The following is a 72,089-nucleotide window of genomic DNA, read 5'->3' as shown; positions in this document are numbered from 1 at the left end:
TTGGAAGGGTTGAGTCTAAGCCTGTTCCTCCCCATCCAAACCCGCACCGCTTCCAGGCAGTGGGACATCACGGAAAGGGCATCCCTAGGGTGGTCAGGGGTGGAGATGTAAAGCTGGGTATCATCAGCATATTGATGATACCTCACCCCAAAACCACGGATGATCTCACCCAGCGGTTTCATATAGATATTAAAGAGCAGAGGGGAGAGAACCGATCCCTGAGGCACCCCACAAGTGAGAGGCCTCTGGGAGGATCCCTGACCCCCCGCCCAAACAGACTGTAGATGGCCCGAGAGATAGGAGGAGAACCACTGTAAAACAGTGCCTCCTAACCCTATCCCCCTGAGCTGCTGCAGCAGGATACCATGGTCGATGGTATCGAATGCCGCTGAGAGGTCAAGAAGGACCAGGATGGAGGAGCAACCCCCATCCCTGGCCCGCCAGAGATCATTTACTAGGGCGACCAATGCCGTTTCCGTGCTGTGGCCACGCCTGAAACCAGATTGGTAAGGATCCAGGTAGTCAGTTTCCTCCAGGAATTGAGGGAATTGCTGTGCCACCACGGACTCAACAACCTTAGCTAAAAAGCGAAGGTTGGAGACTGGACGGTAGTTGTTAAGTACGTCAGGATCCAGGTTAGGCTTCTTAAGGAGGGGTCGAACCACCGCCTCTTTAAGCGCAGTGGGAAAGACCCCTTCCTTTAGTGAAGCGTTGACAATAGCCTGGATCCAGTCTCCAGTCACCTCCCGGGCTGCCGAAACAAGCCAGGAGGGACAAGGGTCCAGTAAACATGTGGAAGACCCCAACCTACCCATAATCCTGTCCACGTCATCCAATGAAACAGGCTCAAACTCAACCCAGATGACTCCACCGAGACTAGGCCCTGTCACCTCAACGGACTCTGTCCAGTCGGAGTCCAACCCGGTCCGAATCTGAGTGATTTTATCTTGCAGAAACTGTGCAAAATCCTCAGCACGGCCCTGTAAGGGGTCCTCCCTCACTCCCTGATTAAGGAGGGAGCGGGTCACTCTAAACAGGGCTGCTGGGCGATTTTCTGCAGATGCAATGAGAGTGGCGAAATAGTTACGTTTCGCCACTTCCATCGCCACAAGATAAGACCTAATATGGGTTCTTAGTTGTGTTCGGTCGGACTCGGATAGGGAGGATCTCCAACCACCCTCCAGGCGTCTTTTCCGACGCTTCATTTCCCTGAGCTCCACGGTAAACCAAGGAGCCGCCCGGGATCTGCGTCGGATCAGAGGCCGCAAAGGCGCGATTCGATCCAAGGCCCCCACCGCAGCCTGTTCCCAGGCCGCGACAAGGGACTCAGGTGAATCGTGGGCTAAGGAGGCGGGAAATGACCCAAGCTCCATCAGGAAACTTTCGGGTTCCATCAGGCGCCTGGGGCGGAACCATCTTACTGGTTCCACACCCCTGCGACGGGGGGTGGCGGAGGAAAAGTCGAGTCTAAGGAGGGAATGATCGGTCCATGACAGAGGGTCAATAGATAGAGTCCCCTCCCCACGATCATTTATCCACTGTCCAGAGAGAAAAATAAGGTCGAGTGTGTGTCCTCCAATATGAGTTGGGCCCTGTACAATCTGAGTCAGGTCCATGGCCGTCATGGAGGTCATGAACTCCCGCACCAACTCAGATGACTCACCGGCCGATGGCAGATTGAAATCTCCCACAACCAAAAGGTTGGGGAGTTCCACCGTCAATTCGGCTAAGACATCTAGTAGTGCGGGCAGGGCTGAGGCCACGCAGCTGGGGGAGAGGTACATGATCAACAGCCCAGACTGAACTCCAGGGTCCCATCTCAAAAGGAGGGATTCACACCCGCCAACCTGAGGAACAGTGACCTCCCTAGGCCTAAGACTTTCCTTAATAACTACCGCCACTCCTCCGCCCCTCCCCTGGAGTCGTGGCTGGTGTAGTATCCGGAAACCTGGGGGACACAAATCCACGAGAGGGACACCGCCCTCCGGCCCCAGCCAGGTCTCAGTGATACAAGCCAGGTCCGCGTCCTCCTCGTCTATAAGATCTCGGATGAGGAGTGTCTTGTTCACCACGGACCTGGCATTTAAGTACACCAGTCGGAGTCCAGGGCTCCGCACTCTGTCGCCGTCGGGGGAGCAGGATGAGCTGAGGGGGCAGGAGGGCACCACCGCTTGAACGAAGCGGCGGCGCCCTCCTAGCCCCCCCCTCTCCCGACCTCTGCGTCTCCCAACTGTCACAAGGATTGGAAGACCCTCTCTCCGCTGAGCCTCTTTGTTCCCTCCTCCTCCCTCCCTCCCCCCACAACCATCCGACAGGCCCAATTGCTGAACCGTAGGAGCCGCCCCCGGCTCAACCCTTACCACCCGCCTCCCGGGTCCCCTTAAAATTTGATTAAAAACATTAATTAAAAAACCCCTCAAACCACGCTTAGAAGCATGCCACCACTCGGGGTTCCAAAACCCGTCCTTGAGGTAGGCCTTCGATAAATTCGAAGGCCATGCCTGCGAGAGGGGGGCATCTCGCAGAGCAAGGAGGGTCGCCGAAGTGTAAGCCATAATAAATATGAGAAGTGGATGGAAAATAGCAACAGGAAACCGAGATGAAAAACAAGAGGGATAATGATGGTAAAATAGGAGTCAACCCAGGCCGGCATAACCACCGCTCTCTCACAGCGATGGAGAATCCAAGGCTGCAATGAATGAGTCCCGTGGAACCAGCCGCAGCCACCCTCTCACGGTGACTAGGTGGGGAACATCCACCGGCGGAGTCATAGAGCAGTTCCTAGGAACATGATGCAGGAGCAGTCCACCAGGATTCATAGTTCATCAGTCTGTAACTCCATAACTCTGTCCAATACAACGAGACCAATAAGGCAGTAATAGGGGTGAAAAGATAAGATGTAACACTTTACGGTGTGAGAGGAGCCAGGAGGCAGATAGCAGTTCAAATAGGGGAGATGACAAAAGTCCCAACAGACAACTGAAGATGAGTAAAACAAACAGGCTGAACCAGGCAGGCAACAGTCCGGGGGGGGGCAAAAAATGGGGGAGGGAGAGACCCCAGGGAAGAGCAAGATGAATGGATAATTATCACTTCCCCTCCGGCCAACTCCCCGCCCCCCAGATCTTCTTCAGGACCACCCGCCCCGCAGTCATAGTCTGTCCTCGCTGGGCAGTTACAGCCCAGATCTTCCCGGCCTCTCATCTCCAGTGTAACATTCACCGCCATCAACAAGGCTGCCACAGTACCCGCTGCCTTAATCTCAGCAGATTCATCGGGGGGGGGGGCTAACGATCTTACAGCAGCCTTAGCGCCTGAAGCCTCCCCCAATTAGATGTAAAATCGCCGAGTGTCATGACAAGATTGATAAAAAGCAATTGATCCACAGATAACATTTTTACATAATAAAACAGGAGGCAAAGTTATACTCTATAACAAGTATATTTATGTACTTACTTATTTATATCCCACCTTTATTATTTTTATAAATGAAGGGTACAAAGATGTTAATGTATATGCAAGATTTTTTTCATTGCATTAGTTTGCTATTATTATTTTTTTCATTCATTACACTTATATAGCTATTTATCTCACAAACATGGTTCTGGGCAGTGTACAATTAAAAAAAAAGTTTGTTGGATACAAGGCAATCTCTATCAAGACAGTACAATCTCTAAAAGACTGCTTCTAACCTTGAGATTCAAAGACATTTGAACATGATTGCAAATAGAAACTATAGGAGCAACTCTTTTGCTGTGCACCAAAAATACATACATAAATTATAATATACATTTACTGTACATAACATCATAATAAAACTAGTTTTTATGAGAACTAGCATGTATTCATTTGTATATTTATTTATATCTGGCTTCCCATCTTAAATGAGTTTTAGTTTGTGCAGAGACTAATTTAAGAAAGTTCACTTTTATAACCAACACGACCAAAATCTCTTATTTTGCCAGGCAAATATTCTTTCTCTTGAGGAAGACCCCAATGTGGGAAATTCAGATTTAGAACTTAATCTAAACTCTTTGGTGTGGGAATAACTGCATGCAAAGGGATTTTTAGATGGGGATGTCAATGCCTATAATTCCCCCCCCTTTTTTAAGGCAATGTTCCAAGTATGGGGGGGGTATTGATTAGTTACAGAAGAACATAGAAGGAAAACATCCTTCTATGTTGTTTAAAAGTCTGAATTCTTATATTGGCCTTGATTGCTACTACATTTAGCTGCTGTACCTTTATTAAGATTCATTGTTGAAAAGTAGGATAGAAATAATGTAGATCAATAAATGAATAAATGATATAGTTCATATGTGGCTAATTCCTATCTATTAGAAACTGAGCCAAGCCAGAATTGAAAGTATCATCTTGCATTGAAGAAAGCAAGGATCCCTACTTGTCTTGCACCAATGAACACATTATAGTTCAAGGCCATGTTATAGAAACTATCATAGAATAAATGTCACGGCCTATGACTAAAAAAAAAACCAAACAACAAAAAAAAAAAAAAGAAAAGAACCCACATTTAACAGAAGATGAACATGCAACTTGTTCTGTTCTCTCAGTTTTAATATCTTATTTCCTGGAGAATAGATCTCATTGAGGTACATATTAATGATAATTATTTAGATTCTGCCTTTCATATTAACAATTCACCTTGTCAACAAGACAACAACAAGCTATCTAAAATATTTAATTATTAATGTACTTATTACACATTTCTGCACTACCTAACTTAAATTAATTGGTGGTTTGCAGGTGTGTGTGTGTGTGTGTGTGTGTGTGTGTGTGTGTAAAACAATTACAAAATAGAAATGCCTACCAACCACAATTAGATTCCAAAGCCTGAAAAAAAAAGTGTTGTGTTTACATTTTTGATACAGAAGACTAAATGAATTGTGCCCAGGAACATCTCTGAAGACCAAATAGTCTATAGTAGGATTCTAGAAGTTTGTTCCCTTCTAGACAGAGAGACAGACAGACAGACAGACAGACAGACAGACAGACAGACAGAGAGCATCTATAGTATCTATCTATCTATCCACCTACTTACCTACCTACCTACCTACCTATCATCTATCTATCTATCTATCTATCTATCTATCTATCTATCTATCTATCATTCATTCATCTGTCTATAATCTATCTACCATCTGACAGTCTTATTTTTGGGGTGGGCCTAATATAAGCCCTACCCTGGAAATAAGCCTGGTGGATGAGTGTGACCAGCACAAGAGGTGGCAAGAGCACAGGGGCTGATGGTGTCAAGCAGCTGCTGCAGCCCGCTAGTCCCTTGGTGCAGCCCTGATAAGTCTGAAGGCAGAGGCAGGGGGAGACAGGTGATTCAGGCATGCTGCATGGCTGCCTGGCTCACAGGAGGCTCAGAGGAGGCTTGTGCAGCAGCAGGCAGAGATAGAGGCATGGGGGAGGAGGCAATCCCAATGCCCCAAATGGGCATCTGCCCTGGCATGGGCACAGGCAAGCTGAGAGACAGTGGGATGAAATGGGTGGTGCATTGGGATCGTTGTCATTTCTCCATCTGGGTGAAAAGTGCATCTGCCCTGGGAAGATGGTGGGAGATGGTGGGAGAGACTGGATGGGCAGCCACAAATTAAGACCTAATGGGGCTTTTGGTTCCCCAAAATATATAAGACACCATTTTATTTTCAGGGAACACAGTATCTATCATCTATAAAAAGAAGGGAACAAAGTTCTAGAATCATATATAAACAACATATAGGTTGTTTGCTGATAATATTCCTGGGTTGGGCAGGTAAAAACGTCCTGTTGTGAAATATTTCCTTTTTCTTTCTTCAGGGAATTTCTCTGGCCTGCTTTTTTGTTTCAGACACATGCATATAGTACTTAACAGTTTACTGAAGGTGAACAAGTTATCAGGAAAAAAATGTGAATCAAAAGAGAGTCAGTAATCCATATGAATGCTATATAATACATAAAGCAATGTATACAGTTTTGATCTTTTAGATGTACTTCATATTTTTTTTTAAAAAAATAACTAATGGGGTTTGTTTCTTTCTGAAAAAGAGGCTATTTCTTCTTATCATGATGATTTCATATTTCCTTTCTTTTAAAAAAGGAAAGTACAGTTATGGGTTCTGTTGTCCGCTTGTATAAGCTTTTAATGCCTGGTAAAACTAGGTATGTTTTCAGTATTCTTCAACATTATTCTTCTTGAATTTCTTTTATTATGCTAATTAAGTTCCTCTGACCAATTTCAGTACATCCTTTACTAATCGGCAGTCTTCATTGTCAAGTTTACACTGAACATAGTAAAGAAGATGAGTATTTCTTAACTGTAACCTTGAAGACTATGTTAGTACATTATACTATTCAATCCAATATTGTGAAGCAGAGATCTTTTCACATTAAATTGTAAATTTTCATTGATTTCTTCAGCATGCAAAGTAGCCACTGTTGACATGTTTTGAATATTGAACTATGTTAGCTCAGTTTTTGTAGGAGGAAGAAGTTTTATAGTAGCTAGCTCCATTTTTATGTGATTCAAGGTGCTTAGGATTTCGAACTAATTTACATGAAGATATTTAAAAAGGGGGGATTAGAGTGGTTTAACAACCCTGTGTCTCAGCACTCTGACACTAGCTTCTTCTGAGAGGTCTGGTACTATAATGGAGACTGGCTGGCAGCAGTGAGGGAAATCTAGCAATTGCTATCATTTTAGCAATTGTTATCATAGAACCTCAGTGGTGCAGTAGCTAGAGTGCAGTACTACAGGCAACTTCTGCTGATTGCTGGCTGACTGCAATTTGGCAGTTCAAATCCTACCAGGTTCAAGGTTGACTTAGCCTTCCATCCTTCCGAGGTGGGTAAAATGAGGACTCAAATTGTTGGGGGCAATATGCTGACTCTGTGAACCACTTAGGGAGAGCACTGTAAAGTGGTTTATAAGTCTAAGTGCTATTGCTATTCTGCTACATTTTTATAAAATTCTTCCACAGCATCTGCCCTAAATTGTTTAGCCTGACAAAATAGATGTAAGTGATAAAGTATCCAAATAATACTTCTTTAAACAACAACAACAACATTAATCCCATGGTCACACACTACTTTTTTTCACTGGCTATTTTGAGCAGAAAGTTAAGGTACATAGAAGTTATGCAATCTTTTTGATCAGTGGCTATAAATGGAATTTGGAGAGGATATTGTGGGTTTGTGGCAGGGATACCATAGTGGGTTTTGACAGGCACAAAACATGCTTTTTCAGAAGGCAAATTGGTGGATTTCCTTCTTGTCATCATCATAATTACCCATATTTTTAAAATAATTTTTTCTCTTTTTTCTTTCTCGGCAGGTGGACATAATTCTAAATTTCACCTCCCATATACTATGCTTATTGTTTTCAGCTGAATGGAATGTTGGAAATAAATTATGAAAAAGGCATTGGGATTCTGTCTATCAGTTGGACAACATTCCAAAAACTGAATTGAATTGGACCAAATGTCATGTGTAGGAGAAGCCAAGAGGGGAAAAAAGAGTTTTGAAAATGATCCAGATCCAGCCATGCATCATAGGAGGAAAAATATTCCAGAAACTAAAAAAAGATCAATGCATCCTCCTATGACAGGCAATTCAGCAGAAGCTTAGAAAGTTGCTGACTCCTTAGTATAAACCCCATCTTCCAAGTCATGAATCTCAGAATGGAGATACTATTAAGGATTTGAATAATATTATATAAAGGGAGTTGGAACTACTATTGATAGCTACCTGAAAAACGAAAGAACGGCTTCAGGTTCAAATTTGGTATAAGAGGAGAAGATGAAATTAGTACACAAAAATATTTTTTGCAAAGCACAGGCAGACACATGCACCCAAATTTTTCACCAACTCTATTTGGGGTAGTGTTTCATCATCCAGAGTCATAGATGACGTCTCATAAGAAAATCCCACAATCACTCTATCTTGCCAGTGGTGACCTGTAGATGGTTTCTCACAATGGTGAAATCCAAAGTTTTTTACTACCAGTTCAGTAGGCATGGCTTGGTGGGCATGGCTTGGTGGGCATGGCAGGGGAAGGATACTGCAAAATCCTCATTCCCTCCCCACTCCTGGGGGAAGGATATTGCAAAATTTCCATTCACACCCCACTCTGGGGCCAGCCAGATGTGGTATTTGCCGGTTCTCCGAACTACTCAAATTTCTGCTACCGGTTCTCCAGAACCTGTCAGAACCTGCTGGATTTCACCCCTGGTTTCTCCCCATCCAGAGCCAGTAGTCTCCAAGCATTGAGCCAGCATTTGAATAGCATCACTTGCCTGGCATGAGGTAGAGATATATAATTAGTTATCATTGGCATACTGCCACACTATTGAGTGATATTATCCAGAAACTTCATATAGATATTAAATCAGAGAAAAAAGTGACCTGAATTCTGAGGCATTCCACATAAGAGTGGCCTACAGCTGGATATCTCTCCTTCCCTCCTTCCTTCCCTTCTTACCAACACTGAATCAGCCACAAAGGAAGGAGAACGACTACAAAATATTACTCTCTGTTTCTAACTCCCAGAACCATTCTATAAAAATACAATGGTCAAATTTGTCAAAAACTGTTGAGAGATCCAGAGAGGGCTTTCAAGTATATTTTATTTAAGTGTATTTGAATTTCTAAAAGTTGCATTTTAATATGCGATTATTTGATTGTATTCATCAATTCCAATTTCTCTGGATTGCATTCAACAAAATTGGATAAATTCCAGGGGTGAAATGCTACCGGTTCGGACCGGATCAATCAATCCAGTAGCGATTGTGGCTGGTGGTTCAGAGAACCAGTAGTGATGGCGGCTGGTTTTAACCAGGAAGTAATGTGGTTTTTACCCTCTGTGCATGCACAGAAGGTTTTGCGCATACGCAGAGGGTCTGGGCGTGCATGTGATGTGCATGGCACTTGCACTTCCGAACTGGTAAGGAAGGTAAGTAGATTTCACCCCTGATAAATTCCATTTTTCTCCCGATTTTTGTCTGACTACTGTGATGTGTGTTAAGCTTAGAGTATAGATTTATACTGATTTTATGCGGTCCAGATTATCTGACCATCAGTTTCTTTAGCATTAATTTTACTTTTTATAAAACTTTTCCTGTAGTAATCCAAACCCACCCACCCCCAAACATACAATCATAAAGACTAGCAGCATCCTATCAGAACAAATAAAGTAGCCTAATAATATCACTGCTAGCAACACAAATATGCAAGCCAACCTACTGGCTATTTCACCCATTTTTGTATTCTTTACCATTTGGTGTTATAATCAGAACATCTGTTATAGTAATGAGACATATGTTGTAGGTCAATAAAAAGACTAAAATAGAAGTAATTAAAAATATATAAAAACAGAGACTCTTGCAAGATATCTGAAGGAAAAAAACCAAGGGATTGGAATATTATGGGCGCCAAAGGAGAAGGAAATATTTTTGTCATGGGTTACACATAATGAGAAAAAATTATAAAGGTATTTTGAAAAAAAGATGATCCAATAAATTATCATAATGCTAATAAGGAATGGGGGAGGGTGGAAGGAGAGAGAAAGGACACACTTAAACCTGACCTGAATTTACAATATTAGCAAAAGTAAATTCTAGGCGTGAAAGGGCCAAATATAGATTGTAAGATTTGATATAAAGAGGGACAGGTATGCAATCTATAAAGTGCAGGAGTGTTGGTTGCCCTCAAAAGACAAAAAAATTCTGATTAACTGGAATATATTGGCAACTGTTCCTTTAAAGTGAGGCTCTGCCTGAGCTCAAAAATTTTGTTCACCTGAAAGCAAACAGTAATCTAAAATGGATAAATCTGAGATGTGGTCAAAACTCATCAACCCTGCAATGACATTTGGGAGTAGTGATCTTGAGAGATGGGGGAAGGGAAAGAGTCACAGTAATGAAGATATTCAGATAAAAGTCAGAAGGAATGTGGATGCCACAAATGTCTCAGGAGAGATCATCCATACTTTCTTCAGCTGTAAGGATTTTGGGGGAGAAGTGTACTTTTTTGCAAGATTTTTAAAAAATCTTTTCATCTGGGCATGCTTCCTATCTGGACCACCTTGCAAGGCTAATATGATCACGCTCAGTGTGAAGAGCAACAGAAAGTTCTTATTGTGTATATTGCCTTCTTGAGAGCTCAACTCCTAGGCTATGTAAGTTTAATAGGCTGTGTATGTGTATGTATACAAAGATTTTATTACTGTTGCATAATTTTAAGGATCAGACTCAATAAATGATTCAAGAATAAAGTATTCAAACATTAACACTATTTATTTACAGTAGGCATTCTATATTCTCTGAGTGATAGTAGATAGAAGCAAGGAGGAGGTGCATACAACTCCTTTTATATTAACAAGGCGGAGTAAAGGATGGGAGTGGTTACATATGAATAAATTAGGAGAGGAAGAAAAAAATTAACCCCTAATACCCCGTGTATATACAATTCCCCTATTAGAGAATAAGGCATTTACTTGTGACAAATCCCCCTCTAAATGCCGATTCGATATACAACAATAATTACATTCAGATTCAGAACAATACAAAACTTGCAATTTAGAAGTTAAATATTTGTGTTGTTTAGATGGTAAAGGCTTAGTTAAAATGTCAGCTATTTGTTCTGATGTTTTGCAATGAACTGCTTTAATAAATCCATCTTGAGATAATTGTCTCACGTGCTTGAATTTTATATCTATATGTCTGGATCTTTGTCCAATAGCATCAGATCTAGATATCTCAATAGCAGCTTTATTATCTTCATGTATAACAAATGGTAATGAAGGATTTTTCCAAATATTTGATAACAAATCATTAAACCATACAAGATTATTGGAGGCTTTAGATAAACAAACATATTCTGCCTCAGTTGTTGATGTAGCTACTAAATCCTGTTTTCCAGTATACCAGTAAACTGGACAGTCGTTAAGAAAAAATATGTAACCTGATGTGCTTTTTCTACATATGGTATCACCTGCCCAATCCGCATCAGCGTAACAAGTGAGGACGGGCTCTTTGACATTATTAGGTTCCAGTAGTAAGCAAAAGTCTAAGCTGTGCTTTAAGTACCTTAATATTCTTTTAACAGCTTCCCAATGGTACATTAAGGGTTTGCTAACGTACCTGGATAATAGATTGAGGGGCAAAGCAATATCAGGTCTAGTCCAATTAGAAATATACAAAAGGGAACCAATAACTGATCTGTAAAGTGTATTATCCTTAAATTCAGGGGATGATTCATCTATGTTCCTTAAGAAATCTGTTTGCATAGGGGAATCACAAGATTTAGCATCATTCAAATTGCACTTGTTTAGGAGCTCTATAATTTTATCTTTCTGAGAAAGTTTGAATCCTTTTTTAGTTTTACTGATTTGAACTCCAAGATATTTATTTACCTTCCCCAATGATTTTAAAGAAAAATGTTCATTTAGTTTTCTTACAAATGTATCTCTTTTTTCTTTATGTTTACTGATATACAAAATATCATCCACATAAATTAACACAAATTCTAAGGAATCACCCTCCTTTTTGACAAAGAAACAGTTGTCTGCAGTGGTGGCATCGAAATTCATAGTTTTGAGTACTTTGACTAAACATTCATACCAACGTTTGCCAGATTGTTTCAATCCGTACAAACTTTTATTCAATAACCAAGTTTCATTTTTGTTTGTGTATTGACTATGAGGTGCTCTTACATATATCTCTTTATCAAGTTTTGCGTGTAGATACGCAGTCTGTATGTCATATTGAAATACATCAAGGTTAAGTGCAGATGCTATAACTAAAGCTGCCTTGACACTCTCAGTTCTGACTGTGGGAGAATATGTGTCTGTGTAATCCTCAGGATATTTCTGAGCATAACCTTGTACAACTAATCTAGCTTTATACAATGTGTTGCCTTCTTCTAGATTTTTAATTTTGTATATCCACCTGGTGCCTATAATAGTTTTATCCTTAGGTGCAGGGGTAGGTGTGAATACATTTAATTCTCGTAGACTGTCCATCTCCTTAGCCATGGCTGATTCCCATCTTTTTCTTTCTTCAGTGGGGAGCTTTAATACTTCCTCGTATGTATTTGGCGTTGATGCTTCACTATCCATGTACATTACGTAATCTTTGTATTTGCTTGGCACCTGATTTCTGTTACATCTGATTGTTTTTTCTAGTTTGCTATCGTTATCGTGTAAGTATCTTGCCTCTTTTTTTGTTAATGAATCTGTCTTTATTCTGTGTTGACTATTTGTCCATGTTTTATTTTTGTTTCTATGTGTGTTGTGATTGCGTTCTTCTCTATTTATTTTATCTTTATGCTCAGTGTCTAAATTTGTGGTTGGGAATATTTCATTAAGATGTATTTTAGACCAATTGGCCTGTTCATGAAATACAGCCATTCTAGAAATTATAAATTTGTTGTTACTATCAATAAATCTGTACCCTTTTGTGCCTGTTTCGTATCCCATGAATCTAAGTCTTCTGGATACGTTCTCCCCTTTACGCCTCAATTGTTTTGGTATGTGTACATCCGCTGTGACTCCAAATATGTGCATGTGTGTTATTTTGGGTTTTCTATTGTACATTAATTTGTATGGTGTCTTGTTTATAATGCTGGACCAAGTCCTATTTTGTGTATAATTGGAGTATTGTAATGCTTCTGACCAGAATTGTTTTCCTAAGCCAGCATCTTCTAATGTGCATCTAATCATGGTTTGTAATGTCGAATTCTTTCTCTCTACTACTCCATTTTGGAATGCAGAGAAAGGGCTAGACGTGAAATGTAGCATCCCTTTGTCTTTTAACCATTGGGAGAATTCTTTTGACATGAATTCAGATCCCCTATCTGTCATGATTTGTTTTATTTTAATATTATGTTGTGTTTCTACACGTTTGTAAAACTCTTTAAATTTTTGAAATGTTTCATCTTTGTGTTTTAAAGTGTAGACAAATCCATAACGACTATAGTCATCTACAATAGTCAGAAAGTATCGTTTTCTATATGTGATTTATGGTGTTAATGGACCAACCAGATCCATGTGTACCAAATCAAAAATTTGATTAGTTGATCTTGTTGCCTTTCTTGGTTTGGGACTAGTTTTGAGTTTTGTGGACTTACATACTGAGCATTCCAAATAGTTTTTACAATTTTTTATTTTAACACCTTCAGCATGTTCAATCATTTTTTGTACTACAGGAAAACTAGCATGTCCTAATTTCCTATGTAAAATATGCGCACATTCATCGTGGATTGGTTTTCCAATTGTAGGTTTTTTGTTATTGGATGTGTCATTAATAGATGTGTCTTTGTGGCTATGAATTGTTTCATGTTCCTCATTATCACTATTGCTATTGTCTTCATTCTCTATGTTATTGTCATCTTCCATGTTAGAATCAATATTGTGTAACCATTTTTCTTTTATAACTAAATATGGTAGACCTCCTTTGATAGTCACACTACCCAAGCTTGTTTTGTCTTTCTCTAATGTTGCTTTTCCTTTTGAGAATACTATGTTTATGTCAGAATCTCTACTTAGTTTTATTGCACTAAGTATGTTATGAGGTATTTCTGGTATTAATAATACCCCCTCTATTTTTCCTAGACCGGGTAAGTTTACATTTCCTCTACCAATAACTTGGACCTTTTCTTGATTGGCTACCTTAATTACAATCTTCTACAAATGAAGATAATATACTTTTGTTATGTGTTGTGTGATTAGTTGCCCCAGAATCAATGAGCCAATCATTATCCCCTGAATGTTGTATGTTAGTTACATTATGTTTATTTAATCCATTTAGTGATCCAGACTTTTTATCTCTCGAATTATCCCTGCCCCCTCTATGTTCTCTATAATTAGGTGAGCTTCTATATCTAAGTCTATCAATGGATGATTGTCTGTTATGGTATCTATTTCTATAGTCATGTTTTTGTCTTTCTCTAAGAAATTTAGTACAATCTCTTCTACAATGTTCTTTGGATCCACAATTGTGACATTCAATTGGATCTCGATATTTCTCTTGAAATACTACTCTCTTACTTTGTCTATGTTCTATGTGATTATTATAGTGATTCCTTCTTGAATTATCTTCAGCTATTAGCTTATTTGATAAATTCTCTATGGATAAGTATCCTAAATTAATTGTGTCTAAATGTGATATATAGTTATCCCACAATGGGTCTAATGAATTAATGATAACACTTTTCATTGTTTGATCTGAAATTACCTCTCCCTTTAAATGCAGCTCTGCTCTGATTTTGTTTAGAGATATCAAATGTTCACTTATAGTAACCCCTGGCTTTATCCTAGCAGAGAAGAAATCTTTAGATATTCTTGTAGTAGTTGCTACACTTTCACTATGAAACAATTTAAACATGCATTGAATAATTTCTGAGACAGTCAAATTATGCTTAATACTATAGTACATAGCAGGAGATATACTAGATATTAATAAGTAGAATGCTCTGTGGTGCAGGCAGTCCAATTTTAGAGTCCAAGGTCTTTTGGGGGGGTTAGTTATAAAGAATAATAAGTTCTCTTTTAGAAAAACAACCTGAAGTTGTTGACACCATTCCTGCAAATTAATACCATCTATTCTCAGTTTTGGGAAATCATTGGGCAAGTTCCCAATATTATTTGTTCCATTACTTACAACTGGAGGTAGTCCGTGATCTTGCAAGTGTTGATAGTTGCAGAATGGTGTGGGTATGCTTGCAATGAGTCTGAATGGCTCTCTCTGTTCTTCATGTCCTCCGTAGTTGTTTGCGTGTGTTTGTGCATGCGCGTTGCTCATTTCGCTTCTGAAGCTGTCGGAAGAGGTTCTCGCTGCTGCAGCTCCCTCGTAGTGTTCCTCCTCTGATGATTCGGTCTCTGGTTCGATCTTGGGTGTCCAGGTGACGGCGGGCGCTTGTTTCTTTTCGCTGAAGTAGTTCTTGTTGAGACCTCTGGTTCCTGGAATCGTCTGTGGCGTGGGGGAGTATTTGCAGGGTTCTCTGGGTTCAGGCGTCGGTGCTCTCGTCGTCTGGATAGAAGCGGATAGATTCTGAGATGTTTGCTTGCTTGCTTGTCTTTTCTTTATTTCTCGATTGCTAGCTTTTGTTGATTCTTTTGTAATTCTTAATTTTGGACCGAATGTTGCAAAAAGAGTTTTCATTGCTGATTCTATTTGCATTTCGATTGAAGTTTCTTCGATGTCTGTGTCAGATTCTTCTGAAGAATAGATTTTTTCTTTTTTGTCTTTTGCATTATGTAGGGCTTTTCGCACCAGACTTTTTGAATTCTGTTTTCTGATTGGCTCTGCTTTGCTCATCTTAGTGGTCTGTTGAAACCAAGATGGCTGCCATTCAAAATTTTGTGCGGGACCATTAGTCTTCTTTTTTGTTATATTCTTATCTACGGGCAATTCGCTCACCATTTTTGATTCTTTAGATTCATCTGTTACGATGTGTTTTTCTCTCGCTGCTCCACTGTTTTTTATGATGCCTCGGAGGTTCGCGATGAGATTTTCGTCATCCTTTTGACTTTTCAAAAGTCTCAGTATCTCTGACCTGAGTTCGTTGTTTTCTATCTCGTTCTCTTCTTGGTCATCAGTTTCATCAATTATCTCCTCGTTGTCTGTAGTGCAGTCTTCAGATTCTTTTGATATTATAGTTGTGGATTCATCGATCATTTCTTGATCCGTTTCCATCTCTTTACTGTGTGCCCTGGTGTTGGGTCTTTCTCTTTTGTTTGTGGAGTTTTCTCTCTTAGGCATATTTGATTTTTATTGAGTCAATTCAACCATCCTCTGCTACCAGATTGTTGCGTAATTTTAAGGATCAGACTCAATAAATGATTCAAGAATAAAGTATTCAAACATTAACACTATTTATTTACAGTAGGCATTCTATATTCTCTGAGTGATAGTAGATAGAAGCAAGGAGGAGGTGCATACAACTCCTTTTATATTAACAAGGCGGAGTAAAGGATGGGAGTGGTTACATATGAATAAATTAGGAGAGGAAGAATAAATTAACCCCTAATACCCCGTGTATATACAATTCCCCTATTAGAGAATAAGGCATTTACTTGTGACAATTACAAAGCACATTGCTGGTGTCTTGGCCTGTAGCAGAGGTGCCAGAGAAAGATAGAACAATCTTTGGAGCTGAGCATTATGTCAGGGGTGACTTGTAAAATGCTCAGAGCAAAGTCAAGTGTCTTGAATATTACTAGATTACTAGATATTCCTTCAGGCAGACTTTGCAAGAGGACTTCCTTCTCAGTGTGACCTTTGAGTGTTAGGTGTGCATTTGAAGTGCAAAATGAAATTGGGTTGGTCACCTTGAAATAAACTGAAGTAATAGATAGCAAACAATGCATGAAGACAAAGTGTGGTATGTTTCAAAATAGAAAGTTTAGAAAATTCTCACTACTTCTGGAAAGAATATTTAATGTGACATTTTATTTATCTACTGTATACCTATACCTATATCATCTATACCTTTATATCTATTCTCTGTCTGTCTGTCTGTCTGTCTGTCTGTCTGTCTATCTTATCTATCATCTATCTAATCATCATTTTAGACATTTTCTATCCACTGCAGGATAAAGGCCTCTTCTGTATGTTTCAAACCAAGTCTTGAGCTTTCTTTTGCCAACTGGGCCTGCAATAGTTGCTGATGTCATTGATCCATCTTGTTTTAGGTTTCTTTCGTGCACACTTTTTATCAAGTGGGGTCCATTCTATGATTGCCTTGGTCCACCTGCCATCTGTTCTTCTTGCTATGTAACCTGTCCATTTCCATTTCAATTCTTTTACTCTCTTGATGATATTGTATACTTTTGTTTGTTCTCTAATCCATGTGCAAGTCTTTCTATCTTGTAATGTCAGGCATGTATCTTTCCATGGTTTTTCATGCCACTCATAGCTTTTGTCTCTATTGTGAGGTTAGTGTCCATGTTTCACCAGCATATGTTAGAGTAGGTTTTTGACACTGATCAAAAACCTTTCTCTTCAGGCATAGGGGGAAGTTGTTTTTGAAAATTATGCTTAGCTTGCCAAATGCCTACCAACCAGGGGTGGGTTCTACTTACCTTTACTACCGGTTCGCAACAGGTCCACATGCGCATGCACAGATCACCAATGATGACGTGGTAGCGGGTGGGTGGAGCTTCTATAGAACTGGACCAAACCGGGAGCAACCCACCACTGCTGCCAACCACATTTAACATGCCATTCAATTTCCTTTATTGTATTACCTTCCATTGAGATCTGTTGTCCAATATATATGTAGTGATCTACTATGTCTAGTTCTTCTCCCGGTATGTATGTATGTATGTATGTATGTATGTATGTATGTATGTATGTATATACCAAATCTCCTGCACTTCTTGTATATGTCTTTGTAGCTCTTCTGGGTCTTGTGAGAAGAGAACAACATCATCTGTAAATCTTAAGTGATTTAAATAGGTGCCATTGATTTTTATTCCATCTTTTGCCCAGTCTAGTATGCAAAATACTTCTTCAAGGCAGGCTGAGAAAAGAATAGGTGGTATTGTATCTTATTGTATCTTATTGTATATGGTATTGTATTATATTTATCTATAACTATCCAAATATCATCTATATCTATATCTATCAGTTTTTGTTTACAATTTGCTGACTAATAGCATGGACCTATCAAATTCTACAACTTTTTGGAATTAAAATTAAATATTTCCTGTATATCACAAAGAATTTAACACATAGCTCACTCCATAATTCAGAATATTAATTGTAAATGTGCTTTGATTTTTAACAAAATTACAAAACCAGAATGATTTCTGAATTGAATAAATATATGCAGGGTTGACAGAAAATGCTGGATTTATAAGTCATAACGGAAAGCCAATTTAAGCATTTATCCAAATGTTGTTTATTCTTTGAAGAATAATATGAATGCTCAACTTCTTATTTCCTTGACCAAGTCTGCAAAAATATGGCTGCTCTATTCTGTTTATGCAAAGCACAGAGAAATAAAATAACTCCTCATGCAAAAGACTTTGTGAAAAGAATTTTATGACTCAAGAAATTTACCAACATATTTATTATAATGATTTACAGCTTGCCATTTATATTAATTGGGCATACATTTATAGAGATATCTTAATCATTTCTAGCTACTTTGTTATAAATATCCTATCCTTAACTCAGTTGGCACCAATGGAATTATTTCTATGTCTGTATTAGAGATGGATCTCCCCCACACAGGAGAGAAGTGGGGATGCACAAAATAGTTGAGGTGGACCAGAAAATACTAGCTATACATGGTATTCCAGATTCTTATGAGAACTTAGTCAACTAAGAAAATAACAACAAGCAGAACAAGTATATACATATTGTACAGTATGTATATATGATCATCCGTGGTGATTCAAAATGTTTTACTTCTGGTTCTGTGGGCGTGGCTTGGTGGGCGTGGCTTGGTGGGCATGGCAGGGGAAGTGAAATCTCCATTCCCACCCCACTCCAGGGGAAGGTTACTGCAAAATCCCCATTTCCTTCTGATCAGCTGGGACTCGGGAGGCAGAGAATAGATGGGGCAGGGCCAGCTAGAGGTGGTATTTACCAGTTCTCCGAACTACTCAAAATTTCCACTACCGGTTCTCCAGAACAGGTCAAAATCTGCTGAATACCACCTCTGATGATCATGCATAAACATATACACAGAGAGAGAGGGGGAGATGGAGGGGGAGAGTGAGGGGGGGAGAGAGAGAATATCTATCTATCAAACTGTCCTTGGCATCTTGTTACATCTCTTTTAAGATCAATTAAAGCATTATGTGGGTTTGCTTATGTAGTCATTTGCAGCTAAAACTGGGAGAGATTTTATACAGTAGTCCTCCTTTACCAACTGCCTTGTTTAACAGTAAAATCATCATTAAAATTTATAACGGTTGGGGGAAAATATTTGCAGCCAGTTCTTGCATTTATTGCCATTGTAGCATCCTGTGGTTACATGAATGCTATGTGCAACTTTTTGCAACAAGTGGCATTAATGGAGAAAGCAGAAGTGAAATCACAAGTCATAGAACAGAAAACATAGAATAACAAAGTTGGAAGGGAACTTGGAGGTCTTCTAGTCCAACCCCTTGAAAGCCTCCAGTGATGGAGCACCCAGAACTTCTGATGGCGAGCTATTCCATTGGTTGATTGCTCTCACCATTAGAAATTTTCTCCTAAAGTTGCTTCTCTCCTTGATTAGTTTCCAGCCTTTGTTTCTTGTCTTTCTTTTTGGTGCTTTGGAAAATAGTTTGACACCCATCCACCCCATCTTTGTGACAGCCCCTTAAATATTGTAACACTGCTATCATGTCTCCCTTAGTCCTTTTCATGAGACTAGACATACCCATTCTGCAGTGGTGAAATCTAAAACTCAGCTTGGATCGTCAGAGGCATTTAAAAGAAAAAAAAGCCTCTGCCGATCAGGCAACTCAGCTGGGATCATCAGCTGACGATCCCTTTGACGATCCCAGCTGAGCTGCGCAATCATCAGAGGCTTTTGTTTTTTACTTTTAAAAGCATTTTTTCAGCCGAAGAGGTTGTAGAAAAAATGCTTTTAAAAATTAAAAGAAAAAGCCTCTGATGATTGTGCCCTCAGCTGGGCATGGGGGGGGGCAGGGATTTTTGCTACCGATTCTCCAAACCACCCGCCTCCATCGCTACCGGATCAGGTGATCTGGTCTGAACCGGGAGCATTTCACCCCTGCCATACTGTAACTATTCTTCGTATGTTTTGGCCTCCAGTCCCCTAATCATCTTTGTTGCTTTTCTCTGCACACTTTCCAGAATCTCAACATCTTTTTTTGTGATGCGGTGACCAAAACGGGATGCAGTATTCCAAATGTGGTCTTACTAAGGCTTTGTAAAGTGGTACTAGAAAAGTCATGTGATTTTTTTTTTTATAGCAACAGGGTTGCTTAGAAATGGAGTTGCAGATCCTAATTGTAATTGGTAAGCAAGAACCACCTTGATAAAAGAAGTTTTATTGTACTGATTGCATAATGCATCTTCTTAAGTTAGCTAACAAAGTTTTTTCAGCCTATCATTTTAAATGCATTGTCATTAACAGAAATACCATAAAACTTCCCCTCCTTCTTTTCACTCACACTTTTTTTTTTTTTTTTTTTTACAATAAGGCATCTTATATATTTCACATAGTGCATATATGCCAATGGAGATAATTAAATGTGAAAAAAATGGCCTATGGTATCTTTCCTGTAGACTTTAGAATATTTCACTTTATTTATTTATTTTTAATTTTAGCTGCTTTTCGGTACAAGAACCTATTCTGAAAAACACACACACACACACACACACACACACACACACACACACACACACACACATATATATATATATATATATATATATATATATATATATATATATGTTGGTCTTTGGTTATTTGGGTCTTCTCCCACGTAAAATTGGAAGTGTCTTGGCGATGTTTCGACGAAGTCTCATTCGTCATCTTCAGGCTGGTGTTCTCGGCTTCGTGCTTCCAGGAGCAATGTGAGATCACAGCTGTCTCTTCCTTTTAACTGCTAGTGGGGGTGTGAGCTGATTGGGTGGGAACTTGGCTGTGTTCTGATTGGGTGGAGGTTTGTTCTGATTGGTTAGGGGCTTGGCTGTGCTCTGATTGGCTGGGGGTGTGTTCTGTTTGGGTGGGGGCTTGGTTGTGCTCATCTTAGTCTGAGTTGCAGGGGGATTTGAGCTGGTGAGCTGCGTTGTTGTTGTTTGGCTTCGTGTATGTGGCCGTGTGAGCTCTTCATGGTGGGTGTCAGTCTGCTTCATGTATGGATTGGAGGGGTTTAAAGTGGCTAATGATGCAGCTGCGGTCTGGCTTCTGGTCCTTGGTCGTGGCTCATTATCAGTGTGGGTTTGAGTCTGCTTTCTGCATGGATGTGTGGTGGTGACATCCTGTGTGGCTCTCGTGAGTGTGGGTCTGGTGTCATTCGTCGTGTTAGGGACTCGTTTGTCAATAAGGGCGGGTTTCCAAATGGCTGGTAGGCGGGAGGTATCGTCTCGTTTGTTCATGCTGTGTGGGCGTTTTTCTATCTCGATGGCTTCTCTGATTATTCTGTCGTTAAAGTGTTCAGTTTTGGCGATAGTTCTGGTCTTTTTAAAGTCAATATCATGTCCTGTGGCTATAAGGTGTTGGACCAGGGAAGAAGTTGGTTCCTCTTTTCTGACTGAGTTCTTGTGTTCTTCTATGCATGCACTTATTCGTCTGTTGGTTTGTCCGATGTATGTGGTGGGGCAGGCGGTGCATGGGATTTCATATACTCCTTGATTTTCTAACTCAATTTTGTCTTTGGGGTTCCTTAGGATGGTGGATATTTTTCGGTTTGTGCAGAATGCTGTCTTGATGTTATGTTTGTGGAGGATTTTGCTTATTCTGTCTGTGGTGCCTTTTATGTATGGGAGGAGGGCTTTGCCGTTTTCTTGTTCTCTGTGTTGGATTTTAGTGGGGGTTTCTTTTTGGATTAGGTTGGTGATCTTATTTCTTTGGAATCCATTGGATGTTAGTACATTAGTGAGAGTGTGTAGTTCGGTTTTTAGGTGTTGTTCGTCAGCTAAGCATTTTGTTCTGGAAATGAGTGTCTTGGTTACAGAGTTGATCTGGGCAGGGTGGTGGTGTGAGAGTGCGTGCAGATAGCTGTTTGTGTGTGTTTTCTTCTGGTAGATAGTGTGTCCTAGGGAGCCATTGTATGTATATATATGTGTGTGTGTGTGTGTGTGTGTGTGTGTGTGTGTGTGTTTAGTGAGGTTTTCTGACTGCGTGGAAAAGGAACCAACTTCTTCTCTGGTCCAACACCTCAAAGCCACAGGACATGATATTGACATTAAAAAGACCAGAACTATCGCCAAAACTGAACACTTTAACAACAGAATAATCAGAGAAGCCATCGAGATAGAAAAACGTCCACACAGCATGAATAAATGAGATGATACCCCTGCCTACCAGCCATTTGGAAACCCGCCCTTATTGACAAACGAGTCCCTAACACAAAGAATGACACCAGACCCACACTCACGAGAGCCACACAGGATGTAACCACCACACATCCACGCAGAAAGCAGACTCAAACCCACACTGATGATGAACGACCACCACTGACCAGAAGCCAGACCACAGCTGCATCATTAGCCACTTTAAACCCCTCCAATCCATAGATGAAGCATACTGACACCACCATGAAGAGGTAGCACGGCCACGAACACGAAGCCAAACAACAGCAACACAGCTCACCAGCTCAAATCCCCCTGCTACTCAGACTAACCCGAGCACAACCAAGCCCCCACCCAAACAGAACACATACCCATCCAATCAGAGCACAGCCAACCCCCCATCCAATCAGAGCACAGCCAAACCCCCAACCAATCAGAACACAGCCAAGCCCCCACCCAATCAGTTCACACCCCCACTGGCAGTTAAAAGGAAGAAACAGCTGCGATCACACACATTGCTCCTAGAAGCACGAAGCCGAAAACACCAGCCTTAAGATGACGAATGAGACTTCGTCGAAACGTTGCCAAGACACCTCCAATCTTACGCGGGAGAAAACCCTAGAGCAATGTTAGTGAACCTTTTTGGTGTTGAGTGCCAATACGGGAGTGTGCCGGGCGGGGGAGCGCCAGAAACCAGAACAGCAGTTCCCCAGTGCATACACGTGGGAGTGCTGGAAACTGGTAGAGCAGTTCCCCAGCATAGATGCGTGTGCCGGGAAACTGAGCTTCTGGTTTTTAGTATGTGCATGTGCGCCGGTCACCTGGTCTTTTGGTTTCTGGTGCACATGTTCATGCAAAGACCAGCTGGTCAGTGCACATGTGTGCGCTGGAAACCGGATGCTCAGCTTCCCGGCACGCACATGCATGCCAGGGAGCTGCTCTTCCAGTTTCCAGCACTCCTGCACACACAAACACCAGCTGGCCAGCACATATATGCACGCCAGAACCCAGAAGAGCAACAGGTGACTGCTGGCGTGCCCAGAGAGCTGGGTCTGCATGCCACTTCCAGCACATGTGCCATAGATTCGCCATCACTGTCCTAGAGAGTTCTGTGGTTTCTAGAGCAACTCAGGAAGAGCAAGCAGAAAAAGAAATGTTAGCAATAGCTGGCTTCCAGCCAACAAGATAGCAAGGTGGATGCCTGTCACAGTCCAGTGATATGCAAACTGAAGCAGAACTGTTAGAAGTAGAATCCTTTTCTATATATAACTAAAAACAGCAACTCTAATGTAGTCACCTGCCTGGCATGGATTGTGATCAAGAATTCAATAAACAAGCAACAAATCCAAGGAAGAAGACCAGGGACACAGTGGGGTTAGGACCTGGAGTTTATAGCACAACACAACAAGGTAAACACCATGGAGTTAAAAAAAATTGTTCTCAGTGCTTTCTTTCAGGGAATGAGGCCTGAGAGTAAAATTATTTGTTCCTTAGGAAATAAATAAGCTATGTTGAGCTACCACTGAGATACACAACTAGAATATTTTACTCTCCTGACAGCCTGACCATTAGCCAGGCTATCTGACTTGCAAAGCTCATGCCTCTGATGTTGTATATTTAAATCACACCTCTGCTTGGGAGTGGGTGGCAATCTATGAGGCTGTAATGGTTACATGCAGGGAGTCCTGGGAGCTTGGTGGATCTGGATAGCTGCATAGAGGGCAGAGCAAGAGGCTCAGGAAAGATTCTTCCTAAATCTTTCTAAGACTATAAGAGACAGTGGGAGAATTGCACATTCAGACTTGCAAGTTAATGTAGTTTTACAATAAAGTAGAATTAGTTTATCTGACCATATTTCCTGTCTGGTCTTCCACTAAGGATGACACATGGATGGAATTGGTGCAAAAATATGGGAGGTCTTCTTGGAGTCTTGACTCCTGTTTGAAGAGCAAATGGCACTATGGTTATGTGTCAATTGTTCCCATAGATCGGAATGGTTCCCATGGATTGGTTCCCATTGGATTGGATTTTGTCAATTGCTTCCATGGATTCCTATGCCCTGGTCACTTCTTACTTGAACTACTATATGGGGCTTCCTTTGAAGATCATCAGGAAGAAAACCGGTACAAAATGCAGTGGAATGAAAACTGCTGGTTGTAGCCTTTCAACGGAGCCCCATTATTTGCAGGACAATCGATCTTTGAATGTTTCTGTATGTCTCTTGAGATCTCATAGAAATGAGCATTGCAATGAAATGTGTGGATGATCTTGGGGGACAAAGGAAAAAGATGTTGCCTCAATCAGACAAGAGAAAGAGAGCCCCTAGTGGCCTAATCGATCAGACAATTAAAATTGACAGCAGGAGACTTTGTACCTTCAGACTTGGAAGATTCTGTTAATGTAGCCCTACAGTAAAGAAGAATTAACTCATCTAGTTGTGCTTCCTATCTAATTTACCCAGAAAGATTAACAAGGATGCTTTGGGTTCTTGATATGAACCAGTGGCAATTGCGGTCCCAAGGTATGTGATTCCTCAAGTCAATAGCCCCAATTCTGTTGACTTTCCACAAGAACTTAAACACCTATTATTCCCCCCACCCCGGCATTGAGCCAAGTAACTGGATAATGTCATAATAATCATGGCTTGAACTCAGCTGAACCTGTCTCTCTCTCTCCCTCCCTCCCTCCCTCCCTTACCCTCTCTCTTTCCCTCCCTCCCTCTCTGCCTGTCTCCCTCTTTTTCAGCTTTGTATGAAATGCCTAAAGTCAGAGTTGCAAATTAGGGGTTTCTATAAACTGCTTAAATAAAATAATCTCAATTTCATGCAAATTTATTTTGGTTAGATTTATAATATTAAAGTTGAATGTAGAAATGAAACATGGAAAAATACAGGCTATAGATTAGGACAACAGCCCAGCCTTTCATAGATCATATATAAATTTAGATTATGTAATTGGATCATCATATACATGTTCTGTATGCATATGTGTGCATGTTCATGATCAGATATTACTAGGACACACATCCATAATTTCATCACATAATTGGCCAATCTTGCCTGAAAAATACTTTTCCTATGCTGCTGTAAGAAGAATCTAATTATAGTTATATAAGGAGGGATGGAAATCCATAATGAATTTACCATAATTTCATGTTTATTACAATATATTGTGATTCATATAATTAACAGTATAGCTGATCTGCATTCATGAAGAGCTGCTGGTAACATGAGTAAAATAAGCATTAATGCATCCACATAATTAACACAGTGATGGCAACAGAAGCTCCATTTATAACTATTTTGCGGTAATAACATTTTACAAGTACAGATTGTTTCATTATGTGGCACCATAATTGCCTTTACAAACTTAATAAGTTCATTAAAATGCCAGGTAGCATGCAAAGCTATGGAGTAGAATGCTGTCTCTCAAGGATATTTAATGTAAAGTTGCCACTTAAGCAACTTCCTTATATTTCTCTTTAACTTCCATTCAGTAAAAATGCTATTGTCATTTTAATATTAGTCATGCATGGCAGATTTAAAGTTGTTTATTTAACTACATGTATTTTTTTCTGTCTATGCTTTAGCACCTTTTCATAACTGTTATGATATGCTTATGCACAATTATTATCATTATGATTATTACCCCTAGAATTTTATCAAGTACATATAAATCAGCCTAATTCCTTGACAAATATATTTTAGACTTTCATTAATTTTAATACATTTTTACTAAAAGCAAAAATTTTATATATATAAAAAATAACGTGCTGGAATATGTAATATGACAGCATATCTGAAACCTGTAATACACAAAAAGGTTGTTAAATTTAAGTTAATATAGCGGATTGCTCATGTCTTGATTATTGTCATGCAATTTAATTACACAAAAATGTTTCAAATAAGGATTCTATGTAATCAGCAGGTTTTCTGATTATTTTCTCAGATATTTATCAAAAAACAAAAAAGACAAAAACCCTAAAACCGCAGAGGCATATCATAAAGCTTATTTAAATGAGCAGTCAGCACTATATAGTGTAAACTCTTGCACAATATTATTTAGCTGATCCCAGCTTTAAGAACTCAGCTAGCATTCCCTATCCATTAATTTAGCATCTTTCTGGAATGAAACAGCACATATTCTGATTAGCATTCTGTGTTCTTGAAGCCTTCCTGTTGTTGCAGATAGTTTTCTCTCATTTATTGTCCCTTCATCTGATAAAATATGTTTTCATCATTTACTATGCAAAGCAGATAGCAGAAAGCTCATTCTGTCAAAGTTCAATCTAATTAATGTTCATCACATTATCACAAGTTCTTCCATATAGGATAATATAATGCTATCTGATTTTTTTAATGCATTTATATCTCACAACACAATGATTTTTTTTTCTATACACATATGACTGTTAATAGGCACAATCTCACCCTATAATTTGAGATTCCTTACACAACTCACTGTACCATCCATGGCATCTGGCATTCATAAACTTGATTATTAGAAATTTTAATCATCTTCCTGATAAAAAATTACAATTTTTCTTTCAAAACTTAACTTAGCCAGCAACTATAAAGATTGTCAAGTTTATAGCAATAGCTATGAATTGCAGATACTCAGCAAAATGTTATTGTTATTAATTATTTCAGGTTTGGAGGTTTTTCTGTATATTATTATATTTGTTTTATTTATTTGTTTTATTATGGCTGTCCAATTTAAAAAAAAAGTCTGGGACTGTATATAAATGAAATGAAAATATTTGAACAATTAATTTAATTCATTCAATTCAGATATCACTCAACTCTGAACCAGTTCAGGGCAATATGCACTAAAACAGAATTAAAAAAAACAATAATTAAAAAATTAAAAAATAAGAAAAATTAACTGGTGGAAAATCCAGCTAACCACACTCAAATCAATCATCTAAACCAAGGCCTGGGAGAAGAGCCAGGACCTTAAGGCTTTCTATAATGCCATCAGTGTGGGAGATATATGGATATCAGAGAAAGGATCCAAGGATTATTGAGAAAGGATGGTTCTCCCTGGAGATAATCTGTCTGAGCCCTGGCACCTCCATCCTGTTGTTGTAATCTAATTTAATACAAAATGTATTTACTGCCTACGTCTCTGCTCCCAATGTTTCTGGAAGGTTTCCATCCAGGAAAGAGGAAAGATTACTTTGGTTTAGAATTACAGAAAGGATGGGCATGGGAGATTATATTCAAGTTTATATGACAGCGCATCTGGTAATCTTACTGTGAGCCAAAAATATAAGTGATGTAAAAACGGAAATAGGAATATATATATATATATATATATATATATATATATATATATATATATATTATATATATATAATACTTTTTAGTCAGGGTTTTTTCCTACGAAGCTCAAGATGTTTGTATAGCCATAGTGGGGTGATATCTCAAATCACCACTTTCAGGCTTTATCAGACATTTTGTGTTGTCTGTTGTGAGACTTAAGGGAGACTGGGATAGTACTATTTCTGTCTTATGAGACTTCTTCAGCCAGCCACACCCTTATTTTATGACTCCTCCCTGTAAAGGTCAAATATTTATTTTTATTTTGTTCTTTTAATTCGTAGGTTCATATGTATAATACTTTTCTAGTCAAGTTTTTTTCCTACATAGCTCAAGATGTTTGTGTGTATATATATATATATATGCAAAAAATTGCATATAGGATTTTAGCTAAGGTTTTAAAGGACCTTGCAGAGTGCTCTGTAAGGATTTTTTGAAGATTTTAAACTAAGATTTTAACCAGAATTTTAAACATTTTAACTAACTTATTTAACATGATGCGGGAAAACACCCAAGATTTTAATTTTTTGCATATACACACCCGCAAAAACTTAAGAAGACAGATATATATATCTGCTTTTACCACAAGAAATTTTAATGCAGTTTTTAAATAATATTTTATTGTGGATTTGTTTTAATCTTTTGATATTTTCACTATTTTTCACTTGTTTCTATAACTTGTAAGATGCCCAGAGGGAAGATAGATGGCATAGAAATTTAATAAAGTAAAATAAATAAGTAAGTAAGTAAGTAAATAAATAAATCTTTATTAAAAAAGTCACAATTCTTTTCAATTGGGAGAAGCAATCTGGTATGAAATGCAGAAGGCAGAAGATCACCCCTCTCCCCTTTAGTTATTTTAGAGGCTCCTGATCCTCTAATTCATGTATATATTTGATAACAAAGGGATAAGACGGGTCAAGCTGACTGAGAATTGACTGGGATGAAAGAAAAGATTTTCAAGTACTGCAATGTTGCTTGCTTCTGAATAAACCATTTTACCTGACATTATTTCTTTAGAAATTGAAAAGTTGGTCTGGTGAACTCTGCAGAATTAGAAATGAACTTTCTCTAAAAGTTTGCAAATCCTATCAATCATTGAACATCCTTCAGGTTTTAGATGTCTGCAGTGAAAATATGGATTGTACAGAATCTATTATTATTTCTTCTTTAGAGATCCAGTGACTCAAATAGTCCAACAGGAAATGATCAAATACCGTATTTTTTTGAGTATAAGATGCACCTTTTTCCCTCCTAAAAGGGGATGAAAATTTAGGTGCGTCTTATACACCAAATGCAGCCCCACCCATCCATTGGCCCCCAGCCTTTGCCATGTGCCTCACAGCAGTTACGTCCTTGCAAGCAAACAGCAAGAAAAAACAGCTGCTTTCAGCTTCAGCACAGCCTAATTAGCACAAGTTGATTGGATCAGCCTCCCGACTCTCAGCTGATTTGATCTCAGCTGTTTTGTGCAGGGCTCTGCTGCTTGCTGCAAAGAGGTAAATTGCTGGAGCATTTTTTTTTTCTTGTGCTAATCAAGCTATGCTGAAAACAAAAATGAAAGTAAAGCAGGCTGTTTGCTGTTTGCTGCAAGGTCGCAAAATTAGGCAGAGGCAGAGGCAGAGGCAGAGGCAGAGGCAGAGGTAGAGGCAGAGGCAGAGGCAGAGGCAGAGGGATATTTCTTTTTCTTCTTTTCCTCACCAAAAAAGGTAGGTGCAAACAATGGGAAATTTAGGGCAAAAGAGGAGAGTTCAAGATTTTAAAACACAAAAGAAAAAAAGGAGAAAGAAAAAGGCAAAAATAAAAATGGGAAGGGAGAAAAAGAAAAAGAAAAAGAAATGAAAGAGAAAAATGTTTAGAATTGAAATATGAATAGTATCTTTGAAATCTAGACAATGATAAGTTTTTTTTTATTTTTTTTAGAAATATGAATAAGTATAAACTGTAACAATTGAAATACCTTTAATTGTATATGGTGGTGAAAGTAAAAAGGATTAAGTTGTAGCTTGGATAACAGCTAGAACATTTTTAAATTTAATTAGGGAAATTGTAATGATTGAAATTTTTTAAATTATATATTGTGATGAAAGTAGATTATGGGCAAAACTATTTGAGTTATTGGGAGAGTTTAAGATGTGAAAATGAGTAACATAAGGGGAAAGCTCTATTTAACTAAGAAATTGTAATAATTGAGATACTATTAATTGTATATTGTGTTGAAAGCAGAAATGGTTAAATTGTGGTTTGGAGGAATATATGGGGGAAATTATTTGGTTTATTATTATTGGTATAATTAATTGATTTATAAGAAATTGGATTGCATGGAAATAATTGGAATATTCATGTTCATATTGATTAATATACAAAAAAGATAATTATATAACTAATTGATTTATATTAAAATGTTGAATTTGTATTAAACAATTGTAATATTACATAATTAACCAATGTGAGGATAGATATAAAAATAGATGACAATGGGAAGGGGTATAATATAGAATAGAAGGGAAAATTTGAATTTGATTAAGATTAAAGATGAGGATGAAGGGTAATATTGGTTTTTTTTAAAAAAAATAGATGAGGAATAAATATGGCAAAAAGGAAATATAGAAATTGTAAATTTAATTGAAACAACTAAACACTGTTTAAATTTGTGAACCAGCCAAATATTCTGTTCAAAGAAAATACATTGTATGTTTGTATGTGTGTTTGTCTAAAAAAAAAAAAAAATTATAAAAAAAAACAAAGCAAAAAAGGTAGGTGTGTCTTATACTCCAGTGTGTTTTATACTCTGAAAGATACGGTACACATTTTTCCAACATAGCAAAATGCTTGTGGAGTCACCCTAAGACATATTAACCTGAGTCTTATGTAAAACCTGAGTTTTTTGTGTGGGGGGGATCAGTATGTCATCTAAGTACATTGCTACATATTTTGCTGAAATATCTGAAAATATTTCATTCATGAATCTGGAGACGACACGGGACTTACTTTAAATTCAAATCTGTTGTACCTGGTATCAGAATCAGTTAAATTCCATGGCCCAATTTCATTCTATCAAAGTGTAAGTGCCTGAATTAAAACTGTATACCTTCTGAAAGCAATCCAAGAAATCTGAAATAAGAGAAAAAAAGTAGTGATTCTTAATGGCCCCATGTTCAGGAATCAATAATCAACAAACATTTTTTTTTCTTTTAATGACTCTGTAATCCCTTGCATCAAGGTGGAGTCAGAGCGATTAAATGGAACTGAGCATTTACTGGCTGGATGCCCTTCCTGATGCCTACATGGAGTTCACAACCAATATTTTCTCCTTGTGCCCAAAAGAGAGAAATGTTTGCCGCTATTTAGGATCAAATTCACGGCCTTCTGATTGTGAGGTGAGAGCTAATAATTGCCTTTTATTGGGTATGAAAATATAGGACCCTTTCTTCAAATTCATAATTTTAGCCATTATTTATCCACTGCAGGATGAAGGCCTCTTCTCTGTGTTTCCAACGTATACAGTCCTGAGCTTTCTTTTGCCAATTGGGCCCACAACAGTTGCTGATGTTTTCTTGCTTTAGGTCTCTTTCATGGATGCTTTTTATCAAGTGGGATCCATTCTATGATTGCCTTGGTCCACCTGCCATCAGTTCTTCTTGCTATGTGACCACCCATTTCCATTTCAAATTTCTTCAAATTGTTACCCAGAAAATGGCCAAATCATGAGTATTGATGAGATATTTTTGCCTAGTTGGAATCTGGGTTTGTTTCTTCTTTCCCAGGATTGAATTGTCATTTAATTAACAGTTCTTGAATTCCCTTTTCAAAGATATCTCAGCAGATGTGGAAGTATTCCTTTAGAAGCTTTTTTGGAAGCTCCTGATTCCATGTAAAAAATGTTCCAACTTGAAATCCAAAAGATCTGACATTCCTGCCTTTTGTAGATCAGCAAAGACTCATCTTTTAAAGAGAATATTTGATGATGATGAACAATGCTTAGGTTGGTTTTAATACTGACTTATGTTCTGCTGTTTAATTTTAGTTCTCCATCCAGTCATCCCAATTCTAACCAGAATAGGGACTAGGTCAGGGGTGAAATCCAGCAGGTTCTGACAGGTTCTGGAGAACCGGTAGCGGAAATTTTGAGTAGTTTGGCGAACCGGTAGCGGAAATTTTGAATAGTTCAGAGAACCAGCAAATACCACCTCTGGCTGGCCCCAAAGTGGGGTGGGAATGGAGATTTTGCAATATCCTTCCCCCAGGAGTGGGGAGGGAATGGGGATTTTGCAGTATCCTTCCCCTGGAGTGGTGTGGGAATGGATATTTTGCAGAATTCTTCCCCTGGAGTGGGATGGGAATGGAGATTTTGCATTATCTTTCCCCTGCCATGCCCACCGAGTCACCCCCACCAAGCCATGCCCAAAGAACCGGTAGTAAAAAAAATTGGATTTCACCACTGGACTAGGTAAAGGTAAAAGTTCCCCTCACACACATGTGCTAGTTGTTTATGACTCTAAGGGGCGGTGCTCATCTCCGTTTCAAAGCCGAAGAGCCAGTGCTGTCTGAAGATGTCTCTGTGGTCATGTGGCCAGCATAACTAAACACCAAAGGTGCATGGAACGCTGTTATCTTCCCACCAAAGTTGATCCCTATTTTTTCTACTTGCATTTTTTGCATGCTTTTGAACTGCTAGGTTGGCAGAAGTTGGGACAAGTAATGGGAGTTCACCCCATTATGTGGCGACACTAGGGATTCAAACCGCTGAACTGCCAACCTTTCGATTGACAAGCTCAGTGTCTTAGCCATTGAGCCACTGTATCCCCAGAATAGGGACTAAAAGCTTGTAAAAAGGGAGCTTTTATTGCCATAGTTACATTATATATTTTTTAAAGTTTCAACTTCAATTTACATGTTTAAATAAATGATTGCAAATAAATATTCATATGTAAATAAATAAAGTACATTCGAGTTTGGTAATAGATTTAGGTATTATAAATTGATTATATATAAGCATTTAGACTAGATTTCTCCTCCATTCACTGTTGATTAACATTATTGTATATGGCACCAAAAACAATATCATTTTATGATTCTGCTAGGACAGGGGTCTCCAACCCAATAGTGGGCCATGGCCAGTTTGGAACCGGCCTGTACAAGCGGCAGGTGCTTGTACTCACGTGTGCAGCTCCACTCACATACACGACAGGCAGTGGTGGGATTCTGGGGGTTCTAGGGGGTTCGGCTGAACCCTTTGTTAAATTGCTGGCTCGCCCCGCCCCTTGCCCCGCCCCTCCACACTACTATTTATTCCCAATAAATGGGTCGAGCGAGCCAGCAATTTAACAAACAGTTCGGTGTTTTTTTGTAATTTATTGGCCCCTCAGCACACCGAACCGTTTGTTAAATTGCTAGCTTGCCCGTGCCTCACCCTGCCCTGCCTCCCACCTGCACGGCGCCAGCCTACCATAGCCAGGGGTAGGCAATTGTGGCTCTTTTACAACCTGTAGACTTCAACTTCCAGAATTCCTGAGACAGCTTGGCTGTCTCAGGAATTCTGGGAGTTGAAGGCCACAGGTTGTAAAAGAGCCACAATTGCTCACCCCTTCCCTAGCCTGAGTTCCGCTGCCTGGGATCCACGTGGGCTGCCACGTGGTTCCCCACCGGCTCCGGACGCAAGAGAGCAGGATGGAGAAAGCAACTTCCACGCCTTCACTCACCCTCACTCTCTGCTCTGTTGGATCGCCGGCCGTTCGCTTACCCCGCCCACTCCCAATCTATTGCTGCCTCCGGAGTCCCAGCTGATGGCTAGAGGAAAAAATACTTCAAATTCTTGCCGCGGGGCTTCAAAGGGCCGCCCTAAAGCCAGTGGTGCAGCCGAACCGTTTGTTAAATTGCTGGTTTGCCCCGCCCCTCCGCACCACTATTTATTGCCAATAAATAGTGGTGGGCGAGGGGCGGGCGAGGCAGCAATTTAACAAATGGTTCGGTGGTTTTTTTGTAATTTTATTGGCCCACGAAGCTTCAGCATAGGCTAATTAGCCCCTTGATTCTATCGGCCTCCTGGCTCTCAGCTGATTTGTCTCAGCTGTTTTGCTCAGGGCTCTGCTGCTTCCTTGCAAAGAGTCCTGGAGCAGATTTTTTTTCCCTTAGCTCTGCTGAAACACGAAACTGAAACTGCTTTGCTGTTGCTGCAACATTGGAAAATTAGGCAGGCAGAATTCTTTTCTTTTTCCTCACCAAAAAAGGTAGGTGCAAACAATGGGAAATTTAGGGAAAAAGAGGAGAGTTCAAGATTTTAAAACACAAAAGAAAAAAAGCTCTATTTAACTAGGGAATTGTAATATTTTTTTTTTAATTTGATTTATATGCCGCCCTTCTCCGGAGACTCAGGGCGGCTTACAATGCGTTAAGCAATAGCCTTCATACTTTTGTATATTTATACAAAGTCAGCTTATTGCCCCCACAAACTGGGTCCTCATTTCACCTACCTTAGAAAGGATGGAAGGCTGAGTCAACCTTGAGCCTTGGAGAGATTCGAACCAGCAGTAAATTGCAGGCAGCTGTGTTAATAACAGGGTGCGTAAACCACTGTACTATCAAGGCTCTATTGAGATACTATTAATTGTATATTTCTGGAAGCAGAAATGGTTAAGTTGTGGTTTGGAGGAATATATGGGGGAAATTATTTGGTTTATTATTATTGGTAAATATAATTAATTGATTTGTAAGAAATTGGATTGCATGGAAATAATTGGAATATTCATGTTCATATTGATTAATATACAAAAAAGGTAGTTATATAACTAATCAATTTATATTAAAATGTTGAATTTATATTAAACAACTAATATTATATAATTAGCCAATGTGAGGATGGATATAAAAATAGATGACAATGGGAAGGGGTATAATATAGAATAGAAGGGAAAAATTGAATTTGATTAAGATTAGAGATGAGGATGAAGGGTAATATTGGTTTTTTTACAAAAATAGATGAGGAATAAATATGGCAAATAGGAAATATAGAAATTGTAAATTTAATTGAAATGACTAAACACTGTTTAAATTTGTGAACCGGCCAATTACTCTGTTCAAAGGAAATACATTGTATGTTTGTATGTGTGTTTCTAATTATTGTTATTTATTCATATTTGTTCTCTTTTATTCTTTATAGTTTAACAATTCATTCTTTATCTTAATATCTTTATATTTGTTTGGGGTTGGCTTTCTTCCCTTTCATCTTTTTCATTGTACAGCAATCTTTCTCCTCAAACCTACCACCTCTCTCTTTTCTTTCCTTCTTACTTTCTCTTCCTCCCCCTCTTCTTCTCCTCCCTACTTCCTCTTTCTTTCTCCTCCTCCTCTCTTCCTCCCTCTCTTACCCCCACTCCTACTCTAATTTCCCTTCCCTTCCTTCATCCCTCTCTATTGCTGTATCCTTTTATGCATATGGACTACTCAGAGGGCTGAAAAAGTTATTTCTGACTGGTCCTCGCACTTTTGACCAGTCCTCGAACTTACGACTGTCCTCACATTTTACGTTTTTGCCCTATCTTGTCACCATGGTGAAGAGAAGCAGTTGTGAAATGAGTGACATGGTTTTTAAGAAAGCTGCACGGGCATAAATGTGAGGATGGTCATAAGTGTGAGGACCGGTCAAAAGTGCAAGGCCCAGTCAGAAATGACTTTTTTCAGCCCTCTGAGTAGTCCCTATGCACATGACGTCACATGACGAGCTAGCCATGCCTACACAGTCACGTGACCAGCTAGCCACGCCCACACAGTCACATGATTGCCAAGCCACACCCCCAACTAAGCCATGCCCACAGAACCTGTTGTTAAAAAAATTGAATCCCACCACTGACGACAGGTGCAGGTGCTAATTCACGCAGTCCACTCACATAAACACTTGCGCTTGCAGCTCCATTCACAAGAGTGGCAAAAACGTGCACTTTCATGAATGGAGCTGTTCACATGCTCATACCTGCCATTCACACAGAACTATCCCCCCTCCCTCCTGCACTGGACTGCCAAGCCATAAAAGTTAGGGACTGCTGGGCTAGAATACTATGGACTAAACTGTATATTTTTTTTCAGTCATGGATCTCACAATATGACAGTTTGTTTTTTCTCAAATGTAAAACTCTTTTCTTCCTCTCTTTTTTTTAACAAAAAATAAAATACATATTATTTCTTAGGAGATTCTAAGACATCCATCCTCTTTTGTCCACTAGTCCTGCTAAGTCAATGCATTAATCACACATTTGAAGTATTATTCATGGTGAGAATAAATTCCAGTTAGAGGATGAATGTAATTGCTTTGAAGATCCACTTACATTTACCAACAGTTTTTAATGAAGAGTTGCTTGTGGTAAGAGCACTTTTCTGGCAACTGAGGCATTCTTTGCAGGAAGAAATGCACTTCTTGCAAGTTTGAAGAGATTTAAATATATATATAAATGATGTTTTCAAAACTGTCATTGAAAAAATATAGGAATGCAGCTGGTAAAGTTCATATATGAGAAATGTTCATCTTTAACTGAAACAGTTCTACAAGCCTGTGATTCTTGAATTAAACTGACTTAAGTTAAACTAAAATCAAATTTGATTCATGGTAACTTTATCCAAGCAAATTTCTTTGCAAAATTACAGATAGTAGTTCACCACTGCTTTTTTTCCATAGATTTTTTTTTCTATTTACCAATCTAACTAAAAACCTCGGAATACCTAAATGATTCCATCTGATTAATTTCCAGGCCCAATTCTGCTTAGCTTCCAAGAGTTTTTTGTTTATTTAAATGTGAATTTGCTGCACTCTTGAACTAGGGACATAGAAATGCTCCTTGCACTAAACTAGCTATTGGTATATCAGTTTCTACATTGGCTTTTTAAAAAACAAACAAACTTTGGTTTATTTTGTTTTGTTTTCTTTTAATTTGTTTTAATATTATAAAAAGAAAAGAATAATTAAGCAATATACTTTGCATTCTTTCTTGTTCTAATTGATATATACTGCCTTCTCTTGCATTGTTAATTATTTATTTATTTTTATTTTATTTCCAATTTATTTACCACCCTTCTCCCTGAGGACTCAGGGCGGTGTACAGCCAGAATTAAGAACATGAAATACAAATATTAAAAAACAATTAAAATATATATAAATTTGGCCCAAAAATTAAAAATCACAAACCAATTAAAACATTTAAAAATTTCTTCTTAAGCCAGCCCGGCTTGCTGGAAAAAGTGGGTTTTAAGGGCACGGCGGAAGGCACTGAGGTCCTGGATTCTCCTTATCTCTGGGGGCAACTGATTCCAGAGGGTAGGTGCCCCCACGGAGAAGGCCCTCCCCCTGGGGGTCACCAGCCTACATTGTTTGGCTAATGGCACCCTGAGGAGGCCCTCTCTGTGGGAGCGCACGGGTTGATGGGAGGTCGTCGGTAGCAGCAGGCGGTCTCGAAGATAGCTAGGCTCTATGCCATGGAGCGCTTTAAAGGTGATGACCAACACCTTGAAGTGCACCCGGAAGACCACCAGGAGCCAGTGCAGCTCGCGCAGGAGCGGTGTTACATGGGAGCGCCATGCTGCTCCCATCACTACGCACGCTGCTGCGTTCTGGACCAGTTGGAGCCTCCGGGTGCTCTTCAAGAGGAGCCCCATGTAGAGAGCGTTGCAGCAGTCAAGGCGAGAGGTGATTAGTTTCTCTTCTCTGCAATTCCTTTCTATAGTAGCCCATTTTTTAAATATTATATAAAAAAACACTTTCTTTCAAGTGTATTGTCTTTCTCATAGAATTTTTGATTGATAGATAAATGATAGATTTATTAAGCTTTTCAAAAAATATTGGGGTCATTATATAGTACAATGCAGTGGTGGGTTTTTACTGGTTTGCTCCAGTTCGGGCGAACCGGTAGTGGAGGTGGCAGGAGGCTCCGCCCACTCACCCGGACATCATCACGGATGCTCTGCGCATGTGCGGAAGTGCCGTGCATGAGTGAAGTTCCAAACCAATAGCGAAGGTAACTGGAACTCACTACTGGTACAATGCAAGAAAATGATAAACATACTGATAATTAAAATGGGTTTTTCAGTGTGTCCCTTTGAAAAAAAAAAGACCACCTTCTATTTTATGTTGCAAAACTTAAGCAGCTTGATTAAAAATTCCCAGCAGCATAAGAGGTATCCTCAAAGTTAGGAAGCCTCTGTTTATGAATTTCTTCCTCTTACAGTATAAGATGACCAATATATCTTACGCAGTGGTGGGATTCAAGTAATTTAACAACTGGTTCTCTGTCCTAATGATTTCTTTCAACAACCAGTTTGCCAAACTGCTTGGAAAGTTAACAACCGGTTCTCCTGAAGTGCTGCAAACTGGCTGAATCCCACCACTGATCTTATATCTTTCTTGTTATCTAAGGCAGTTGAATCAGCAAAGAGGGGATAAAGGAAAAAAAACACCAAAAGAAAATGCATTGAAAAATGTCAAATTAAGAGAACGTAATGGAAAGTACAAGACAAACTTTATTTAATCAAACATTTATTCAATTGCCATATGCCCTTTTGTCTATTTGACCCCACCCTGGACGTCTCTCCTTTTGCTAGTCTTTATCTTACTTCAAGAAGCAAACACAGGCTATGCATTGGTTGGGCTGTGTGATAGGAATTAACACAAAGCACTGAATGAACATCCATGGATGAGTGTAGATTTGAACTTGGTGTTCTTGAATCCAAGTCCAACAATTTAAATGTTATACATACACAGTATTGTGCTGATTGGAATCAACACTATTACTTTCTTGTCTTGGTCTACAAAGTCTTTTTCTTGTCTAGTCCTGACTGGAGCAAAATCTTGGTAAGACCCCTTATTTGTATGCATTTTGAATAGGCATGTACAGGCATAAGTGTTAAAAGCAATTTCAAAAGTGTATGGTTTTTTTAAAAGAAAAAATCAATTGACTATTATCTCGTTGGTGATTAAAATGATATACAATATTTGCTAATTAAATAAAATATATCAGAAGGTAGATATGGGTTGCTGCTGAATTGTTTCACATTTAAAACATACCAAATAGGAGAAGAGTACATTTGCATTTGTTTGTTTGTTTGTTTCTATTACCTTCCTTCTCACTCTACCAGCCTTGGAAAAGAGCTTGAAAGCATTCAAAACTTCCATAGAAAAAGATAATGCATCCACATTGCAAACGCAGCAACTATATTGCCAGACTGCAAATTCTTTTGTTTCTTTGTTTTTATGTGCAATTAGTTTTAGAACTTATTTTAAGACTGAGCCTTCCCAAGGTGGCTCATATAAACAGTATATTAAGCATTAAAACTATTCTAAATGAAATACAGGCTGCTTCAGATTAATTTCTGATGGCTGTCCAGGGACTGCATGGACACATCCATGGCAAAAATAAAGCAATAGTTTGTCATATATTTTTTTAATTCATTTGTTAATTTCCTAATCTAAGCCTACAACCCAATATACCTTGATCATCTCCTATCTGTGATTTAACATCAATAAATGACTAGGGTTACCACCTATGCAACAAACTAGACTTAATAAGCTCATGAATATTGCAAATGGGTGTGGAACCTTCTTGGAACTGCTGAAAGGTTGTGTGGTAAATAGGAGGTAGGTGGTGTCATATCCCTCCTCCTCTGTTGAGAGAGCTGTTCAGTCTTAATGTTCTTGGAAGATTCTTTCAAGCCAGCAGTCCTCCCTGTCAAGAATGTGGACTTTGCTGTCTTCAAAAGAGTGACCTTTGCCTTTCAAATGCAGATGGACTCTCCTCCCCTTTGCAATCCAAGAAACTAGGGAGGGTCACCTGAAATGTTTGCCATTCTACAGGGGTGAAATGCTACCGGTTTGGACTGGTTTGGCCGAACTGGTAGCGATGGCGGTGGGTGGTTCAGAGAACCGGTAGTGACGGCAGCACGAGGCTCTGCCCACCCACCTGAATGTCATTACTTCCTGGTTTTAACCAGGAAGTAACCTGTTTTTTACCCTCTGCGCATGCGCAGAACGGTTTGCACATGTGCAGAGTGTACACGCATGCACATGACAAACTCGTAGGGAAGGTAAGTAGATTTCACCCCTGCCATTCTCCCATTCCTACTGCAGGCTCAGCTGACCATTGCTTAGTCTATGGTTCTGTTGTGACTCCGACCCCCGAGTCCATTTTATTGGAGGGAGAAGGCTCCGAAAGTGAAGGAGAGGAGTTGGCCAGGCCTCCCTCTCCATGACCCTCCTCTCTGGCAATGCCTCAGGTGTCTCCCGAAGGAGAAGAGATTGGCCAGGAGCCAGGTATTGCTGAGCAGTCGCAGTCGGACAGTGACGAAGATAAGTCTTGGCTGGATCCATGCCAGCGTCGGAGAGACAAGCGCACGCAGCAGAAAAGGAGGCATGCCAGAGATTAAGCTGAGTCACTAGACCACACCCCACAGGGGATAAAAGGGGGTGTGGTGGCCATTCAGGCTCTGTTACGGACAAAAATAAACAACTAGTGAGTCGCATTGTATCTCTGAAACTACGTTATCTGCCTGCCTTGGATTTAGTATGGACTGGACTTGACAATTCTGTGGCTTCGTGTATTTGTTTTGGTTCTCTGTGAGTAAAGTTCTTTTTTTTTATTGAAAAAGTTTTTCAAATACAGATTTTTCCTCCTTTCCCCTCCCCCTCCCTAACCCCCCTAACCCTAACCCTCCCCCTCCCCTCCCCCCATGGCTTCTTCAAGCTAAAATCATTGATATCAAATTAAATAATACTTTATCATCCTTTTACACCACCCCCCACATGCTAACCATTTCTTTCTAACATTGTTATTATATCCCCTTTATACTATACATTTCAAAGCAACCTTCAGCTATAAAACTATATAATAAATCCTAATTTAGCATTTATCAAAATCTACCCATTTCCTCCACCCCCAATATATCTCTTAATTCGAATTTTTTATGTATATTAATATCTGAACCTAGCATCCCTTTTCCTAAACTAAACAATCAGTAACCTAACCTATCTCCACCCCTTTTCCTACAGGTCTACCATACATAGTATTTTAATATCTTTGTTCTTCTGCCCACATCACACCACTAAGAAATATTTCCATATATAAACAAAATCCTCAAATGACTTTAAGTAATCCGTATAACATCTTCTGTAATGTCTTTCAACTAGATTATTAATTCCATCGCCCATATAAGGGTAACATCAAGTTCTAGTTCCAACAGTATGTTCAGTATCTTCAATTACCATCTGCCCCCATCAATAATGAATGTTTTTGTGTATAAAAAACCACCCAAGTGACTTTATATTTGTATTCCATATAGTATCTTCTGTAGTGTCTTTCATCTAGATTATTCATTCCAACCACCGTGTTAGGGTAACAACCAGATCTTCTGCATGCCCCAATCCCATAGTTCTCGTGCCTTATAGCTCAACATATACGTAATCGATTTTTCAAAGAGTCCAAAATAGAAAGTTCCAATCCACTCAGTTGGAGGCCATCTTCCACATCCCAAAAACACAGCACTGCAGAGATCTGTTATTCTCCTCAAAATAGTAAGTCAATAATTTGCCTCAGCCATATTTTCATGTATCATCCGTCTATAAGTCCTGCTTATTATATTTAATCGTCTCTTAAGTAACTGGCATTAGACTGTTGTTTAGTCTAAAATTTTTTAGTTTTGTAGGACCTGCTTCTTCTCTTCTTAACTTTTTGTGGTTTAGCTCTCCATCCTGGTTGCCTTTCTAGGACTTGTATATCAGCTGATTGAATTACATGCTGGTCTGTAACTTGATAAGACATCACATTAAAATCCAAAGCCGCCTCTCTTGTATTTGTAGATAATCCAGCTATAACCTCTGAAGGAGAATCCAAAAGTGACTCGTCCGAAAGGGCCTCTGTGACTTGTTGTTTTTCCATTACCTTCAGCTCCATCTGCTTAGCCTGGGTTTCGATCTCTTGTTCATTTCCCATTTCTTTATTCCCATCCTGTCCTAACACTGATGGCCTATGTGGAGATGTTGAATCCTTTTTAAGAACTTGTAGTAAAATTCTTCCGCTTTTCCAACAGTATTTAGTTGATATCTTTCTCCTTGGTATCTCAATATTATGCCAACTGGAGCATCCCACCTAAATGGGATGTTTTGTTTCTTTAGCTCAGTCACCAAAAATCCAAATTCCTTTCTGTCCTTTAATATCTTAGATGGCAGCTCTTTATATATCCAAATCTTCCTTCTGTTCATTTCTAGAGTGGAGTTAAAAGACTGTTGCACAATATCATTTCTTATTCCTTTATCAGTAAAGTAAATCACCACATCTCTAGGCAACTGCTTTTGCTTTGCCACCCAAGAATTTACTCTGTAGGCCTTGTCAATCTTACAGGATACCTCTTCAGGACTAACCTTTAAAATCACAGCCAGAACTTCAGCAGACATCTTTCTCAAATCATCTCTATTATTTTCCTGTAGTCCCCTCATTCTGACCGCAAATTGCATGGACCTGTATTGCATCATTGTGACTTCTTTTTCAATCCTTTGTTTTATATTATCTGCATTATAAGTCTCGTGATCAGCTTCCTTTTTAGACTTTACTTCTGAGCAAATGTCTTGAATATTTATCAAATCATTTTCAATTCTTTGTATTTTATTGTCCAGATTATAAATCTTGTGATCAGCTTCCTTCGTTTTAGACTCTAGTTCTAAGTTGGTATCTTTATCCATCTTTATAACTATTTCTGAAAAAGTTTCCAAAGCTGTTACAATCTGTTGTTTCAGATTGGCATATTTTTGTTGTACCAACTCCTTAATTTCCTGCCTAAATTTTTCAAGATTCTGATTCACAATCTCATCATGTCTTGCCATCTCCTCCAAGACAAATTCCTTTAGGTCTTTAAAGCCATTCTTCTGAATCTGCAAGTTCAAAACTTGGTCATATGGTTTGTAAAAGGGGAAGCCCCCTCCCCCGCTGCTTGTTTGTCTGGCTTTGTCAGTTTTAATGCCATCCTGCCACACAGACAAATTCTCTTTAAAAAAAAAGACTTCTCTCCAAACGATATCAATATCAAGTCTCCAAGAAGGAAGAAACATAAAATAGAAATTTTTCTTTTCAGTTCTAGCCAGCGCTATTGTTTCTGCTACTTTATTATGTGTTAAACTATTCAGGCAGAAGGACTTTCGCTTTCAGCTTTCTTCTTCTCAAGCCTCAACCAGTTGCCATTTTAAACTTTTTTTCCTTCGCTTTTAAAAACATTTATAAAATTGTTAGAAATACTTGCAATTTAGGGTCCCAAATCCTAACAAATAGGATTTCATCCTATTTGTTTAAGCAATCTGTTGATTTTCATTGAATGGATTGATTCCGTCGCCTGGCTCTGCAAAAAGCAGAGTTCCCTCGAAGCCCGGAGCAGCGGCGAGCTGTATGGGGAGCCACATTCTGCTTCCTCCCCAAGAATAATAAAAAACTCTGGGGAGTTCGCAGAGGGCTCTACCTGCCCTCGCCGGCTCTATCTCATGTCTCCTTGAGGAGACGGAGTTTTTTGAGCCGTCTCTCAGCTGCAGAGACGGCTCTTTACAGGCAACGAGGCTGGCGGTCCCGAAAGACCGTCTGGCGGCGACGGAAGTCAATCCGGAAGCCTGTGAGTAAAGTTCTTGGCAAGCAGCTACTGGGTTGCTGCCAATCCTGTTATCAAAGGAATTTATTGTCTGCAAGTTTTATTTAATTCCTGGCTGACTGTTTGTGTGCGTGTGTGAGACGGGGACAGAACAGGTTCTTCTCCCTGTGTCCCAAGGTCATTCTCACATTATATCAGAACAGATCCACATTGGCACACATATTCATTATTTGGGAAATGGTTGGCTTCCCACAGCTGCTGATAGCCACTTTTTACTCATGTAACTACTCATTTAGCAGCCCAGCAGACTCTTGTTCTGATAAGGGCTCTTTGGTGGCAGGAGACTGGAACATGTAAGATGGCACAAGGCTCTTCTGTCCCCAGCAAATCAGCTGAGTGGAAAAGTCTTATGTTCTAAGCCCTTTCTAAACTGTAATAAGGAGTGGATCAGTCACAGCTTCCTCTTATTGAACTGGAAATGTCAATTCTTATTCTTAATAGTGCAGTCTTCCCCCTTTTAAAGAACATTGTTCACAACCAATTATTAACACCTTGATACTTCTGTTACTTCTGTTTCCTTGTGTGTGTGTGTGTGTGTGTGTATGTGTGATTATCTTGTGCCATTTTTACTCTGACAAACCCATGACATCAATTGTCTGCTTGATTTCTTTGGAAGGTTGTCTTTGAATAAAATTATTTGGAGGCGGACATGGAAAATGTTGAAAGACAATTTTCCTATTTGCACATAAATAACTCCTAACAAATCAATTTGTACGACAAATAAGAAAAGAATTACAGCAATTTATCCTGTGGTTTGTAGGATATTTGTAGGAACATTTGCAGTCTGAATATTTTGTTTTCATCACACCTTTACCAGCCTAGGAAAGGTCACATTTATTGGCTGATATATTCAGTCACATGGGAGCAAAATAGTTATTGTAAACATCAGTGGAAGCGTGATTTGAAAGTCTTGCATGTCTAAATAAATAAATAACTGACAGTTATACTGCACTGAGAGGGAGGCAGAGCTCCCTCATTCCCAAGTTGAGATATTGTAAAAGAAACAAATTACACATTATAAAACCTCAAGAAAAGAGGAATATAGAATATGGCTGATCACTCATTGTCTTGGAGGCTTAGAAGTAGACGAATAAAACATAACTGCTAAACATCTACTAGTATGCAAACACTGTCCCAAGCTTTACATGTATTGAGTTGTTTGGATAATAGAATCAGCCACATTTTTTCTTTATTTATTTCAGCAAGATAAAGGCTCTTATAACAAGAAAAAGTGGCAAGAATGTGGCAGTGGGAGATTGGAGTATCAAAACAGCCCAAGATGTTGGATTTCTAATAAGGTTGAGTTAATTAATTAACTTTATTAATTTGCCTATATGCCATATCAAAATACAAGGTTCAAGCATGCATTACCAATAAAATCCTATAAAAGCAATTTAAAATAAGAATAGGGTAAAATACAATAATTTAATACATAAATATTAAAACAGAATAAAATAACATAAAATTATATTTCTGTATCACCCCTACAATTTACCCCAATCAGGCCCACATATGCTGATCTCAGTCAGACCATTTTAGTCAGAAACTGTGCTGTATTAAACGTTGTTTTCAAATTCTGGCCACATATGAGGTATGTTCTTTTAATATGGGCCTCCCACTGGGCCAAACGTTTAATGTATGGATCAAGATACATTTAATGTACAGATCAAGGTACTTATCTCTCGCCCCCTTTTTTTATTGGTAATATCTGTTTGAACCTTTTATTTGATATAGCCTATAGCAGTGACAACTAACCTTTTCGGCACTGAGTGCCATAACTGGAGCACATGGATAAGCATGCGCGCACTGGAGCATTGGAACCCGCATGACCATGGCAGCCAGCTGCTCTTCTGGGTTCCGTCTTGCGCATGTGCACTGGACAGCTGGTCCAGCACACATGAGCCCCAGCCAGCTGCTCTCTTCTGGGTTCTGATGTGCGCAGAAGACCTGGCTGGCGTGCATGTGTGTGGTTGAACCCGGAAGAGAGCATCTGGCCAGTATGCGTGCACACCAGAACAGCTGTCCGGTGTGCATGCATGCAATGGAACCTAGAAGAGCAGCTGGCAATAGCACACGTGCCCACAGAGAGGGCTCTGCTTGCCACTTCTGGCATGCGTGCCATAGGTTTGCCATCCTGGGCATATAGGCTAATCAATAAAGTTAATTAATCAATTAATCAATTAGGGCCTGGTGGCTCAGCAGACTGATAGCATTGTGATTAACACTGGCTGTCTGCAATTACTGTAAGTTCGAATCTCACCAGGCTCAAGGTTGACCCAGCCTTCCATCCCTTCTAAGGTAGGTAAATTGAGGACCCAGTTTGTGGGGGCAATAAGCTGACTTTGTATAAATATACAAAAGTATGAAGGCTACTGCTTAACGCATTGTAAGCCGCCCTGAGTCTCCGGAGAAGGGCGGCATATAAATCAATTTTTTTTAAAAAAATTAATTAATAAGGTTTAGTGAAATAATATCTAGAAACCTCTAATGCAGGGGTATCACACTCATGTCATCATATGACATATCGGGACTTTTTTCCTTTTTACTAAACCAGGTGGGGGCATAGCCATGGGCCGGGAGTTTGACAGCCCTGCTCTAATGGAAAAATCTGGCCAGTCTGGCTATATTATAATTAGGTTAATATCAAATGAGGCTGCTGGAAGTTTGGCTTCAGATAATCTAGAACAACTGTGTCAACCTAAACAATGGAAGAAAGATGATGAAATAAACTGAAAATGAAGAGATATTTGTACTTCTAGGCTGCAGCAGTGATACCTGTTTCACATGCATAGAGATCCATTCACATAATACTTCACTGCTTTTGATCAAGCACTTCCTATGCAAAATGTTCATAATATCCTTTCAGTAACATACTGAGGGTCACAATCTAAAAAGTGGGCAGCGGCCGGATAAAGGAATTAATGAAATTAGAACATACACACTCAAATTTAATTTTGAAATATAAATTTAAATGCAATTATCATTACATTAATTAAATACTGATAATATGATTACTTCTTGTGCATTTAAATTTAAATTTAATTATCATTACATTAATTAAATACACTTAATATGATTGCTCTTCATGCATTTTATAATTTCCTCCTTTTATTACACTAAAAACCACACAAAAGCAGCAACTTGTGGAGGGTCACCATGAATTCTAGTCAAAGTTTTGATCAATTTATACCATTGAATCATTAGGTTATACAATGGTACTGTCAAGGAAAATTACAATTTTCCATGTATTCATGCTAATTAAACTTACTGGGTAGAGTTGTTTTATTGATGTATGACAGAGTCCATCAACATGATCGATGTAAGGGCCCTCTGAAGACTGACCCCCACAACCATATAAAGGGATTTTTTTTAAAAAAAACTGTCAAAAACTTATACCTCCACGAGTTGTTGAATTTGAAGGAAACATGATCGATGTAAGGGCCTTCTGAAGACTGATCCCCACAACCATATAAAGGGATTTTTTAAAAAAAACTGTCAAAAAATTATACCTCCACAAGTTATTGAATTTGAAGAAAACATTGAATTATTGTTTTTCTCAACCTGTTTTTTTTTTATTTATTCTAGACCAAGGAAAGTGTGAAGCATTTTATTGATTGATTTTAATATCAATCTGGTCAACAAAGAATACAATGTGAACAATGTGTCTTCTCTGTGCTGTTCATTGTTTAATCAGGTTTTTTTTTTTCAATCTTAATAACTGTTAAATGTGTGGTTTTCAACTCCCGAATTCCCTAGGCAGCATCTAGCTAAGAATGTGTGGAGTTTTATGTCTACTCATCTTAAAATTTCCAAGTTTGAAAAACATTGGTCTGGATTATTACTACCATAAAAGACAGACTAGAAATAAAAATTAAAACAATCAAGAAAATGATAAGAGAACACCTATCCGATCTTGATGAATATAAATCACTGGGACCTGACAGATTACATCCCAGAGTTCTGAAGGAGCTGGCAGATGTTATCTCAGAACCATTGTACCATATCTTTTAAAACTCCTGGAGCACCGGGGAAGAACCTGAAGATTGGAAAAAAACCTGATGTGGTTCCCATCTTCAAGAAGAAGAAAAAACAAAAAACAAAATAGACCCAGAAAACTACATATCAATCAGCCTAACATCAATACCTGGGAAGATCCTGGAAAAGATAATAAAAAAACCAGATCTGCAAACAGAAACAAATAAAATTATAACTAATAGCCAACACAGGTTTGTTAAAAATAGACCATGCCAAACCAATCATATTTCTTTCTTTGATAAAGTGACTAAATTAGTAGAAATGTTGTGGACATAGTATACTTACATTTCAGTAAGGCATTTGTCAAAGTAGACCACAACCTGCTTCTTGGTAAACTAGAAAAAAATTGGAATAGTTAACATCACCACCAGATGGATTTGTAGCTGGCTGACAAACTGTATTCAATGAGTAGTCCTTAATGGTACTACATTTACATGGAGGGAAGTAAGCAGTGGGGTACCACAAAGTTCTGTCTTAGGCCCAGTTCTCTTCAATACCTTCATAAAAGACTTAGATGATGGGATAGAAGGGGAACTCATCAAATTTGCAGATGACACTAAGCTGGCAAAAATAGCCAACACCCCAGAAGACACACTCAGGATCCAAAAAGATCTTGACAGACTTGAACAATCCAAAAAGATTTTGATAGACTTGAACAATCCAACAACCCTGGAGTTTTAGTGGATGATCACTCGAATATGAGCCAGCAGTGTGCAGTAGCAGCCAAAAAAGCTGCTACAATCCTGGGTTCTATAATCAGAGGCATAGAATCAAAATCACATGAAGTATTAGTACCACTTTATAAAACCTTAGTAAGACCACACCTGGAATACTGCAACTAATTTTGGTAACCACACTATAAAAAAGATGTTGAGACTTTGGAAAAAGTTCAGAGAAGAGCAACTAAAATGATCAAAGGCCTGAAGACTAAAACATATGAAGGACGGTTGCAGGATTTGGATTTGGCTAGTCTAGGGAAAAGAAGAACTAGGGGTGACAAGATAGCCGTATTCCAATATTTGTGAGGCTGCCACAAAGAAGTGGGGGTCACATTATTCTCCAAAGCACCATAGGGCAGGACAAGAAACAATGGCTGGAAATTAATAAAGGAGAGAAGCAACCTGGAATTAAGGAGAAACTTCTTAACAGTGAGAACAATTAACCAGTGGAACAGCTTGCCTTCAGAAATCATGGGCGCTTCATTACTGGAGATTTTAAAGAAGAGACTGGACAGCCACTGGCCTGAAATGATATATCTCCTGCTTGATCAGGGGACAGGACTAGAAGACTTCCAAGGTCCCTTCCAGCTTTATTTTATTCTAAGGTTATTCTAAAATCAAACCTAGGCAACCCAAATACCCAAGAGTGCTTCAGTCCTATTTTTTATAACCTTTAGATCTTCTTCTGACACTGATTGTTGATTCCTGCCACTTTGAAGCGGAAAGAAACTGAAGACTAACATGTACGCTCTAAATTAAACATTTCAAGTTAAAAATAATAACTTCCCCTTGAAAATTCAGCACAGCCATACATGTGATGTGATTCACACAACTTTATAATTCTCCTATTCATTTTTGACTCTAGCCTCTATTTGTTTCATCTTCACCAGCATACAGGTCTCAAAAGAATATCTTGAGGGAATGCATCCCTCAGCAAACAGATTGTACTTTAGTTTATGTGCTATTAAAGACTCTTTCCAAATTACAATTATTATTAAAGCACACAGGTTCTTGTGAGGCACATGAAGTGAGCTGCAGCTCATAAAACCATATGCCTTCTAATAAAATGTGTTGATCAGAAAAGGTGCTAACAGATTTCTCCTGGGTTTTTCACTACCATAGACCTACCAGGCTCTTCTCCTATCATGTCTAGACTGAGAAGCAGCAAGTTCAGGCAAATGGAGTGGAAATCAATAAAGCTTACCAAGAAATTGGCACAGGTACAAAGTGACATCATTTTTCTAATCAAATGGAAACAACATGACATCATTCCCAAAGGCATCTGATAAAATGAGTTGCAGCTCACGAAAACCTAGGCCTTTTAATAAAATTTGTTAGTCAGAAAAAATGCCACCAAATTCCTCCTGGTTATTTATTTATTTATTTTGCTAGGGACAGTTCTCCTCCTCCTCCAATATCTTTTTTCCATATACTGTATAATTCTTAACCTACCTATAGAAAAAAAAACATATTTGCCCTATAATCTCCTTATCAGTTCATTCTATTAATTCCTCTTCTTTTGTTTTTTCCCTTCTTTTTTTTGGGGGGGGTAGTGCTACTGATAATATGCTTTGTGAACGATACCATAGCTTCATTATAATACATTAGCTTGACTGATATCTAGCATTTGATAGGAGAAATAAAAAGCTCCCTTGTTATGAACTGAGCTAAAAGATTCTCAAGGCCAGGGTATACAACCAGCAATCAGGGAGCTATTCGTTTTGCTTTAGCTAAATAGAAGCTATGACCTTCTGTTTATCATATTGTATCTCAAGAACAAGCCATAGAAGACATAATTTGGCAATGTGTGCCTTCAAGTAACAATCACCTAAGAGAAACATACACCGTCACCAATTAAAACAAATGACATGTAGGACAATTCAATAGGTTGAGCCACCTGTATTTTGCCATGAAGAACAACTCTAGTGTTATGAAATACATACTTCAGGTGACTGATATAGTGGTGGTGAAGTCCTGCAGTAGTAGACTTTTATACATCCTGTTCATCAAAGAGAAATTTTATGTGCCTCAGGTAGCCTTTCAGAATATCCTGTTGCCCTAAAAATAAGGTAATCTCATCCCAATATTAAATAGATCATTTTGTTAAATCACTATAGATGGAATAATGAAAAGATGATAATTACTAAGTATTATAGGATGGTCACTCAAATACACCATAATAGTAAACAAGAAGTTTGATGCTCAGCAAATACTTTTCTCTGTATGAAGCCCCTGCTCTTTAAAAAATTAGGACTATTTGACTGAGTAAATGGAAGGCAAATTGGCAAAACAGTGAATACTTTGCAAATAAAAAGGAACTGAGTAGGAATCAAATCAGAATAATAATAACGTAACGGGAGAATTCTGACTGAGAGCAACTTGAAATGTTGCACAGCATTTATTGGCATCTTTAAAATATGGTTTTGTCATATTTTAATATTTTTTATTTTAACTGTACTCTCTTCAAGTATAATGTCAGAGAAAGTGAACAGATTAAGTTTAATGAAAACCGACAGAATATACTTACAGCCAAGTAATAAATAAGGAGGATCTAATTTGTTTTGTTATCTGGGTGCAGTAATCATGTTGAAATAGGAATTAAGCCAACAATCAACTAACAGATTTGTGGGTGTAGATTTTTTTCCCCTTATGCTGGAAACATGGAACATAGTTAATGTCTTGCTGGATCAAAATATTGAACTAGAACTAAATGGAGAAAAGATCAGTTAAAATGATGCAAGAACATTTCTGAAACTCATTTACTAACTTACTGTACTTGCTCTGCTTTAAATCAAATCTATGTAGGGGAAGGATCTTTACATTTTTTCAGGCCATAGAATCTTCTTCTCAGCTCCACCGGTCCGCGTCATGGAACATGCCGGGGGAGGCCTGTGGAGGCCCAAACAGAGCATTGGAGGGGCAGATCTGTCCCTCAGAAGCTCTTATTCGACCTGCAGCAAGACAAATGTTGCAGACTCTCTGCTGTTGTTTGTAAAGGTGAATAACTGTCATGGTGCTGCAAGATTCGTGGTTTTGGGACTTGTTCACAAATGCTAGAGGATGCTTATCATATAACTTTGAACGTTCACTAAGGGAACACTTGTGACCCAGGGATTACCTGTACTTAAGAATAATAATGCCCTTGAAGTGATGTCCCAGTGCCTGGAGGCTGTGCGGATCTGGATGGGGAGGAACAGGCTCAAGCTCAACCCTTCCAAGACTGAGTGGCTGTGGCTCCCGGCATCCCGATATAGTCAGTTGACTCCATCACTGACTATTGGGGGAGAGTCTTTGGCCCCCACAGAAGGGGCTCGCAATCTGGGAGTCCTCCTGGATAGGCAGCTGTCCTTGGAGGAACATCTGACAGCTGTAACCAGGGGGACCTTTTGTCAGGTTCGCCTGATTCGCCAGTTGTGGCCCTTTCTTGATCGGGATTCCCTGTGCACAGTCACTCATGCCCTCGTCACTTCTCGCCTTGACTACTGCAACGCTCTCTACATGGGGCTCCCCTTGAAGAGCACCCGGAGGCTCCAACTGGTCCAGAATGCAGCAGCGTGGGTAGTGATGGGAGCAGCATGGTGCTCCCATGTAACACCGCTCCTGCGCGAGCTGCACTGGCTCCCAGTGGTCTTCCGGGTGCGCTTCAAGGTGCTGGTTATCACCTTTAAAGTGCTCCATGGCATCGGGCCTACTATCTTCGAGACCGCCTGCTGCTACCAACGACCTCCCATCGTCCCGTGCGCTCCCACAGAGAGGGCCTCCTCAGGGTGCCATCAGCCAATCAATGCAGGCTGGTGACCCCCAGGGGGAGGGCTTTCTCTGTGGGGGCACCTACCCTCTGGAATCAGTTGCCCCCAGAGATAAGGAGAATCCAAGACCTCAGTGCCTTCCACCGTGCCCTTAAAACCCACTTTTTCCAGCAAGCCGGGCTGGCTTAAGAAGAAATTTTTAAATGTTTTAATTGGTTTGTATTTTTAATTTTGGGCCAAATTTATATATATTTTAATTGTTTTTAATATTTGTATTCCATGTTTTTTAATTCTGGCTGTACACCACCCTGAGTCCTCAGGGAGAAGGGCGGTATATAAATTTAAAATAAAATAAAAAAATAAAATAAAGAATAATAATGGTATGGATTTTTTCCCATTGTGAAAGGCTGGTCGAAACCATGTAAGCATCCATCATTTGCTTGACTCCTGCCTTTGCAAGTATGATTTCAATATAAGTATACTCCAGAGGATGGCAAATGTGCACTGCAACCAAACAATGCAATCCTAACATATTTTTTTTAATTAATTTCCATGCAGCTCAGTGGAACTTACTCCTAAGTAGGTATGCACAGAATGCCATCTTGATGATTAAGGATATTATTCATTCATAGAATAGAATAGAATAGAATAGAATAGAATAGAATAGAATAGAATAGAATAGAATAGAATAGAATAGAATAGAATAGAATAGATATTTTTATTGGCCAAGTGTGATTGGACTCACAGGAATTTGTCTTGGTGCATATGCTCTCAGTGTACGTAAAAGAAAAGATGCGTTCATCAAGAATCATAAGGTACAACACTTAATGATAGTCGTAGAGTACAAATAATCAGGAAACAATATCAATATAAATCATAAGGATACAAGCAACAAAGTTACAGTCATACAGTCATAAGAGGAAGGAGATGGGTGGTGGGAACAATGAGAAGATTAATAGTAGTGCAGACTTAGTAAATAGTTTTAGTAAATTCATTCATTTACTCACTCACTCACTCACTCATTCACTCACTCATTTGTTCATTTGTTCAATTTATATGCTGCCCATCTCACCAGGAGGGGATTTTAGCCAGCTTGCAATCATTAAAACCCAACAAAAATCAGCAAAACATTGAAACAATAAATAATAACATTATATTAGTTTAAAATTGACAAATGTGGGGAGGGAGCAAGATACCCATGGGGGAGATGAGATGGGGGTCTTGCCTAGTCCGTTAACCACCTACTGAATGATGTGCCCCCATTGGGGCTCTAGGCCAATTGGCAGAGCTAAGTCTTCTGGCCCTTTCAGAAGGCTAAAAGGATTGGTGCAGATCTCACCTCAGTGGGCCCAATGTTCCATAAGACAGGATCCATGGATCTAGAGTTCCTTGACCAACAGGGTTTACAGCATGCCCCTTCTGCTAGTGTGGATGGGGAGGGCCAATTTCATTGGGGTAAAATGGTTCCTCTGGTAGTTTGGGCCCTTGCCATAAAGGCCTTTATGGACCCAAAAGCAAATTGGCAACCAATGAAGCTCGTGGAACAGCACTGTAACATGGGTTCACAGTAGGGGGGCCATAAACTGTCCACATAGTTGCATTCTGTGCCAGCTATAACTTTTGAATACTCTTCAAGGTAGTCACATGTAGATGTGTGGCAATAGTCCAAGCATGAGATGAACAGGCCTTAAGTGATTGAGTGCAGGGATATCATTCTAAACTATCAAGACCTTGTTTACAATTTTTTAAAAATAAAAAACCTAGGATTAAAAAAAGTTTTGTTTCATGTTTGCCATTGTTTACAGAAATTTTGCTATTTATGAAGAGACGGAAATTTATTTTAAAATCGGTGGGGGATAATTTAAGAGATTATCTTGGCCAACTTTCTTGCACAATAATAAAGACAGTTTTATCTCTAAGCACCAGACCAGGGGAACCTGTATAGACTAATGCCAAAGGCATAGGCAATGTCTTTGATATTAGGTGAGAATAATTATGATGGAATATGTACTATGGTTTCTGGACCATGGTGGAATCAGAAACTGATCCAAATTTGGGAAATCTAACATGATAGACCTGAAGATGTAGAAGTTGGTTTGGAATGCTTTGAATGCTTCGAATGACATTTGTTAGCAATCTTGAATAAATTGCTTTGGAATGGAAAAGAGAATAATACTTTTGTTTCTGGATTTGTTACTCCTTTAAGGCTCTTAGTCAAAACAAAAGAATATTAACACAATAAATACATTAAATAAATATGGAAATATGATTCATCTAATAATTATGTAAGTAGATCACCAATGTTGAGAGATTAATGTGGAAATATTTAATATGTGGGAAATGTTTTACTATATTTTAAACATTTTCTGCTTTAAGGAGCTCCTAAATGCTCATTGCTCAATCATGCACTTCAGTTTTAAAACACTCATTAATTGTTGAGGATATTAGAGGTAATGGCTAGTTTTAAGAGTTGAAGGCAATACTGCCAGTGACTTTTACAATTAATTAATTGAGAGGACTGAAAACTTCTAACTTATATTTAAAAATGTCAATATCAGAGAATATTTGAAGGATAGAAGACAAATAAAACCAGGACAATTAACCTCCTGATTATAGGGTCTGGACTTCCACTTAAAATTAATGACTTTTACCTTTACTCATCACAATTGAATCTAATACATTTTAAATGGGAGCAAAAGTCAAACAAGCATACTCAAACGGCAACAATCTTTTAAAGGCTATGAATATAGGAATATCAAATGGGTTCCATGTAACTTCACATCTTCATTTGGGATAATTGGCCTTGAATCAGTGATCTAATAATGAGCTAGTCCTTGGTTGCATTTTTAAATATTTTGACCACTTATGATATCCACACTTTATAAGTGTCCTGGGAAGTTAACTTTTCTCTAATTCTTTCCATTTGTGTTGTTTGTTTTGCCATTCTTTTGGAGCAATTTGATAAATATTTCAAATCCACTCTTCTTAATAAAAGAGGAAAAAAAATGTCAGTCCCCCACCCCATAACTGCAATCTGCAATCTGAATTACTGCCAGTGGTGTCTTCCATTTGCTTTATCATGGATCTGAAAGTGAGAAGAAACAAGGAAGAGGGGGAAACTCTTGATCTGGTAGCAAATCAGTGGACAGTTTTGGCTAAATGTAACTCAGATTCCCTCCAAACAAAGGCAAAACAAAATCATCCCAAACAGCAGGGCCATACTGAAGGATTTTTTCCCCTTTTATAAGGATAAATTTATAGATATTTTAAATGACTCGATTTAAAAATAAAATCTTGGTAGATATTTTAATCAGAAATTTGGGGATTTGAATCAGAATTTTTATTTTAGTTTTTGGTCTTCCACTTCCACCCCACCTGACTTACAGTGCCTTGTCTGTTGCTTGTAAATCTATTCTGGACAATTTGAAAAGAATTGCATCCCAAAATTGGTGTGGCTTGCTATTGGGACCTTCTCACCAAGAGCCACATATTCCTGGTTCATAAAGATGCATTCTTGCATATATACCTAAATGCAAGGGAGAAGTAAAGCTTTAGACAAGTTACGCAGCATGAAATGATAGATTCCTGGTCAGGAACTAGAGAGGATCTGGAGGAAGATCCATCATGTGGAATCATGACAGTTTTGTATTGGCTCATAGGTTAGAGATTTTGCAGGCTTGCTCATGCTTGAAAGTTAGGTTAACTTAAATGTAAGAGATTTTTAATTGACACACAAACTGTTCTGTAACATAAAGACAAAGTGAATCTATCAACTGTCTACCTGCCTACTATTTACAGTACTTACCTATTTGTGCTACCTGAAATTTTCCATCTACTTTATGGTCTTTATCAATAAGTAACATTTGCAAATGAGATTGTAATGAAGAGTGCTTTCATACTTGTTTTGTGATAAGGCTGCCATTAGTCTGTCAGCCTTTAATTTTCTTTTCTAAATTACAAAGAAGATCATTGTTGTCAATCATCTGAAAACCAATTTTTGAATAAACAAGTCATTCAGACTACTTTTATAAGCCACCATTGATTTAAGAAAATCACAGCACTTTGCTTACACTCTTCCCTGTGATATCAATTCTTGGAACTTAATTTTTACAAGCTAAAGGATTAAGAAAGAAGATTATATACACCTGTATATTAAATACCTGGCATACTGTGTAGAAAATTGGAGAATTCAGTTAAGTAACTTCTTCCATACAATTCCCTAATCACCTGATAGGGGAAACTTTCAAGAGAAAACCTAAAACAGTAACTCCACAAGAATCCACAGTACAGTGACTAAATTTAAAAGGGATTCTTTCTATGGGCCAGTTAAGAATAAACAGAACAACAATGGAGAATAATAATAATAATAATAATAATAATAATAATAATAATAATTTTATTTCTATACCGCCCTTCTCCCGAAGGACTCAGGGCAGTGTACAGCCTATTTAAAAACACAAACAAAACAATGATATAAAATTTAAAATAATTAAATAAATGGCTCAAATTTAAAACCCCAATAAATTTAAATACCCCAATTTAAAACTATTGTATTGATAGTCCGGCCTGGCGGAACAACAGGGTCTTCAATGCGCAGCGAAACACCCGGAGGTCAGATATCTTACGAATTTCCGGGGGCAGTTCATTCCACAGGGCTGGGGCTCCCACAGAGAAGGCCCTCCCCCTGGGCGTCGCCAGCCGACATAACTTGGCTGACGGCACCCTGAGGAGGCCCTCTCTGTGGGAACGAACTGGTCGGTGGGAGGCTATTGGTGGCAGAAGACGGTCTCGGAGGTACCCGGGTCCTATGCCATGGAGCGCTTTAAAGGTGGTAACCAACACCTTGAATCGCACCCGGAAGACCACCGGGAGCCAGTGCAGCTCGCGCAGGAGGGGTGTCACATGGGCATAACGGGTTGCGCCCATAACCACCCGCGCGGCCGCATTCTGGACCAGTTGGAGCTTCCGAGTGCTCTTCAAGGGGAGCCCCATGTAGAGAGCATTACAATAGTCCAACCGGGAAGTAAGAGAGAAATTTTAATGTCTAAGGTGCTAAACAATGAAAATATTTCCATTCCAAATGGAACTTGCCAATCAGATGATAATCCAGCTGTCCCTGGACACAAGATTAATACTATTCTAGCATAAAATTTTAAAATAAATTTTAAAAAAAGCTGTTTTGAGTGGAATTTGATTCCAGGATATAGCATAATGTGCAACAATGTGGAAGATATTACTTTCTTCCATTTGATAGCTAAGTAGATAAGTTGGGGTGGTGGCGGTACACAATATATTTGGGTTTAACTTCTCAGTTTAGTCTAGGTCTGTGATGGTGAACGTATGGCACATGTGCTACAGTTAACAGTGGAACCATCTCTGTGGGCATGTGAGCCGACATCCAGGTCAGCTCCACCGCACATACCTGCATGCCTCCTGCTGGCCAGCTGATTTTAGGGTCTCTGCTGGGAGACACACATGCATGCATGGGGGAGTGGGGGGGGGTCACATGTGTGTGCATAAGGTGGTGGGTCGCACATGCATGGGCAGGAGTGGGGAGGTGCGGCGCACCCTCACCCCCCCATTTTTGGTTCCAGGAGGTTTCAGGGAGGCCTGCTAGCACCAAAATGGGGGTCACGTGTGCATGTGGGGGGAGCATGGGGGGAGGTATGAATGCATGAATGGGGAAGGGGCCTGTGGGGGGGCATTGCATTATGAGTGTCGCCACACAAGGAAAAAATGGTTCACCATCACTGGTCTAGGTGCTTAGTTGTTTTCAAGTTCAATATGGTCAGTAGGTACTTGTTAGAGTTTGCAGCAACCAGCACACAAGTAAAGAATTCAGCAGGATTCATTTATAAAAGAAACTTCTTTTATAAATATAATCTTCTTCTTTTATATAATATAGTAATATAAAGCATGGTACATGTATACAATACCATGCAGCAGAAGCCAGAACCAGAAATCACAGAAGCACATAATCTATATAATCACAGAAGCTATATTCACAGAAGCACTCATAACGTTGCCAAGAAACCTTCAATTTTACGTGGGAGAAGACCCGAATAACCAAAGACCTACATACAAACACCCGCGAAAACCTGAGAAAACAAATATCGCACCTCTACGGGGAGGAAATCCACCATCTGACCAGGACCTATGAAAAACTCGAAGTCCAAAGAGCTTCCATTTTATGTGACCTTGCATTCCTACGCAACTGCCAAGATCAAAATTTAATCCCCATAGGCTTCCAACTGAAATTCCACTCCAACTCTGCAGCCACCAAACGCATTCTGAAAAGAACAGAACTAGCCCTAATCAGAAATGAACTCCACAGAAAAAGATTCCTCCTAGACCGAATCAACAAGGATCTCCTCACACTTCACCTCAAACTCAGCAACAAGATTCACCCCGCACTTTGGGACAAATCCAAACAACTTGCCGTCTGGAGAGCCGAAACACAGACCACCCTCAAGACAGACACACACACCAACAAACTCCGAAGACTACAAGAACGCCAGAAACAATCCCCTCCACCCTCACAGCCACACATGAAACAAACAGTGCATAACATCTCAGATAGGATCCTCACCAAAGCCGAAACCAATGTCCTTTCCAAAGGATTCAACTTTGCAGTCGCTCCCAAAAGCATCCCCACTGAAACCATTATATGCGGAGTTGAAACCAGCCTGACCAAAATCAACCCCGACGACGCAAACAGAATCAGACTCGAAATCACCAACATCCTCTGCACCAGCAAGCCACCCAAAAGTAACTTACCCAAAGAGGAACAGACAGCACTACTTAACCTGAAAGAAGACACCAGCATAATAATCCTACCAGCAGACAAGGGCAATGCCACGGTGGTTATGAATACATCTGACTACCAAACCAAATTAACCAACCTACTCCAAGACTCCATATACAAACCCCTAAACACAGACCCCACCACCTACCTGGAAAAAACCACCAGATCCAAAATAAAAGCCTCCCCCATCAGTGAAGAGATTCAGCAAAGAATCATTCCCAGAGAGAAATCATCCAGATGCCCTAAGCTTTATGGTCTCCCCAAGATACACAAAGAAGGAACCCCACTTAGACCCATAGTCAGCTCCATAGGCTCACCTCTACAAAACCTAGCCAAATTTCTCGCCAAACAACTACAGCCCTATGCAGAATCCATCACCTCATACGTAAAAAACTCATTCCAGTTCATAGACATCATAAAGCAACAAAACTTACAGCCCAGTGACCTACTCGTGAGCTTCGATGTCATATCCCTCTTCACCCAAGTACCAATCAAAGAAGCCTTGACAGTTATCCAAAACAAATATAACCCCCCCAAGCACATCTTAGATCTGACCAACCACTGCCTATCCAACACATACTTCATCTATAATGGACAGAAATACAAACAAATAGAAGGAGCACCCATGGGATCACCCCTCTCACCTGTCATTGCCAACCTCTATATGGAATACTTTGAAACCCAAGCTCTAGAAAAATCTGATCACAAACCCAAACTCTGGCTCAGATATGTAGACGACACCTTCATAATCTGGCCACATGGGAAAGAAAAACTGGACAACTTCCTCACACACCTCAACAGCCTACACCCCAAAATACAGTTCACCATGGAAACAGAAGCGAACAACCAACTTCCCTTCCTGGATGTCTTAGTCTACAGAAAATCCAATGGCTCCCTAGGACACACTATCTACCAGAAGAAAACACACACAAACCGCTATCTGCACGCACTCTCACACCACCACCCTGCCCAGATCAACTCTGTAGCCAAGACACTCATTTCCAGAACAAAACGCTTAGCTGACGAACAACACCTAAAAACCGAACTACACACTCTCACTAATGTACTAACATCCAATGGATTCCAAAGAAATAAGATCACCAACCTAATCCAAAAAGAAACCCCCACTAAAATCCAAGACAGAGAACAAGAAAACGGCAAAGCCCTCCTCCCATACATAAAAGGCACCACAGACAGAATAAGCAAAATCCTCCACAAACATAACATCAAGACAGCATTCTGCACAAACCGAAAAATATCCACCATCCTAAGGAACCCCAAAGACAAAATTGAGTTAGAAAATCAAGGAGTATATGAAATCCCATGCACCGCCTGCCCCACCACATACATCGGACAAACCAACAGACGAATAAGTGCACGCATAGAAGAACACAAGAACTCAGTCAGAAAAGAGGAACCAACTTCTTCCCTGGTCCAACACCTTAAAGCCACAGGACATGATATTGACTTTAAAAAGACCAGAACTATCGCCAAAACTGAACACTTTAACAACAGAATAATCAGAGAAGCCATCGAGATAGAAAAATGCCCACACAGCATGAACAAACGAGACGATACCTCCCGCCTACCAGCCATTTGGAAACCCGCCCTTATTGACAAACGAATCCCTAACACGACGAATGACACCAGACCCACACTCACGAGAGCCACACAGGATGTCACCACCACACATCCACGCAGAAAGCAGACTCAAACCCACACTTATAATGAGCCATGACCAAGGACCAGAAGCCAGACCACAGCTGCATCATTAGCCACTTTAAACTCCTCCAATCCATACATGAAGCAGACTGACACCCACCATGAAGAGCTCGCACGGCCACAAACACGAAGCCAAACAACAACAACGCAGCTAACCAGCTCAAATCCCCCTGCAACTCAGACTAAGCTGAGCACAACCAAGCCCCCACCCAAACAGAACATACCCCCAGCCAATCAGAGCACAACCAACCCCCCATCCAATCAGAGCACAGCCAAGCCCCTAACCAATCAGAACACACCTCCACCCAATCAGAACACAGCCAAGTTCCCACCCAATCAGCTCACACCCCCACTAGCAGTTAAAAGGAAGAGACAGCTGCGATCTCACATTGCTCCTGGAAGCACGAAGCCGAGAACACCAGCCTCCCATTGGCTGACCTGATACCATGTCTATTCCAATTCATGAACCCTTATATACTGACAGTACTCCTGCCTGATATGACAATTTTAAAACATTGGAAGTGTTTTGGAAGTGGAGATGCATAAATAAGAAGAAAGAATGGAAGGATTGGGGATCTGAGAAGTATGCATGTCCACGAAATTGTCATAATATATCTACTTCTCTTTGCTCCCATTTTATCATATTAACAAATCTGTGAGATGGACTAAGATGAAAGGAAATAATTAGTTGAAATAAACCAATGGGTTTTCTATCTATATTGGGATTTGAATCCAACTTTCAGTTTCTTCTTAAAATGTTCACCCTGTACCATAGTGTTAGATCAACAGCTTGTAGAATATAATAACACAATATAATATATAATATATAACACTTCAGTATAAATCATATATCCTTGAAGACAATGTTTACCATGTGAACAATGCATGGCTTTAAGGCTAGCACTTTGATCTCCCTGGGTGAGAAATATTCTTTTAGCCGCTAAACCTTGTCATTCATGACTAATTCAGGAAACCATGTTGCTCCTTTGAGTCTTTCTAAATACAAGAAAAGGTCCTTTGGGGTGAAAAATATTCTTAAGCAAGTGCATAGAAAAGTGGAAGAGGAGATAAAAGAGAGGAGAATAAATTGGCATGTCCTCACAAAGCTTTCCTGTTAATGGCATTATAAATAGCCCAGTTGCAGTGTTGATGATAATGACTTTGGTGCCAACATCAGAGAAAGAGATTATGCCAAACAAATGGTTGGAAATGTAAAAGGCAAGGAAGGACAATGCCAGTCCTAAGTATGTTTTTAAGAAAGTGCTTTGCTAAAACAGGACAAGCTTCAGTTTACTCGCTTCTCGCCAGTTTCAAAACCTGCTGCTATACTGGAGATATCTAATGAAAATTTTTCTTGGAGTCAAACATAATATATCCATGGATATTTTTTTAAAAAAAGTCTGATGTGTGTTTCTGGGGATTTACTCAAATAAATGTACATAGCTTTACAACTTTAATAAAGGAGAATATTTGTAGCTCAGAGTTGAAATGAGGGGTCCTCGGTGCTCTCTGAGCTTGATTGTTTTCTTGTAGATGTTTCATTAGCCAAACTAGGTAATATCATCAGTAATTCATTAGGTAATATCATCAGTTGTAGTAAGGTGTGGGGTTTGCTCTCCATTTATATTCTAGGGCTTTGCCTGTCAGTGTTGGTGGTCATGGTCATGGAGGTTTTTTGGTTGGGCCCAACCAAACAATCTTCAAGACCATTCCCACCAAACTGACAGGCAAAGCCCTAGAATATACACAGAAAGCTAACTCCTTATTAGCAGTGATGATGTTACCTAGTTTGGATAATAAAACGTCTGCAAGAAAGCAATCAAGCTCAGGGAACAGCAAGGACCACTTAATATTTTATTTGTTTGTTTGTTTATTATTTATTTATTGGTTCGATTTATATGCTGCCCTTTTCCAGAGACTCAGGGTGCCTTACAATGCATTAAGCAATAGCCTTCATACTTTTGTATATACCTGCTTAGTAGGGCTTTCGGGGCCCCCTAAGCGGTGTTCTTTTTTATACAAAGTCATCTTATTGCCCCCACAATCTGGGTCCTCATTTTACCTACCTCGAAAGGATGGAAGGCTGAGTCAACCTTGAGCCTGGTGAGATTTGAACTTTCAGTAATTGCAGGCAGCTGGTGCTACTTAACAGCACTTTACTCTGCTGCGCCACCAAGGCTCTTACACTCCTTATACAAGGGACTATACTCCTTATAATCTTACCACATGTAATTATGAGTTTGGAAATACTTTTTCTTCCTTATTAAAATATACACAGATTACCCTGTATGGATGACCCCATCTTAGATTCAACTAATTAACATATTAGAATAACTAAAAAAAAAAAACTCACATTAAAAAGAACAAAGTATGGTCATATGGTCATTAATATCAGATTAAGCAAATACCAATGTCTTCACTTCATGCTGAAAATAAAGCAAGGTTTTGAACCTGATTTGGATATTTCATAATACTGTCATTGTCAGCCCAAGAACATCAGATTTAATCACTGAACTACAAATTCTTCAATTAACATACTAGCTACATAGTTAATTATTATGTTTATTAATGATATGGGAAAACTATGCTAACCAAATGTGAGAAAAGATTGACAGATAATGAAAAGGACCAGTTTTTACTAAAGCCCCATCTGCTGGCAAGGGCTTTATTTGGCATCTGCCTGAAGTCATCAACTCTTGTACCAGGCAAAGAAAAATCACAACTGAATGTTGGATAATGGAAGGACCAGGAATTTCAAGTTCATCTAGTGAATTGTTTGTTCACTTGTCTAACATACTGCTAAAACATTTTTTATTTACTTTTTATTTAGACTTATATACTGCTTCACAGTGCTTTACAGCCCTCTCTAAGCAGTTTACAAAGTCATCATATTTCCCTCAACAATCTGGGTCCTCATTTTACCCCCCTCAGAAGGATGGAAGGCTAAGTCAACTTTGAGCTGCTCAGAATCAAACTCCTGGAGTAAGCAGCGAGTTAGCCTGCAGTACTGCATTCTAACCATTGTGCCACCACAGTGATTAGAATCTGTTTAATTACTTCCCACCTTTATTAATTTTATAAGTAACTCAAAGAGACAAACATACCTAATGTTTCTTCTTCTTTCTGTTTTCCACACAACCACCACCCTGTGAATTAGACTGAGAGAATGACTGGCCGCAAACCATCCAGCAAGCTTTCATGCCTAAGCCAGGACTAAATTCAGATCCTCCCTAAATTCAGTTTCTAGCCTTGAGTCTTTATCATTAGATAGTTGCAAATAACTACAAAATATGAGTAAGATTCCATATCATTATTAGGGTGGCAAAACATTGCTATTTCTCTGTCCATAGTGCATTAGCAGATAGCTACTGAGAATCCTGTTTAAGGTGAATCCTGTTTAAGCCTCTACTTAGACTGGGATGGGGGGCTGGAGTTAGATCCTGGACCTTCTTAGTTATTAAGGCAGCCTGAGAGGTGACTACAGTGTGGGTTCATGTGGTTTCAATCTCTTTGAGAGAAGGTTGTGGAAAGGTGGTTGGATGGTAGCTACAGAGGATTTTGGAATAAACAGATTATCTAGACCTCTTTCAGTCTGGTTTCAGACTAGGGCACAGTATAGCGAAAACATTGGTCACACTTACCTTTGGTTAATTCAGGATGTGGTGGTGCATCCATCATAGTCCTCCTTGATCTCTCAGAAGCTTTTGATACTCTTTAGTATAGAATCATTCTAAACTAATTGCAGAGATAGCAGTGGGATAGCAGTGTTCCACTAATTCACATAACAGCAGGTTTCAGCCAGTGCTGACAGGTTGGGACAGGTATCAGGTGACTCCGGGTTCTGTGTTCTTCCTCACCTCTTCAATATCTACATGAAACCACTAGGTAATCTACCAGTTCAGGGTTTGCTGGCATCAGTATACTGCACAGTATTCTCTCAAGCTGCAAAAATGAAGCTGTTGATGCATTGAATAGTACCTGGAAGCTTTTCAAGTCTGGATAAGGCAGATACAGATAAGGTTCAATCCTGAGAAGGCTGAGTAGCTGTGGCTGTTTGGCTTCCCAGGATTGGAAGTTCAGGGGTAAAATGCTACTGGTACCTTCGCTACCAGATCACAAATATGAGCGCACATGCACGCATGCTCGCTACACTCACACGTGCCTCCTCCATGTATGCAAAGAGCCTTCTGCACATGCGCAGAGGGTCAAAAATGGGATGTGATGATGTTTGGGCAGGTGGGCGCGAGTCAGATAGATCCGGCTGAATTTCACCACTGCCATAGTTGGTTTTGGATGGGGCTGCACTTCCCCTTTGGAAACTGGTATGCAACTTGGTGGTCCTTCTGTATTTGCAATTACTGCTTAAAGAATGAATGGCAACTGTGACCAGGAGGGCCTTTGCACAGTTTTTTCTAATGAACCAGTGGCACATTTTTCTCCATCAGGAGGATCTTCAGACAGGTACTCATAACCACCTCATGATTGGATTATTGCAATGCACTCTAAATGAGGTGCCCTTGAGGACCACATGGAAAGCACACCTGATTCCAAATGCAGTGGACTGAGCTATAACAGGTGTCTTTTGATGTACCATTTTGTCATCCCTGTTACATGAACTGCACTGATTATGATTTGGCTTCTGAATGTGATTCAATGTGCTGATTGTTACCTATACCTTGAATGGAATAGAGTCTGGATGTCTGATGAACTGCTTATCTCCAATTGTTTCTACTCATCTGATATGTTCTGGTCAAGTGGGTGTGTTTACTCCAGGTCCCTTCTATTAAACATCATTAAAGTGCGGCATGGAGGAAGTGTGCCTTCTTTGTTGCCCTCTCCACCCTCTGGGACAGTGTCCTGCAAACCTCTGAAAACCTGGCTTTTGTCCTAGTCCTGGAGTTGATATATCAATGTATTGTTGTATGTCTGGGGCTCTTGTCTGGTTTGATTTATATTGTTTATGAGATCATTTTAGTTGGGACTATCTGTGTGGTTTGAGGTTTTATCTGGTTTTATATGTTGTTGTTTTTTGTTTTGTATGCCACTCAGAATCCATTGGAATTGGGCATGTATAGCAAATTTGAATGAATGAATGAATGAATGAATGAATGAATGAATGAATGAATGAATGAATGAAAAGGGATGTTTAACATGAGAAGGAAAAAAATCTTCCTAGACTCAGAGTAATTTATTGTGATATTTCCATCCAAGCCCAGCTTTACAAAGAAAAGTAGAGATTTTTTCCATCTAACTATTAAAATAATTACCTAAAATGTTAGATGAAAACATTCTAGGGATATAATGATTTTTGTTGTGAAAGAAAGAGCCCTCAAATAGAATGATACATATTCTATTGCATAGTGATATTTTAGAGTGATCTTACAAACAGAAGCTGGTTCTGCTATAACCTTATGATATCTCTTTGTTATGAAGAACTCATTGCCACACCAACAGCAGGGACAGTGAAGTAGAAAGTTTCATTTCTGTGCCAGGAAGGAATGTCCTTAGATTTCTGCTTGATTTATTTCTACCTATGCTACTCATGTATTAGCTCTTGCAATTACAACGGGGCAGAATAAATAAGATTTCCCCACTCCCCTACCGCCCCTGGTATGTGAAGAGAAAGAGACAGTTGTTCTGTTGTCATGTTTTGCAAGAAAAAGGAGTCACCTCTCAAAGATATCAGGGAAACAACAGAAGAAATACAGAGTGGGTGAAAAAGGAAGCCATCATGGCTGAATACTTACACTTGAGATCCCCTCCTCTGTGAGAGCAGAAAATACAATGAAAGTCAATGAAGTCACCCAAGTGTGAATGGTTTACATGGAAATTACCACTCACTCAGAGAAATCAAAAACTATGCTTCAAAACTAGGAAGGAGAAGCTAATTTTGTATCACCCTGTGCCATTTTCAATAAAGCTAGAGGTGACAAAAGAGAATACAAGCCTGCAGGACTTACTCGCTTCAAAAATGCCAGTGAAATAATTGCTCCAATTCCAAAAGACACTTCATATTATAATTAACCAGTAGTGATTTCTATTAAAAATGAATCATATTATTCTGTATTGTAATCTGGCCTCCCACAGCTATCATGACAGATGGTACATTTTGTTACATTATAAATATAAATGAGAGTGTTAGCGCCATTGGGAATTAAAGTGGGTAAAATCAGGTAAAGAAAATTGTTTTTCCCTTACAATATGTTTTGAAAGTCTATCCTCTTTGGGATAAGCAAATCAAATACATTTCAATTTATGATAATTTGCTCAAGCATAATTGTTGGAAGAGAAATAATCAGGGATTAATGCTTCTGTTTTTCTCTCTCTCTCTCTTTCTCCCTCCCTCCCTCTCCCCCCCCCTCTGTTTATCTTCTTCTGTTCAATCATGTCCGTTTCTCAGAGACTTTCTGAACAAGTTTTCTTGGCAAGATTTCGTTTTCACAAGTGCTTTGCCATTGCTTTGTTTCTAGGGCTGATAGAGTGTGTGCCTGGTCCAATGTTACACATCTGGCTTTGTGTCTTAAGTGGGACTAGAATTCACAGCCTCCTGGTGTCTGGCGTGGTGACTTAACCATTACACCAAACTTCTGTCATCTCATCTATATCTATCAATCAATCCATCTCAGGGGTGAAATCTACTTACCTTCCTTACCGGTTCAGAAGTGTGCTGGCTTCGCTCTCTTGCACACATCACATGTGCACGCAGATTCTCTGCACATACACAAAATCTTCTGCACATGCACAGAGAGTAAAAAACACATTACTTCCTGGTTAAAACCAGGAAGTAACGACACCCAGGCGGGTTGGCAGAGTCTCATGCCACCATCAATTCCAACAATTCTCCGAACCAACTATCACAATCGCTACCAAATTGCCCGATCCGGTCCGAACCAGGAGCATTTCACCCCTGATCCATCTCCACCTCCATCTATCTATATATTTACCTTCACATCTACATCTACAGTACATTGTAATAGCTAGTATTCTATGTATAACATGTGGATACACCTAAATATTTTGAAGCAAGTAACAAATTATTGAGTCACTGATTTTACTTTGCTTCCATATTAGCTAAAGCTATTAGTCTAAAACTAGAATAATTAGAATATACTGGATATGTGAAGTCTACCATACAGTATATATTTCATATATCAAGAACAAATAGACAAGTATTGCTCCAGCAATCTGCAAGTAACTTGAGTAAATGTTCAGAGTTGACAATCAACCATCATCTAATTTGATACAGAAATTAACCCAATATGCCTTTCCAGTTTGTCTATTCTACAGATGTCCCACACACAAACACACATCCTCCTGCATTGTGCAATGCAGTTAGTGCTCCATCATTACTAATACATTAAAGGTGACCATCAGATTTGGTCCTTTAGGCCAATTTGGGTAATTTTCAAGCTTCAATTAGCTTGGATGGAACATGTTCTAAGAGCGTCCTAAAAGCTTAAATGGGGAAAATCATTCAATTTTGCATTTTGGTCTTCACAAAACTCCAACTTTGTTACTCTATGGCTCCAGCTCCCAGAAGATTGTGTCAATGGAGTGGTGGTCCTTTTAAATATTTTATGTAAATAGCAATAGCAATTTGATTTTTAACAGATTATAAGAGTTGGAAGGGACCTTGTAGGTTATCTAGTCCAAACCCCCAACAAAGCAGGAAACCCTACACCATTTCTGATGGATGGCAGTCCAGTCTCTTCTTGAAAGTTTCCAGTGATGAAGCTCCCACAACTTCTGAAGGGAAGCTGTTTCCCTGGTTTATTGTTCTCACTGTCAGAAAATTTCTCCTTATTTTCTAGGTTGAATCTCTCCTTGATCAGCTTCCATCCATTATTCCTTGTCTGGCCTTCAGGTGCTTTGGAAAATAGCACGCCCCACTCCTCTCTGACCAGAAAATATCTTGCTGGTCACCAAAAAGGAAACACAAGTGGGGAGTGTTGGGTAGTTTCTCTTCCTTGCATAACTAAGGGACAACCCGAGACCAGAAGAGCACACCAATAAAGGAGGAGGGGTTTGTCCCAGCTGGGAAAAGCCCGACCGGGAGCTATAGCTTGGCATGGTTTCACCACATGGAGGGGAGCAGGGCAGAGATCACTTTCCCAATCCCGGAGGCTTTGCTGAGATTCCGGTCTCTGCTCCGGGAAGGGGAGGGAGGTTACTAGAGTTGTGCTTCTTTGCTTCTGGTTCACCAGAGCTTTGCTCATTGGTCACCCTGGGGTCAAAGGGGCTGTGATGTCATCTGTGCAGGTTCTTTATCCTCCCAAGATTCATCACAGCATGCTTAAGGCGGGATGCCACAAAGATGATCTGACTCAGGGTAAGTGTCCCAAGAGAGACTGGGGGAAAGGGAAACTGAAAGGGGCTGGGGATTGCTTGCTTGGGGGATGTTTTACAACCCCCTTCCAGGTAGTTTGGGGTATGCACAAAAGTCTGTATTTGGATTGTTTCGATCCTATCATTAGCTCAGGGGGCAAAGGCAGGCTCGATCCTTCCTTGTGGTGGACGCTCGACCACCACTTTTATCCGAGTACCTTCAAATTGTCCATTCCTTGTGGGATTTGGGGGGTTTCCACCAAAAGTTCTTCATGTTCAGGATGGGGCTTATTGCATCGGCACCACAATCTTGTATTGGTTTTAACTTAGCTTTCAGGATTTCCCCTGCAGTCTTGGGACCTGTAGTTTGGTCCCAAGCTGACAACCCAACTGAACTACAGTTCAAAAGGTTCCATGGGGAGATGGAATGTCTTTTAAACCCAGGTAGTAGATGTGTCTCTAGAGACCCATAGCCAAGTGCTCCAGATGGGAGATTGGTGACACCAGAGGCTTCAGCTGTAGATAAATAATGGCCACTGAACAGCCTCCTTCCTCAACTTGGTAGTCAAGGCTAAGCTTTCTGGTAATTGTGGTCTCAAAACAATTCAAGACCATCAAGTTGGGGAACACTGGGTGGATTGCATTTCTTAAATGTCAACAATCTGGGGAGCATGGTATTCCCCTCCCCCAAATGTTTAAATTTATATTATTAAGATTTCTATGCTTCACAGTGCTTTACAATCCTCTCTAAACAATTTACAGAGTGAGCATATGAGGTATTTGCATGTATTTGTTGATAACTGTATAGAGCAGAGGCATATGGGTTGACTCATTTTAGTGACCTCAGAAGGATGGAAGGCTGAGTCAACCTTGAGCCGCTGAGAATTCAGCAGTCAGCAGAAGTGGCCTGCATTACTGCATTCTAAACACTGTGCCACAACAGTAAAGCAGCAAAAAGAATGTGAAAGAACAAAAATAATGTAACGATGAGAGGAAGAAGAGTGGAATGGGGAAGGGGGGTTAATGCATTTTGTTTGTCATAAGTCTGCTTTCTCATCAAAAACATCTTGGTAATCTTATTACCATCTATTAGCCCAAGCAGAGTATCCTGAGGGGAATGGTTGAGAGACATTGTTTCTTTCACGATTCTCTATTACCTATCTCTGACTTATTGTTACCCAGCCTCTCCAGCTTCAGGGTTTGCAAGAAGCTGTTTTCCAAAGTGGGTTAAGCAGGTGGTTTGGTTTAGCAGCTGATTTGCTTTTAAGAAGAAAGAGAAGCATGTTCTGCTTCTGCATCCATTGTAGACCCTGACAAGTAGCTCTACTCCATTCAAATAAGACACAGCTTCTTATGAATATACATTTCATTTCCTCCATCAGATGTCCTCATTTTATCTATCAGAAGCAGAATTCCATATTAATGTTGCACAATGCATTTGATTCCACTTCAAACCAACTGTTTAAAAAGACTTCAGCGATTTTATTTATTAAAAGGGTTTGGAAATTTCATCCCATCATGCTAAAAAACCAGAAAGGTATAACACCCCATCATGCCAAAGAACCAGAAGGTTATTATCATTTCTGTCTCTCTGTGTTAGAAATTCAGAGTTTTGAGCTTTGTTCGTCCTAAATTTCAACTCCCAATGAAACATCAAATCACATTGAGCTACGTCTGGAGTAACTTGCACCAGAAATATAATTCCTGGATAATTCCTAGAGCTCAAGCTTTGGCCCTCGAACCAGGTCTGATGATTCCTACACAATTTTATGCATGTGCATAAAACACATCCACATTTAAAGCAATTCAGATGTGATTTCATATATTTTTACTTCAATTTTATTACTTTTTTCTAGTACATACACCATATGCATATTTCAATGTGGAACCTTTAGTTTCATCTGACCATTTGACATTCTCCCAATCCTCTTCTGGATCATCCAAATGCTCTCTAGCAAACTTCAGATGGGCCCAGATATGTACTGGCTTAAGCAGGGGGACACGTCTGGCACTGTAGGATCTGAGTCCCTGGTGGCGTAGTGTGTTACTGATGGTAGCCTTTGTTATATTGGTCCCAGCTCTCTGCAGGTCATTCACTAGGTCCCACCCCCCTGTGTGGTTCTGGGATTTTTGCTCACTGTTCTTGTGATCATTTTGACCCCACAGGGTGAGATCTTGTATGGGGCCCCAGATTGAGGGAGATTATCAGTGGTCTTGTATGTCTTCCATTTTCTAATTATTGCTCCCACAGTTGATTTCTTCACACCAAGCTGCTTGCCTATTGCAGATTCAGTCTTCCCAGCCTGGTGCAGGTCTACAATTTTGTTTCTGGTGTCCTTCAACAGCTCTTTAGTCTTCACCATAGTGGAGTTTGGAGTGTGACTGTTTGAGGTTGTGGACAGGTGTCTTTTATACTGATAATAAGTTCAAACAGGTGTCATTAATACAGGTAATGAGTGGAGGACAGAGGAGCCTCTTAAAGAAGAAGTTACAGGTCTGTGAGAGCCAGAAATCTTGCTTGTTTGTAGGTGACCAAATACTTATTTTCCACCATAATTTGCAAATAAATTCTTTCCAAATCAGACAATGTGATTGTCTGGATTTGTTTTCTCATTTTGTCTCTCATAGTTGAGGTCTACCTATGATGACAATTACAGGCCTCTCTTATCTTTTTAAGTGGGAGAACTTGCACAATTGGTGGCTGATTAAATACTTTTTTGCCCCACTGTATGTATATGCCAGGGGTGAATTGTAAAATTTGTTACAAATTTTGTAATTTGGTTCTGTGGGTGTGGCTTGGTGGAGGGTGGTGGTTAAAGTGACTGGGTGGGCATGGCCAACTTTTTTTTTTAACTTTTCAAAGCATTTTTTCTAATTTTTTCGTCGGAAGAGGTTGTAGAAAAAATGTTTTTAAAAGTAAAAAAAAAAGCCTCTGATGATCCTGTGGCTCAGCTGGATATGTGGGGGGGCAGGGATTTTTGCTACTGGTTCTCTGAACCACCCGCCACCATCGCTATTGGATCAGGCGATCCAGTCCAAACCGGGAGCATTTCATCCCTGGTATATGCTTTGACAAAAGCTTGATGGAGTTTAAAGAATAGACATAATATCTTATTTAATTCTTTATTGGAAAAAAATACCATAGAGGGGGCTGAGGGATTGGAAGGACTGTAAATCTGCTAGGTGATTTATTTATTTTTGGACAATCAGACTAAGTTCAATCAGATAAATTCTCATTTTTGTCTGTGCCTTGGATTTATCAATTTAACTTTGTTGCGATATTTTCAGGATCAGACTCAATAAATAATTTGAGAATTAAGAGTTCAAATATATCTCTCTTTATTTACATAAGGCATTCTATATTCACTGAATATTCACAGATAGAAGCAAAGAAGGGATGTATCCAGCTCCTTATATATACAATGGGTGGAGCTAGAAAAAGGAGTGGTGAAGTATGAATACATTAAGAAGTGAAGAATAAGTTAACCCCTGATATCCTGTTCATATACTATTTACATAATGGAGAATAAGGCATTTACTTGTGACAAATCCCCCTCTAAATGCCGATTCGATATATTACACCAATTACATTCAGATTCAGAACAATATAAAACATGTAACTTAGAAGTCAAATATTTATGTTGCTTGGACGGCAAAGGCTTTGTTAATATGTCAGCTATTTGCTCTGATGTTTCACAATGAACTGCTTTGATAAATCCATCCTGAGATAACTGTCTCACATGTTTAAATTTTATATCTATATGTCTGGA

The sequence above is a fragment of the Pituophis catenifer genome, unplaced genomic scaffold (genome assembly GCF_029215685.1).
Source record: "Pituophis catenifer annectens isolate HBS135680 unplaced genomic scaffold, rPitCat1.0.hap2 SCAF_3, whole genome shotgun sequence".
Classification (NCBI taxonomy): Eukaryota; Metazoa; Chordata; class Lepidosauria; order Squamata; family Colubridae; genus Pituophis; species Pituophis catenifer.
Note: the sequence above shows the minus strand (reverse complement) of the source record.